The sequence below is a fragment of the Gossypium hirsutum genome, chromosome A01 (assembly GCF_007990345.1).
Source record: "Gossypium hirsutum isolate 1008001.06 chromosome A01, Gossypium_hirsutum_v2.1, whole genome shotgun sequence".
Taxonomy (NCBI): Eukaryota; Viridiplantae; Streptophyta; class Magnoliopsida; order Malvales; family Malvaceae; genus Gossypium; species Gossypium hirsutum.
The window spans coordinates 85,357,045-85,429,133 of record NC_053424.1 but is presented as its reverse complement, the minus strand read 5'-3'; the positions used below and the strand labels follow the sequence as shown (position 1 = coordinate 85,429,133).

The window sequence follows — 72,089 nt, the reverse complement described above, 5'->3', positions numbered from 1 at the left end:
TCAATAAGTTTCTATCTATAATTCACTATAACAACATGTAGTGTCAAACAATCCATAACCAGTATGACATCAAATTCATCAAACGGTAACAACATCAAGTCGGTCGAAAAACAATGACCTCTAATCATCAAAGGGCATTTCTTACATACTCTATCAACTATCACATGCTTTCTTAATGGATTTGACACCTTAATCATAAACTCGATAGACTCAACAGGTATATTCATACTTTCACGCACACATACGAATGAGTAGAGCCAAGGTCTATCAAAGTAACAATATTAGTATCATAGAGAGAGAAAATACCAGTGATCATATTAAGAGGAGTTCCATCTTCACGTGCACATATGGCATAGGCTCTAGCCGGAGCTCAATCTTCAGACCTCACTATTGTATCTCTTGTCACATTCTTGCTACCAGACCCATTCCCAGCATTTCTCGGGGTCTTCCTGATAAACCGTAATTTATACATATTTTTATCCCATGCCTAGCATATTTTTGGATGAATTATCCTTAAATTTGGTGAATTCGAGGCTCTTAAGCCTTTAATTACATGTTTTATACGTAGGTGAGCATAGGAGTAAGAAACGGGCCAAAAATGGAGAAAATGAGTCAACATGGGAAATCAACATGGCCTAGACTTCCTCAAATGGGTAGTTTACACGCCCGTGTAGTTTTAGCAGACTCTAACACGACCTAGACTTCCTTACACGGGTAGACCACACACCTGTGTCTATTCAATAGACTCGAACACGGGTTGAAGCATTTGCACACGGACGTGTCCCTGTCAAGCCCAAGTCTAGTCCTATTCGGAAAAGGCCACTCTTGAGGTTTTTGAAGCATTCTAAAGCCTATATAAACACCTTATGAGGTACCTAGAACAGACACATGGAGTAGGAGGCAAGGAATTACCAGAAGAAAGCCGATTGATCCATCTCAGAAGCTGGATTATCCTTCAAGACTGAAGATCTCCCTTCAATTTCCTTCAGGAGTTTTGGGTTTTCTTTATGTTTTGTTATCATTATTTTTATGAGATGTTTTCCGTCACACTTATGAACTAAATCCCCTAAATACCTAAGGGGAATGAAACCTAAGATGCATCTTGTTATTAATTTCTGAATTATATGATAAATATTTGATTTGGTCTTAATTATGTGTTCTCAATTCCTGTTTTAATATTCTAGGGTATTGATTCAAGTATTGATGTACTTATTCAGGGGAGTAAAAGTCCCTATCTAAGAGTAGATCTAGCATAATTGAGCGAAGTTGATTGCACGCCTAGACGTAGGGTGACATAATTTTGCCAGATTAGGGTGAAACCTAATAAAGGAATCCATAGATCGAGTTAATACAACACTAGGGGTTTTAATTAGAAAGAGATTTCAATTAATCAACCTAGGGTTAGATGTTGTTAGTCTCGAGAGATAATAATATAACTTAGGGATTTCTACGGATCAAGTCAAGTGAATAAATTGTCTGATTCAGAGTCAAATAACGGGTGAAGTCTAGGTGAATTTTTCTCTTAGGTATTGTCCAAATCAATCAGTTTTTCCCAAAAGTATTTCCCCAATTTTCCTGCTGTGCATTCTTAGTTTAGTTAATGAATTTAAATAGAACAAACACCTTTATTTTTAGGCTAGATAACAAACAGAGAATTAATACTAGTACTTTTAGTTCCTTTGGGTTCGACATCCCAGTTTTGTCATAAGCTGTACTATTGTTCGATAAGGTGCGCTTGCCTTTGTCGTGATAATAGTTAGTTTTCAAGAATGGACATTCATAAATTATAAAACTTATTGCGATTTGTTCACATCAAGTTTTTGGCGCCATTGCCGAGGAACTAAGATATTAGGAACACTTAATTTTTATTACTTTAGCCATTTATTTTATTGCAATTTAAATTTTATTTTGATTTTTTGTTACTAAATATTCTTTTCCTTCTGGCAGGTTTTTATAGTTTATGACTAGAAGAAACCCGTCAGGACCATTACTTTTTGATAGTGAGATCGATTGCACAGCTCATAGAAATCGAAAAGAAATAAGACGAAGCCTAAGATATACAGAGGAAGAGTAAGAGGATGATATTTCCACCACAACTGAGGAGATGGCTGAAAATCAGGGAAACCTACTACCTTCTGCAATTGCTACTAATCTAGTAAATTAGAATCCTGCTCCATATACTATGTATGATTATGCTAAACCTAATTTAGTAGGAACTGAGTCGAGTATAGTTAGGCCTGCTATTGCTACAAATAATTTTGAATTGAAACCTAACACAATTCAAATGATCCAACAGTTTGTTCAGTTTGATGGTTTGCAGGATGAGGATCCAAACACTCACTTAGCAAAATTTCTGGAATTCTACGACATGTTTAAAGTCAATGGCATTTTTCATGATGTCATTCGCCTTTGTTGAGGAACAAAGCTAAACAGTGGTTGAACTCGTTACCATGAGGGTCAATCACTACTTGGGAACAAATGACTGAAAATTTTTTACTTAAATATTTTCCGCCGGCTAAAACGGCTAAGTTGAGGAATGATATCTCTTCTTTTGTGCAGATGGATCTAGAAACACTCTATGATGCATGGGAGAGATACAAGGATATATTGAGAAGGTACCCTCACCATGGGTTACCTTTATGGTTGCAGGTTCAAACGTTTTACAACGGTGTGAACCCCTCAATAAGGCAACTTATCGACGCAGCTGCTGGTGGGAATATCAATAACAAAACATCTGAAGTGGCTTACGAATTTATTGAATGGATGTCACTGAATAACTATTAGTGGAAAGTCATGAGAACAAAGCTGGCAAAAGCAGCCGGTGTTTTCAACCTCGACGTGGTTACTATGCTATCTAACCAGGAAGAACTTTTAAATAAAAAGATTGACGGTTTATATGGTTCTACTCAGGTACATCTAGTGATGAGGTGCGATTCAAATGGAGGAGGAGCGCACACAGAATATCAATCTTTCAATCCTAGCACTAAGGAGGAACAAGTTCAATATATGGGTAATTATAATTCTAGATCTCAAAATAACCTATATAGTAACACATATAATGTAGGTTGGAGGAACCATCCCAATTTCTCATGGAGTGGTCAAGGAATCAAAGGCCACAACATCCTCCGGGTTTTCAACAACCACCTTACCAACAGAAAAGAAGCCGAACCTTGAGGAGATGCTAACAAAGTTTATCTCGATGTCAGAAACTCGCTTTCAGAATACTGAAACAGCACTTAAGAATCAACAAGAATCGATTCAAGGGCTTGAAACTCAGATAGGACAGCTTGCTAAACTAAATTTTGAACGACCATAAGGTAGCCTGCCTAGTAACCCTGAATCTAACCTAAGGGAACAACTCAATGCGATTACCATTCAAGACGAGGAAGGGTTAGTTGAACCTGAACCAAAACCGAGGAAGGAATTACGGTAAGTAAAGGTAAAGGTGAGGTAGTCCACAGTGAGCAAAAATCGGTAATTAAAAAGTACAAACCACGGGTGCCATACCCCAATACGACAAGGAAAGATCGCACAGATGAACAATTTGGTAAATTCCTTAAACTATTAATGAAATTGCATATTAACTTACAATTTATTAAAGCTCTTTCGCAGGTGCCGAACGCAGTTAAATTTTTAAAGGAGCTTTTAGCAAATAAGCTGAAGTTGGATGAGGCGTCATATGTGGAGTTGAATGAAGTTTGCTCAGCCATTCTACAGAATAAGCTAGCCAACAAATTGAAAGATCCAGGGAGTTTTACAATTCCTTGTTTAATTAGTAGCTTAGATGTTAATAATGCATTGGCTGATTTAGGGGCTAGTATTAATGTCATGCCCTATAAAATGTTTAAACAACTAGGTCTTGGGAAACCCAAACAAACTAGGATGATCATTCACCTAGCCGATAAAACCATTAGATTTCCTAGGGGTATCATTGAAGATGTACTTGTCAAAATCGATAAATTTATATTCCCAATTGATTTTCTTGTTCTAGACATCAAATGAGGATAGCGACGTAACTTTGATTTTAGGATGACCCTTTTTAGGTGAACTCATACTTCGTGTGGGGGTTGAAACAATCACTCTTCAAGCTCAAAATTTTACTAGTACTGATCATGTGGTGCAACCTTCTTTGCATGAAACACGTTTGAAGAGTATACATGAACCTTGTTCAAGTATCAATAAAGGATCTATCTATGAAGAACGAAGGCTACAAATTGAAGAACTAGATGAATGGCGAACACAAAAATCGAGAAGACACAATAAACCAAAACCACGCCATGACGGGCTCAATGTTTCACCAAACCAACTTAAGGTTGGAGACAAAGTACTATTATATGCAACAGACCCTCGTATTTCCACTTTTGAACCAAATGGAGGAATCCCTCTTATGGTACTTAGCATTTTTCCATATGGTGCTATCAAGGTAATTCATCCCAAATTCGGCACTTTTAAAGTAAATAGTACTCATCTAAAAATTTATTTTGATGAGATTGATAGCAGGAAGGAGGAGAGTAAACTCCTCGCACCACCATGACCACGCAACAAGAGAGGAAAGTCGAGCTCAGACTCTAAATAAGCGCTTCTCGGGAGGCAACCCAAGCACTAACTGTGTTAACTTCTTTGCATTTTAGTTTTTAACATCTAAATCGCTAACTGAGTCCTTGAACACAAGTTGTCCAAATCTACACGGCCAAGCACACAGGCGTGCCTTCGGCCGTGCCTATACCACGGGAGATAACATGTAACACCCCAAACCGGTTCCGAACATTACAGCCAAGTCTGAAGTGTCACATTGACTTATGGTTGATTGTGTTCTTTGTTTATGGTAATCAAGGTGATTTTGTAAAACAATGGTTAACTATTGACTAAGGAAAAAAAACACCGATGAATTAAGTCTTTAGGTTATACATTTTTTACGCTCGTTGTGTTTGAAATCGTTTATTAATTTTTGAGCAAAAACTCACACTACCTAAATTTAACAGTTTAAATCGAGTATAAATAAAATAAGTAATAAAACCATAAAATTTACGAGCGGCCTTATTATAACTTAAAACCCAAACCAAATAAAGTAAGTAAATGCTTATCAAAACACATTAAGAAAACCAAATTTGCGAAACATGTGGCCACTCCGAATCCCTCACAGCTCCAAGTCCACTATGGTTGGGGATTTCCTGCATGGATGAAATTAAAGGGTGAGTTTGGAAAACTCAGTGTGTAAAAAAGCCCAACCATAGTCCAAATCAGATCAAACCACAGAAACAGATTAAGTTGGGCCTTAGCCCTATACAGAATTCAGAATTGAGCCATAGGCCCATAATAGATACAGAACAGATATATCATGTATGCAGAAAACCCAACCCATATCCATCCGTATACACCCCCTTACCAACCTTACGCCATGCGGGGAGACAACTCGACCCACCCATCCACTACACACCTCAGAATTTGTAGCACGGCTCCCAGAACAGATATTGTGACAGAGTCACCAGATATAGATATTGTGGCAGAGCCACCAGAACAAATATTTGTGGCATAGCCATCAGAAACAGATATTTGTGGCATGGCCACCAGAACGCTTCCTCCATCAATATAACCCATATCCCATGCAATAGATATACATGTCATGGCATACAACATACAGAATTAGAATATTCTGCATTTCAGTCAAAATCAATGCTAGGGGTATAACGGTCACTTTGCACCTAGAGGTATAATGGTAATTTTCATACTTAAGGGAATTTCAGTAAATTTACTATTTTAGGGTTTTCATGCATATTACAACCATTAACGTATTAACAGAAACACTTACCGAGCGTTTTTACTGAATTGGGCCTGTTGGCCCATTAGCCCGATTTTGGCTTGTTAAGCCCAAATATACCGAAGTGCATGAAATTGTGCACTCTTGAATCTTACCGCTTGAGATTACCAGGATTAATAAACAAACTATCTCACGACCGCTCGCACGCTCGTAAGTTCATAAAATTTTGGCTCTTCGGCATTTCGGCATTTCGGCATTTCGGCATTTCGACTTTTCGGCTTTAGCCGATCTAGTCTATAAGTGGCTGTCATTTACACACCTGATCTGTAATGATACATTGGCGAGATCGACACACGAGTTGCCTACAATCGAGTTACTAATACATTAGACTACATATCAAAACAAAATACGTACCAATCTCCTTACCATATTCGGCCAACATTACCTTAGTCCCTAAAGTTCTTGCCTTTCTGCCGAAATATGGACTAGATCTAGATGTCTAACCGTGTTAGCCTTCAAAGCCCTTTGCTGTACGTCCCCTTGTCCACACTAGTGCACACAAAATAAAAAGAAAGAGGCCAATATGCCCTTAGTCCAACATTAGCCACCCTTAAGGGGTTTTGGCTTTTCCTTAAAGCATAAGTAACTAACGAAAGTTGTTCGAATACTTACCAATTGTTGTTCTGCCCAAAAGAGTGTTCCTATCTATGATATTAATCCTGATCTACCATAGTTACGAGAAGAAATAGGTTCAAGTAGCCAAAGATTCGGCTTCCTATACCACAGGTATGAAGGTTTCGACTTTTTAAAGCAAAAGGGAAAGAGGTTCAGCTATAGTAAGATTCGGCCTCCTAGATGTGAGGGGAATAAATGAAGAGAAGAAGAGAAGGAAAGGGATGGCAGATTCAGCCAATTGAGGAAAAATGGAGAAAAGAAAATGATAAAAGAGACAAAAGAGAAGAGAGTATAGGTTAGGATATGGGGAAAAGGAAAAGATGAAAGAAAGAAAGGTGAGAAGGGAAAGTAGTATTCGATTATGACAAGAGAAAACAGCACAGAGAGTTATGAGGTGTTCCCAGTTTTGGATACTAGTAAAATGGAAGGGAAGAGAGAAAAACCCTATGCACAATACCTTATTTTGGCAAGCCAAAAGAAGACTAAACCGAAACCTAAAGGAAAAGCTACCAAGAAACAGCATAAAACTTCCCTAATGCTGAAATTGCTACTTCAGAGACCTAGCCGAATTTTCCTATACCAGAGACCCTTGGCCGGCCAACTCTTGCTCCTCAAGAGTTCAATATTCGACCAACACCAAGCTCCTTGATCAGCTCCTAAATTTTCTCCCTTATCTCTCCCTTACCCAATCTCCTAAACAGCTCAAACTCTTCCTAACAGAGTTCCACCTATATTCCAATACCTACCTTTCCTGTTCACAAATATAAATACCCTAATTAACTTACCTTACGACTTGAACCTTGGCTCCCCCTAAACATCAGACGCCACTCCCCAAGCACCTATGTGGTGTCACATGCCACTTTACCACAGATCTTCTTGTGGCTTATTCTACCACCTTTATTTTAAAAGCCCATAACGGCAGAACCCTTTCTCTCTAAAATTGAAAATTCTAAAATTGCCTCAGGTTAAATTTATTCTTCGGCCTTCTAAAGGCCCACTAACATACTCAGACCTACATTATATAGTCAAAACACAGAAATTCTAAAATTCATCAAAAATTACAAAAATCTAGAAAATCTCAAAAATTGGGGCGTTACAACTCTACCCTCTTGAAAGAAATTTCGTCCTCGAAATTTACCTGATTCAGACAGATGAGAGTATTGTTGTCGCATTGCCTCTTTTGGCTCCCAAGAAGCTTCCTCTCTACCATGATTACGCCAGAGTACCTTTACCAATAGAACTACCTTCCTTTTTAAAACTTTAACATCCCGATCCAATATCTACACAGGCTCTTCCTCGAAAGTCAAATCAGGCTGCACTTCAATCTCTACAACCGGCACGACATGAGTAGGGTCAGAACAATATCGCCTTAACATCGAGATGTGAAAAACATCGTGAATCTTGTCTAACTCTAGAGGTAATTCCAATTGGTAAGCCACTGGACCTACTCGCTTAAGAACCCGATACGACCCGATGAACCGCGGACTCAACTTCCCCTTCTTACCAAACCTTAATATCTTGTTCCAAGAAGAAACCTTCAAGAAGACCATATCACCCACTAAGCACTCAATCTCCTTACGCTTCAAATCTGCATACGAGTTTTGCCTATCAGATGCTTCTTTTAACCGATCTCTGATTATTCTGACCTTATCTTTAGTATTCACTACCAACTCAGGTCCAAGAACCTACCGTTCTCCTAATTCAGTCTAACAACTAGGTGTACAACACCTACATCTATACAGCACTTCATAAGGTGCCATTCAGATACTTGCCTGATAACTGTTGTTATACACAAACTCTGCCAACGGCAAGTAATCTTCCCAACTACCTCGAAAGTCAATAACACATCCCCTCAACATGTCTTCCAAAATCTGAATAACCCTTTCCGACTGACCATCAGTCTAAGGATGAAAAGCCGTGCTAAAGGTCAATCGCATTCCCAACGCCTCATGCAAGTTTTGCCAGAATTGAGATGTGAACCTAGGATCCCGGTCAGAAATAATTGATACTGGGACTCAATGAAGTCGAACGATCTCCACCACATACAACTTAGCTAACTTTTGAAGTGAATAATCAGTGCGGACAGGTATGAAATGAGCAGATTTGGTCAACCTATCCACAATCACCCAAACCGAGTCCTTCTTCATCGGTGTCAAGGGTAGCCCACTCACAAAGTCCATGGCATGTTAGACATTTCCCCACAAACTCCGTTACTTCTCGTTTAAGCCCAGGCCACCAATACAATTCTCTCAAGTCGCGATACAACTTATTCCCTCCCGGATGCATAGCACAAAGTCCTCCATGAGCTTCTTTCAGTATTGACTGCCTTAAGTCAAAGTCCTTCGGAATGCAAACTCTTTTTCAGAAACACAAAACTCCTTCACTATTCAACCCAAACTCAGAAGTTTCCCCTTTCTTAATTTGTTGGAATCGAGAAAGTAAAGACTCATCCTTCAACTGCTTTTCCCTAATCTGATCCACCTAGGTTGGCCTTACCTGTAACTCAGCCAACAAACTACCATCATTATACAGACTCAGATGAGCAAACATTGCTCTTAGATCAGATACAGCTCTACGGGTTAGGGCATCGGCTACCACATTAGCCTTGCTTGGGTGATACTCAATTGAACAGTCATAACCCTTAAGCAACTCTATCCATCTTCCTTGCCTAAGGTTGAGCTTCTTCTGAGTCAGCAAGTACTTAAGACTCTTATGATCCGTGTATATGACACACCCTTCTTTGTACAAGTAGTGTATCCAAATTTTAAGTACAAAGATTACTGCTGCAAATTCTAAATCGTGAGTAGGATAGTTTACTTCGTGAGGCTTAAGCTGTCGCGATGCATAAGCAACCACCTTACCCTTTTGCATCAACACACAGCCTAAACCCACATGTGATGCGTCACTGTACACGGTAAAATCCTTCCTAAACTCCGGCTAAATTAATACAGGTGCCTCGGTCAGAACTTTCTTCAATTTCTCAAAAGCTTCCTGCTGCTTGTCGGTCCAAACAAACGGTGCTCCTTTCCTTATAAGCTTTGTCAATGGCATTGCCAACACAGAAAAACCCTCCACAAACCTTCTGTAGTACCTTGCCAAACCCAAAAAACTCTGAATTTCTGACACTGGCCTAGGTGGCTTCCACTCCAGAATCACTTCAATCTTTAGAGGGTCCACCTTGATCCCCTCATCAGAGACAACGTGACCTAAGAAGGTTACCTCTCTCAACCAGAATTCACACTTACTGAATTTCGCATAAAGCTCCTTCTCCCTCAACACTTGCAGCACAATGTGGAGATGCTCAACATGCTTCTCTTCAGTTTCAAAATATACCAGAATATTGTCAATAAAAATGACTACGAATCAATCCAAAAATGGTTGGAAATACACGATTCATCAGATCCATGAATGCCGCAGAAGCGTTCGTCAGTCCAAATGGCATAACTAGAAACTCGTAATGACCATACTGAGTACTGAATGTCGTCTTATGAATATCTACCTCCTTGACCCTTAACTGATGATATCCAGATCGAAGATCGATATTATTGGAGAATACCGAAGCTCTTCTAAGTTGGTCAAACAGATCGTCAATTCTTGGTAGAGGGTACTTATTCTTAATCGCTAGTTTGTTCAAATGGCGATAATCGATGTACATCCACATCGTCCCATCCTTCTTTTTCAGAAACAACGCTGGTGCTCCTCACGGAGACACACTCAGCCTAATAAAGCCTCTATCCAACAACTCTTGAATCTGTGCTTTCAGCTCCACTAACTCCTTCGGTGCCATCCTGTATGGTGCGATGGACACTGGTGCCATTCCAGGCAACAAGTCGATTCCAAACTCGACTTCTCGATTCAAAGGCAATCCCGGGAGCTCATCTAGAAAAACACCTTGGAATTCCTTAACGGTTCTAACCTTATCCACCGTCAAACCCTCAGTCTTCGAATGACTTACAAATGCTAAATAAGCCTCACAATCCCTACGAATCCACTTCTCAGCTCTCAACGCCGACACCACATTGGAAAAATAATCCCTTCGTTCACCTATCACCATAACCTCCTCACCCTCCGCGGTGTTTAACACCATTCGCTTAGCAGCACAATCCAGAGTTGCCCTATGCTTAACAAGCCAGTCCATTCCCAGAATGAGGTCAAATTCTCCTAATGGTAACTCCATCAAGTCTCCAGAGAAAATCTTACTTTGAGTTTCTAAAGACACGTCTCTATACAGTTTGTCTACCCTAACCGAGTGGCCCAAAGGACTTAGTACTGATACCCCATTCACAGTCTCCTAAGAGTGCACACCTAACGACTCAGATATGGCACATGCAACATATGAATGAGTAGATCCAATATCTATCAAAGCAATGTACGGCATGCTAGAAATCAAGAACGTACCAGTTATGATGTCGGGTGCATCACCCTCCTCTCGACTACGAGCTGCATACACCAACGCTGGCTGATGAGCCTCAGCATTTTCGATACGCCTTCCAGGTGCTCCTCGACCCCGACCATTTCCATTACTGCCCCTACCTTGTCCACGTCCTCTCGGTGGTTGTGGTCCACCTCTCACTGGTTATGCAACCCTCTATTCTGCAACTTGAACCTGATCTATTTTCTGAGGACAGTCCTTGACTTTATGCTCCATAGATCCGCACTGGAAACAAGCACCAGAACATCTCCTACATTCGACCAGATGTACTTTACCACAGTCCCCATAAACTTGCGGTCTAACAACATTCATCGGAACTGCTCGAACTGGCTCTTCCACTCTTGCTCATTTAACATTCCTATTTGCACCACCCGAAGGTCCTGAATCCCTCCGAAAATGGTTCTGATCCTTCTCACGATTCTATCTTTCAATACGCTTCACCTCCTCAGCTATCTTAGCTTTCTCCACCAAAGTAGCAAAGTCACGCTCCCTCTACGGAGCAATCAGCACCCTAATGTCATCTCTAAGACCATCTTCAAAGCACACATTATGTTCATACTCTGTAGCAACTATCCCAACGGTATACCGGCTCAGCCTCAGAAACTCAGCCTCGTACTCAGCAACTGTCTTACCCCCTTGAACCAGGTTGAGAAATTCTTTCCTACGGGCGTCCACATAACTCGCCCCAACATATTTTCCCTTGAAGGCCATCTTAAACAGCTCCCAAGTCACCCTGTCAGCTGGGGTCCCATCTCTCACAGTGAGCCACCGCTGATAAGCCTCATCTCGTAGCAATGATATGGCTCCCTTCAGCTTCTGCTCTACGGAATAGTCCAAATCATCCATAATCCGTTGCGTGGCCTCTAACCAATATTCAGCCACATTCAGGGCTACACCAGATACGCCCCTAAAGATCTCCGCTCCATTAGCCCAGAGTCTCTCAGAAATAGATCTTCGAATTTCGTTACCCGTACTTGCCCCAGCAACCCTTTCCAGAACACGAAGCATTTCCTAAAATAGAGCGTCATCCCCAACACCTCGATCATGAGACTCCACTTGTGTTGCCGTTGGTACCGATGCATCTGCCACCGGCATATGTCTTGAAGATGAAGATCCAGCCGGTGCACTACTTCGGGCACGTCCATGGCCTCTTTCACGAGTTGCTCTCGTACTCATATTGTATTATCTGATTACGAATTTTATGCATCAATTAAATATTTCAGTGTTTATTACAGATATTTTATGAACAGACAATAATTCAGAGTTTATTTTTCGCGTAATCATAGCCTAGCTATAGTCTCAGTCTGCTTATCAAAATTCCTACAGTTTCAGTATCACCCTAACTAGAGTATCATAATAGGGTTTCAGTACAAGCATATAGCTGATAATTCAGAAACATTCAGAAAAATTCAGAATGATACTTACAGACTTGGGCCGGAGATTCGGTGTGCCACTTTCTCAGAATCCAAATTTTAGAGAACCGAATTTGAAATATTTGAAATAATTTATTGTAGAAAGAAAATTAAAAAAAAACAAGTTCCCAAAGCGATTTTTCGAAAGTCTTTGTTTTATTTTTCAAAATTTCCAAAAACTTTTGTTTGTTTATTTTTTTCGACCCATTCCACAGCCAAGTTGTTGCAACATGGCTCTGATACCACTAAATGTAACACCCCAAACTCGGCCTAGACGTTACGTCCAAGTCTGACATGTCACATTAACTTACGGTTGATTGTGTTTTTTGTTTATGGTAATCAGGGTGATTTTGTAAAACAATGGTCAACTGTAGAATAAGGAAAAAACACTGATTTATTAAGTCTTTAGGTTATCCATTTGTTACGCTCGTTGTGTTTGAAATCGGTAATTAATTTTTGAACAAAAACCCACACTACCTAAATTTAACAGTTTAAATCGAGTATATTTAAAACAAGTAATAAAACTATAAAATTTACGAGCGGCCTTATTACAACTTAAAACCTAAACCAAATAAAGTAAGTAAATGCTGATCAAAACACATGAAGAAAACCGAATTTGCGGAACATGTGGCCGCTCCGAATCCCTCACAGCTCGAAGTCTACTATAGTTGGGGATTTCCTGCATGGATGAAATTAAAGGGTGAGTTTGGAAAACTCAGTGTGTAAAACAACCCAACCATAGTCCAAATCAGATCAAACCAAAAAAATAGATTAAGTTGGGCCTTAGCCCTATATAGAATTCAGAATTGAACTAATAGGCCCATAACAGATACAGAATAGATATATCATGTATGCAGAAACCCAACCCATATCCATCCATATACACCCCCGTACCAACCTTACGCCATATGGGGAGACAACTCGACCCACCCATCCACTACACACCTCAGAATTTGTAGCATGGCTCCCAGAACATATATTGTGACAGAGTCACTAGATACAGATATTGTGGCAAAGCCACCAGAATAGATATTTGTGGCATAGCCACCAGAAACAGATATTTGAGGCATGGCCACCAAAACGCTTCCTTCATCAATATAACCCATATCCCATACAATAGATGTACATGCCATGGCATACAACATACATAATCAGGATATCATGCATTTCAGTCCAAATCAACCCCAGAGGTATAACGGTCACTTTGCACCTAGAGGTATAATGGTAATTTTCATACTTAGGGGAATTTTAGTAAATTTACTATTTTAGGGTTTTCATGCATATTACATCCATTAACGTATTAACAGAAACACTTACCGAACATTTTTACCGAATTGGGCCCATTGGCCTATAAACCCGATTTCGGCCCGTTAAGTCCAAATATACCGAAGTGCACGAAATTACGCACTCTGTAATCTTACCGCTTGATATTACCAGGATTAACGAACAAACTATCTCACGAGCGCTTGCACGCTCGCAAGTTCACAAAATGTCGGCTCTTAGGCATTTCGACTTTCAGCTTTTGCCGATCTAGAATACAAGTGGATGTCGTTTACACACCTGATCTGTAACGATACGTTGGCGAGATCCCCACGAGTTTCCTACAATCCAGTTACTAATATGTCAGACTACATATCAAAACAAAATACGTACCAATCTCCTTACCATACTCGGCCAACATTGCCTTAGTCCCTAAAGTTCTTACCTTTCTGTAGAAATATGAACTAGATCTAGATGTCCGACCGTGTTAGCCTTCAATGCCCTCTGCTGTACGTCCCCTTGTCCACACTAGTGCACACAAAACCAAAAGAAAGAGGCCAATATGCCTTTAGTCCAACATTAGCCACCCTTAAGGGGTTTCGGCTTTTCCTTTAAGCATAAGTAACTAAGGAAAGTTGTTCGAATACTTACCAATCGTTGTTCTGCCCAAAAGAGTGTTCCTATCTATGATATTAATCCCGATCTATCGTAGTTACGAGAAGAAACAGGTTCAAGTAGCCAAAGATTCGGCATCCTATACCACAGGTATAAAGGTTCCGACTTTTTAAAGCAAAAGGGAAAGAGGTTCGGCTATAGTAAGATTCAGCCTCCTAAATGTGAGGGGAATAAATGAAGAGAAGAAGAGAAGGAAAAGGATGGTAGATTCAGCCAATTGAGGAACAATGGAGAAAAGAAAATGATAAAAGAGACAAAAGAGAAGAGAGTATAGGTTTGGCTATGGGAAAAAGGAAGAGATGAAAGAGAGAAAGGTGAGAAGGGAAAGTAGAATTCGGTTATGGCAAGGGAAAACGGCATAGAGAGTTATAAGGTGTTCCTAGTTTCGGATACTAGCAAAATGGAAGGGAAAAGAGAAAAAACCTAAGCACAATACCTTATTTTGGCAAGCCAAAAGAAGATTAAACCAAAACCCAAAGGAAAAGCTACCATGAAACGGCAAAAAACTTCTCTAATGCTGAAATTGCTACTTCAAAGACCTAGCCGAATTTTCCTATACTAGAGATCCTTGGCCGGCCAACTCTTGCTCCTCAAGAGTCCAATATTCGACCAACACTAAGCTCCTTGATGAGCTCCTAAATTTCCTCCTTTATCTCTCCCTTGCCCAATCTTCTGAATAGCTCACACTCTTCCTAACAGAGTTCTACATATGTTCCAATACCTACCTTTCCTGTTCACAAAGATAAATACCCTAATTAACTTACCTTGCGACTTGAACCTTGGCTCCCCCTAAACATCAGACGCCACTCCCCAAGCACTTATGTGGCGTCACATGCCACTTTACCAAAGATCTTCTTGAGGCTTATTCTACCACCTTTATTTTAAAAGCCCATAACGCCAGAACTCCCTCTCTCTAAAATTGAAAATTCTAAAATTTCCTCGGGTTAAATTTACTCTTGGGCCTTCTAAAAGCCCACTAACATACTCAGACCTACATTATACAGTAAAAACACAGAAATTCTAAAATTCATCAAAAATCACAGAAATCCCAAAAATTGGGGCGTTACATAACATGGCTGCGCGATATGGCCGTGTGAAAACAAAGAAATTTTTTTCCTAACACGGGATCTGACAAGTCGCCATGGCCGTACGACATGGCAGTGGGAAATTTCTCCAAAACAACACGAGTGGGCGATACGCCTGTGTCTAGAAGCTGTGGTTAAAACTGAGAAATTAACACGGGCGTGTCACACGCTCGTGCCCACCACCCGTGCTCGAGACTGTGAAATTAACACGGGCATTGGAGAAGCGAACTGCATTGCGCATAGTCATGCAATATGACCATGTGACCACACAGCCTATACACACAGACGTGTCCTCAGGCCGTGTGGTGATTCCTCATTTCAAAATAAACACGGACTAGACATGAGCCACATAGACGTGTGACGCGACCGTGTGGGACCAGTGTTGGGCGACACGACCGTACTTCTTTTAAAACTCATTTTATTTTTTATTTTCTTTACTTTTATTTTTATTTATTTTTGAAGACTCATGTCTTATAATTTTTAAACTCTACCTATCTTGAAGGTAATCATCGAATTATTCCCTTAATTCTCCTTCATAGTAGTGTCTTCTCATTTATCCCTCAGAATCATGTCTTTCCTTCAACTTTATCTTCAGTTCTCGCTCTAGCTAATCCAAGGATTTCATTCACAATCTCAGGGCAGTTTCACTTCTCTTCCTCTCTTTTGATATTATATTTATATCACTATTATATATCTTTGTACATTGAGGACAATGCACATCTTAAGTGTGAGGGGTTATTTATATCATTATTAGAAAAATCCCTAAATTGTCTTATTCTCATGTGAATCACTCATATTATTATTAGAATGAATTTTGATTAATTTACTATTTTTATTGTTAAATCTTGAATTAAAACATAGAAATTTATGCATTGACTGTTTAAACTTTAAGGAATTAAGTAATCAAGCACGAAAAGTTGATTTTTGAGAATTAAAAATTTTTTAGGTTGTTTCCCCAAGTTTAGGTATTATATTGAGATGAAATTCACAGGTTTGACATCAAAAAGCCATAATTTTTGTGAGATCTTGAGCCTTTAGAGTATATATTATTTCTTTCATGCTCACTTTTATTGTTGCTATGAGTGCCTCAATATTGAATTTTTATTCTAGAACTTGCTTGATTATGCATGTCAAGACCACACCTTTGATTTGATATGTCAAGATGATAAAGGCACTTAGGTTTGACCCACTCACTCCATAGAAGCCTACCCTCATAATTAACCCTTAGTGAACCCCCTTGAGCCTAACAAACCATTCATTGATTTACCATCAATACTAACCCATAACCCATTATTGTTGAAATCCCCTCAATTAATTTGATCCCTATTTTTGTCGAGATTTGATTTGAATAAATTGTTTAGGTATGTTTAATTAGTAAAGTTCTATGTTATTTTTGATTTTTTCTTAAAAAAAAACATATTAGTAGTAATTCTTTTTTTTTTGAGCTTAAGTATTTAAATTCCTTATCCCATGAAGAAAAGTTCAATTCTAGGATCTTCTAATTAGAAATGTAATTTATCAAGTTTTAGTATTTTTCTAGTTAGGTAATTTTTCAATTCAATCTCGATTCTAACCTTCTTTTTCAGCTTGTAACCACACCCACTAACCAAAGCTATGTTACAACCCTCTAAAGACCTTTTGATTGATGAATTATCTTAATATATAGTGGTGGAGATTTGATTTTCACGCAAGCCTATGGTAATAAATTTTCATATTGACTGTTGAGTACTAAATCTCTTGTCTTTGAACACCTCGAGTGATTTGAGTGAATCTTTAGTGAGGATGTGAAACTCTGTGATATTTTGAATCACCTTTGATTACTTAGATGAGGGGGGACACCTATGTTTTTGTGATAAAATGCTCAACTTGGAATGTTTCAAACTTTGATGTTCTTCGGGTTGAATTTTCAATGTATTGTTACTTATGGATTATTTTGAGACACTATTGATGAGAATTATAATTTGAGAAGAATTTATTTTGATTGTGAGTTGAGGATTTTGCTTAAAGACAAGCAAACGCTTAAGTGTGGGGGTATTTCATAAACCGTAATTTATACATATATTTATCCCATGCCTAGTAGATTTTTGAATGATTTATCCTTAGATTTGGTGAATTCGATGCTCTTAATACTTTAATTTCATGTTTTATACTTAGGTGAGCATAGGAGAATAAAAAGAACGAGAAACGGGCCAAAAAAGGAGAAAATGAGTCAATGTGGGAAATCAACACGGCCTGGACTTCCTCACACGGGTAGTTCACACGCCTGTGTAGTTTTAGCAGACTCTAACACGTCCTAAACTTCCTTACATGGGTAGACCACACACCTGTGTCTATTCAACAGACTCAAACACAGGTTGAAGCACTTGCACACGGGTGTGTCACACGAGCGTGTCCTTGTTGGGACAAAGTCTAGTCCTATTCGGAAAAGGCCACTCTTAAGGGTTTTGAAGCATTCTAAAGCCTATATAAACACCCCAGGAGGTGCCTAGAACAGACACACGGAGTAGGAGGCAAGGAATTACTCAAAGAAAGTCGATTGATCAATCTCAAAAGTCGGATTATCCTTCAAGACTGAAGATCTCCCTTCAATTTCCTTCTGGAGTTTTTGGGTTTTCTTTATGTTTTGTTATGATTATTCTTCTGAGATGTTTTCCTTCACACTTATGAACTAAATCCCATAAATACCTAAGAGGAATGAAACCTAAGACGGATCTTGTTATTATTTTTTGAATTATATGATAAATATTTAATTTGTTCTTCATTATGTGTTCTTAATTCTTGTTTTAATATTCCAGGGTATTGATTCAAGTATTGATATGCTTATTTAGAGGAGCAAAAGTCCCTATCTAAAAGTAGATCTAGCATAATTGAGCGGAGTTGATTGCACGCCTAGACATAGGGTGACATAATTTTGCCAGATTAGGGTGAAACCTAATAAAGGAATCCATAGATCGAGTTAATGCAACACTAGGGGTTTTAATTAGAAAGAGATTTCAATTAATCAACCTAGGGTTAGATAATGTTAGTCTCGAGAGAGATAATAATATAACTTAGGGATTTCTATGGATCAAGTCAAGTGAATAAATCGTCTGATTCAGAGTCAAATAACAAGTGAAGTCTAGGTGGATTTTTCCCTTGGGTATTGTCCAAATCAGTCAGGTTTTCCCAAAAGTATTTCCCCAATTTTCCTGCTATGCATTCTTAGTTTACTTAATTAATTTAGATAAAACAAACCCCTTTATTTTTAGGCTAGATAATAAAAAGAGAGTTAATACTAGTACTTTTAGTTCCTTTGGGTTTGACATCCCGGTCTTGCCATAAGCTATACTACTGTTCGATAAGGTGCACTTGCCTTTGTCGTGATAATAGTTAGTTTTCAAGAACAAACATTCATAAATTACAAAACTTATCGCGATTTGTTCATATCACTTCCTTTAGAAGCTGTGCCACTCGGTCTTGGATTCTGAAATCTTTCTCTTCCTACCATATTGGGACAGTCTTTAATATAGTGGTCTTGAGAACCACACCTAAAACTAGATCCATCACTCACCCTACAGGTGCCAAAATGACATCTACCACATTACTGGTACTCAGGTTTGGAAGGTTTGCGTTACCCACGCTCGCCATAAATGTAGCTCAAGATTTAAAATCTGAATTCTACTTCTTCCGGCTTCCGTATGAATGTCCAGTTGACACGTGTGAACGAGAGTACATCTCTTTAGGTTTCTTAGACTGAAATGGAAATGACTTACTCGTGTGTCTCTTTCTTGTGTCTCTAGCCTCAGACTTAGCTTTTCTCTTTTCTTTAATCAGCTCTTCGGCTTTACAAGCCCGTTCGACGAGTACTACAATCCTTCAACTCAAGAATACCTACTAACATCTTGATATCCTCATTTAGTCCATTTACAAATCTCCTACACATTTTAGCCTCAGAAGATACACACTTTTGAGCTATTTACTAAGTCTGACAAATTCTCTCTCATATTCATTAACTGTCATATGCCCCTGTTTCAAATCCAAAAATTCCTTACACTTTTGATCGATGAACCGTTCACTAATATATTTCTTTTGAAATTCCTCTTGAAAGAATCCTCAAGTAACTCTCTCTGGTGGTGCCATGGATATCAGTGTTCTCCACCAGTGGTATGCCGTATCTCTCAACAAGGATATGCCACATTTTAAGCATTTATTGGGTGTACAGGATAATTCATCAAATACCCATATTGAATTTTCTAACCAGAACTCTGCTCTCTCAGGGTCGTCATTTGCATTTTCCCTACATTCCTCCGCACCTTGCTTCTGAATTTTATCAATTGGTGTTCTAGAAAATCTCATAAAATCCATACCTTGAGGCCTTATGGGTGCTGGTTCAGGATTTTCCGTAGGTAGGGGAGGTTGAACGTTCGGGTTCGCTCGAAAGAACTCTGAGTACCAGGTATTTATCATGTGGAGAAAGGCTTCTCTGCCTCCTTCTCCTCTACTAACAGTCTCAGGTTTACTATCGGATGGCACTACTCCTTTAGCGAGATGTTACAGTGTTTGATAAAATGCTTGTGTACGATTAAAGTTTAATCATGTATTGATTTTCAAATTTTTTGTTGATTTATGAGTTAATTGCTTATCTTTGTAAACATTTATGCTTGATTAATTTGTTTTTTCAAATTGATTATATACTGGAACTGACACCTTTAGTAGAGAATTTAGGCGAATAAGATCGAGAGGAGAGTTTTTTATGTGATAATTTGACATGATTGTGTTGAGTGGTGAGGTCGAGAGGAGAATTACATGCTTAGGTGAGACCAAAAGGAGAGGTTAGGTGGTATTTCCTAATTTAAGGTGGGATTGAGAGGAGATTCCTAGTTGGGAGTGACAAAGAGTATAATTGAGATAAATTTATTAGCTTAGTTAGTGATTAACAAATCACTCAACCATCATTTCAATCAATTTTCATCGTTTTTAGTAAAAAAGAAGAAACTTAGTGTAACACTCATCACCTGACTCAATTGTTAGGTCCGATGTAACAACCCATTTTTAGTAAAATCAGAACAGTGGTTTTGGGACCATAAATCTGATGTTGAAATATTTATTTTATTATTATTTTAGTGTCTACAACATGTTAATTTAGTCATATGAAAATTTCGTTAAGAAATTTTACCGTTTCAATGCTTAATTCGATGAAAAGGAATAAATTACAAAAACTGCAAAACTTGAGTTCTATAAGCTAAAGGGATCTAATAGATATGAAATTAAATGATTGGAGGGTTTATGTTGTAATTAAACCATTAACATGTTGAGTGGACAAATATGGACACTTTATTAAGTGAATTAAAGGTTAATAATAAGGGTTATATAAGTAATTTAGTAATAAAATCTAAATTAAGTAAAATAAAATCAATTTTTATTCCCCTATTCATCTTCTTCAACTGAATTTAGGGCAAGAATAGCCATTAAAAAGCTTCAAGTATTTGACCAACTTAATATATTGAAAGTAAGTGTATTTTCATCTTATTTTTAATTATTTCTATGTTTTTGAAGTCGTTATAGCTTAATCTAGCTAGCCCAGGGACTAATTTGTGAAATTGTTAAAAGTCTAGAGTTTTACCATGAAATTATATTAGTGTTGTTGATGTTTGATGGTTGAAAATGAATGTTTGATAATAGTTAAGCAACTTTTGTTAAGCGATTTTTTGATAAAATTGTCAAATAGGGATTTATTTGTAAAATGTGAAAATTATGTGGTAAATGTATGAAATAATGGAAATTTTGGGCTGCTATGAGTCTATATAGAATTCGGCTAGTATGGATGTGGGTTAAATTGCATGAATTTTTTATTTTTGTGAGCTAGGGATTAAATTGTAAAGAATTCAAAATTTAAGGGCAAAAGTGTAAAATTTCCATAATATGAATTTTGGATTAAATTAAATAGAATGTATTTTGACGCTATAGAAAGCTTGTCTAGCCTCATCATTCGGATTACTAGCAATAGGATGAGAGTCCCCCGGAGCTGTCCCTTGTGTGGGAGCAGGCGCTACACTCTCAAGATCATCAGCTACCGCTCGGTCGGGATCGGGATCCATTACTATAAATAAACACATTTGCAAATGTCAGAAATCACCACACTATCAAATAATCACATAAAATGGCATGTATAGCTAGACCCAACGCATTACGGTAGTCCTAGAATCGACTAAACCGTAGCTCTGATACCTATAAAATTGTAACACCCCGTACCCGAGTCCGTCGCCGAAGTCGGATACGAGGGGTTTGCAGACTTAAATCACTTCTTTGCACAATCCATTTTAAATTTTCCAGGCAAGCTGGCTAACTGCGTCACTGTCACCTTAAAAATCATATCTTGAGTTTCACAACTCAAAAATCAGTTTCGTGATTTTTCCCTGAAACTAGACTCATATATGCATCTATAAATTTTTTTCTAGAATTTTGGTCTGGCCAATTAGTACAGTTTATTAGTCAAAGTCTCCCATGTTACAGGGATCAACTACACTAACCTTTGCGCATTACAACTTGGATATCTCCCTGTACAGGGCTTCAATACTGATGCCATTTGTTTCTATAGAAACTAGACTCAAAAAGGAATCTATTCATATATGGAGTGACTTCTAATTATTTCTGGTTAATTTATAATGAATTTCCAAAGTCGGAACATGGAATCCAGAAACCGTCCTGGCCCTATCTCACGAGAACCTGAATATCTCTTAACATACTGTTCATATGATCGTTCCATTACTTTCCTATGAAAATAGATTCATCAAGGTTCGTTTACATAATTTATTCACTATTTAATTCCATTCCTACTATTTTTAGTGATTTTCCAAATCTACATCACTGCTGTTGTCAGCATCTGCCTTTAAGGTAGACTTTACCTATTTCATAGTTTCCATGATTCAACTAGCCCTTTTAGCATAAATAGCACAAATTATGATAGTGATTAACCATTCCCATGGCCAATCCTTGTTAAGCATATCCACACCTCTCAATAACCATATCCATACCAAATGATTATAACATTATGCTCAAACATATATAAGCCATTTTCGCATGGCTATCCAAAATTATACAAATCCAAAGGGTCCATGACCCACAACAAAAAGGGTAGTCCTATACATGCCATTTCAAAGTTTAACCAAAAGTGTACCAAAAGGGGCTTTGATAGTGTGGGCGACTTCGACTTCAAAATTCCCGAGTCCGATAGTTGACGAACCAAAATCTATAAAACAGAGAATCAAAGAAATAGAGTAAACATTTAGTGCTTAGTAAGTTTGAGCAAAGAATTTAAGCACAACTAAAATATAGCATTCATATAACTAAACGGATAATTTCATATGCACAAATTCTCAATATCATAATTACTTCACATTACCAACCCTTATATTCACACACAAAAGATCAACTTAGCCAAGGCCGAAAACTCATAAATTTACTGAGCGAATATTATTCGAAGGGAATCAACTATTCCAATGCACACACGAAACATACCTCATTGTTGGGATTTTACAAGCGTATTAACTGAAATTTTTACAGCAAGATCGCTCATTCCCGAATCACGTACCTTCGGAATTTAACCGGATATAGCAACTCGTTCAAATGCCTTCGGGACATAGCCCGGTTATAGTAACTCGCACAAATGCCTTCGGGACTTAACCCGAATTTAGTAACTCGCACCAATGCCTTCGGGCTTAGCTCGGAATTAGTAACTCGCACAAATGCCTTCGAACTTAGCTCGGAATTAGTAACTCGCACAAATGCCTTCGGATCTTAGTCCGGATATAGTCACTTAGCACAAAGCCTTCGGGACTTAGTCCGGACATCATTCGAATAACCATGCACATTTATCAATAAATCATGACACATCCGTATTTCATTTTCATTACCAAAGCTCAAACACAAGACACTTATCACACTTGCAATTTCGGCTCAATAGCCACATACAAAGAGCATGATTTTGATTCGCTTAAAATATGATCTATTCAAATCATAATCTAAGTTCCATTACTCGAAAACTTACCTCGGATGTTGTCGAACGATTTCGATGGCTATTCAACCACTTTTTCCTTCCCTTTATCGGATTTAGTTCCCCTTTGCTCTTGAGCTTAATTTAACAAATAAATTGATTTAATCATTTGAGCATCGAAAAGAGGAACTCAAGGTACTTAGCCCATATATAATTCATTAGACATCAAAGTCACATATGTACGGAATCATGAATCAAACTCAACACATTAGTTAGTATTCTCCTTAGCCGAATGTTCTAAGTCAAGATAAATCCTTCAATATGCTTACCTATGGCCGAACAAACACATCAACCTATGTACTCATTCATGTGGCCGAATATGCATGTTTATGTTGAGGCCAATTATATACTTAATACCATACACAAATGGCATACATTTTACTAACTAATGCATTACATATTATAACTCAATACGCATCCATCATTTACTCCATAACCGAAACACCATCATATGAAAATATATACCTTGAGATATTATATATGTCATGCCAATACATCATGTGCAAACATATATATATATGTGTGTAAGAGCCGAATCACAAGGTTGATTATAACCAAACATAAACATAAATCCAAAACACAAATCTTACCTACCATGCAATAAGCATAAATCATACTTATGGATATACCATGGCCGAATACATCACAACACCTTACCATTTCAATTTTGATCATGGTTAAACAAAGAACTTAATGTCTCACTCAAAAATGCTAAAAAGAAAATCCAAGAGTTAATCAATCCACCATCACATTTATCATTAACAAGCTTCACATTTAGCATGCAATGACATTAACACAAAATCCACCTTGGCCGAATATCATCCCCATGACATAGCAAAGATTTGAACCATGGCTAATTAGAACTCAAGCTAGCAACTAAAAACATGCATGAATCTCATGGCACAACATCAACATACCTTAATCTAGATACAAGTATGGCCGAACCTCCTCCTAATCCTCTTCCAAACCAAACATGAAGCAAGAACTCCTTCCTTCTTCCTTAGAATTTTCGGCCAAGGATGAACCAAAGGATGAACACTTTTTTTTTGTTTTCTTTTCTTCCACTCACGGCAATGGGGGGGAGACAATCACACACATTCTTTCCTTTTTTTTCCATTTCTTTATTACCCATACTCCTTATTTTATTTTTCCTAACATACATCACTAACATAACATGTTTGTGACATGTTTCCACTCATAGCATGGCCGGCCACTAAGCTTAAATTTGGGTAAATTGACATGCAAACCCATCATTTTCACAACATGCATTAATAGGCCATTTCACATTTGCCTAGCACATTTCTAAATTTTCTCACATAAGTCTTATTTGATAAAATTCACTTACAATTGACAAAATTCAAACATGAAATTTTCACACATGCATATATACATATAATAAGCATCAAATATGGCAGCTAATTATTTTTATGACTTGGTTTTGTGGCCCCGAAACCACTTCCCGACTAGGGTCACTTTAGGGCTGTCACACCTAACCCCTCTCTTTCGTCAGATTAGGGTCACAAGCATTACTTGTAACAACCTCTACCCATGTCCAACGCTAAGATAGGATACGAGGCATTACCGGACTTAAACGCAAATGATCATACAATCCGAGCCATAAAATTTTGTTCCAAATTAAAACCAATCGAAGATATTCATAGTGTCCCTATTATGGGTCTACGAGGACCATGACATGCATTTAAAATGGTCCGGAACTATATCGAGAACTTTGGAAAGTTCTGGAAAACATAGAAATCTTTCTCATAAAACAGGGTCACACGCCCGTGTGGACACAAGGACAAGCCCGTGTCCTCAAGCCGTGTAACTCTCTGTTTATGACGTTAGCACACAATTTGAACCGCATGGCTAGGCCACACGCCCGTATCACCAGGCCATGTCCCTCACACGGATGAGACACATGGCCGTGTCTCAGCCGTGTGGCCAACACTTAGGCTATTTTCCAAGCCTTCATGTTACCTACAATCCCTTACATCTATATACACGTCATAATCACAATTCATAGCAACATTTTAATGATTAAAACACTCTTTATTAAGACACAACATGACATTTTCGAGGCATTATACACATTTTACATATCCTCACGTTATACTGATTCTAGGCATACCAAATCTCATTTATTTGACCAAGTCAAATACTTTACCAGTTATTCTCTTATACCATGATTATCAACTTATCCATCCAGCATTCACGTTCAATGCATTATTATCTTACTTGCTCTATTATAATTAACCATGGTCATGACCACTTCGAATGGTCATGAAGCATTCATCACACATGCATTTCACAGCACCATTCATGCATGGCTAACCATCATACTCACATCATTTCATCACAAACATTATAACATAGCATGGATAGATAGATTTACAAATCATACTCAATATGAGCCATACCCTATGGCCATGTACAAATAAATCAAAATAAGCCAATACATTTGGCCAAATCATAGAACACATATCATAAAAACTAATTCCTATGCCACTCACTTGAAACTTCTCAACCTATGTATCAATATCCCAAGGTGATAGCTTGGTAGTGTGATGTTGCCTCCAACGTTCTCCAGCCCCAAGCTGACCTAAAAACACTAAAAGAAATGGAAAGGAGGGAGTAAGCTTTAAGCTTAGTAAGCTCGCATGAAAATAATAAGCAAGGAATTAATATGCTATTCCAATTTCTCTCTATTTATTAAAATCCAGTCAAGCTGTTTTCTTGAGTCATAGTCACTAAATCATTTGTATCTGGAGCTACGGAACTCCAAATTAAGATCCGTTAATTTTTCTAGAAACTAGACTCACATATATTTTTATCATAAAATTTTCAAAATTTTTGGTCTATCCAATAAGTACCATTTATTCTTTAAAGTCTCCCTTGTTTCGCTATCCGATAGTTCCGACCTCTCTTCACTAAAACTTAATTATCTCTTAGTATGAGATTCGGATAGTGTTCATGTCTGTAGGAATTAGTCATATGAATTCTAACCCATAATTATTTTTGTACAATTTATAGTGATTTTCCCAAGTCAGAATAGGGATTTCGAACTCATTATGACTATATCTCACAAGAATTCGAATATCTCATAATATTAAATTCTTTTTCTTATATCATTTCTTTTATGTGAAACTAGACTCAATAAGCTTTCATTTCATATTTAATTCAGAATTTAATTCGACTTCCACAATTTTTAGTGGATTTTCAAAGTTGGATTATTGCTGTTGTCCAAATAGTTTTAGAGCAACAAAATGATGTTCATCATAAGATTGCCATAAAATATTATTCTCATATATATCATTCATCTATTTGCATTCTTACCACAAGTCCTTTTCATTTCACATGTCAAACACATGTTCATGGGTTTCGAGTATGTACCTGTGTTATCTCTTAGCACAACCACTCATCCAAACATGACAATCATATGCATCATACTAGTTTCATCTAAGCATAGATGACAACCATTTTTATTTCTCATGTTAATCCCATTGAATCTCTCGGGGATCTCGATGGATAGCCCATTTACCGTCAATTCATACAAGTGATCATCTCAATACGCACTCCTGCGAACCTTACATCTTACTGCGGGATTACCAGTTCATGCTAAATCCCCCGTAGAATAAATTCATAGAGCAATGTCGGGATTACCACTCCAGGAAAAATCCCTTTCAACGATAATTGCTCTCATAAGCTCGGATCTGAATTGTCAATCTAGGCTAAATTCAGTCCTCTATCAGATTACCCGTCCGGGCTAAATCCATAATGCACACATATTCTTCGGGAGGCTCGATTATTCAAAGAACACCTGTCCGGGCTAGATCCTTTCTATACTGAGATATATGAATTACCTGTCTGGTCTAAATCCTTGACTGCAACACATGCAGGATCTCATATCATGTAAGAAATGATATATCCATCGGATATCCCTTTTTATTCAACCGGGACACTTTATCAACTTTTCATTAGTACAACCTTTCCCATGTAATATTTCACAATGACTATTAACATTATAATTCATGCATGAATACACACTTTAATGTTTATTTGAGCATTAATCCATACAATAAAAATAACATATCACCTAGTTTTCATAGAAAATTATTCATTTCATTTAAAATGTCAATTTTCATCAAATTTCCATTAATATCAAATTCAATACAATCATAGCAAAATATATTTCATGTATAAAAATAATAACATGAATAATATGCTCGTTAAATCACGCAAACTTACCTCGAATATGGAAATGGCAAAATTATCATTTTAGTCCAAAACTTGTATTTTCTCGATTTAAGTCCGAATCTCGATTTCCTTTATCTATCATTTCAATTATAGCCTATTTAGGACTCACATTATTAAAATTGGCCCAAAATCATATTTTGGAAAATTTATAATTTTACCTCTAATTTTTCACATATTTTCAATTTAGTCTCTAGGCTCGTAAAATGTTCAATTTCTTGATTACCCAAGCCTAGCCGAACCATAGTCAAGCTTATGGCAGCCCACATTTCTCATTAAAACAGATTTTTAGTTACCTATTTTACACCTTTTTCAATTTAGTCCTTTTTAGGCTTTTTCATGAAAAATCACTTAGTAAAAGGTGTTAAATATACTCTAATCTTTCATATTCTACCATTAAACATCAAAATACTAGCATGTCATGCATGGGTAAATTTTTAAATATAAACCCTAGCTCAAAATAATGGTAGAAATGAGTAGAGCATGTTATCGGGATTTAAAAATACATAGAACGTTAAAAAGGGGCTCAGGATCACTTACTATTGAGCTTGGAAGCTTGAAAACCCTAGCCATGGCTCCCCTCTTGATTCACACTACCATAGGAGGAAGATGGACACATTTGGCTTTTAATTTTTGTCTTTTAATTCATTTTACCCCTAAATGACCAAAATGCCCTTTTTACCATTCTTTCAAATTTTACCCTTCCAAGCCATTTTTGTCCAAATTTTTAAAACTTGGTCAAATTGCTCTTTAAGGACCTCTAATTAATAATCTAATTCAATTTCATGCAAATTGCTTCTAGAACACGAGTTTTACAAATTATTTGATTTAGTCCTTAAAGTCTAATTAAGCACTTTTCACATAAAATTTCTTCATGAAATTTTCACACAAGCATAGAGACATATCATAGACCTCATAATAATAATAAAATAATTATTATCATCTCGGATTTGTGGTCACAAAACCACTGTTCCGACTAGGCCCTAATTCGGGATGTTACATTACTAACCAATCAAAACATTTAGTTACATCACAAGTAGTAGTATAAGCTAACTAATGTCGCCATAATATACAAGGGTAGATCATGTCAATCTAAATGCATAGTAGTGTCTTATATAATCGAATAGTATATCATACTATGCAATGCTAAATTTGGTCTTTCACTGTCTACACTCTTATCACTATTTATCCCTTCTTGAATGCTAGAAGTCGGATACATAATAAGACAATTCTAATTATTAGCATCAGAGTATTGGTCCATATTACGGCTATTATTACCTTCGATGATATTAGTATAATGCACTTAATTCAGGTTTACTAATTCATTCCAATTCAAAGTAAAAATTACTCTTACAGTCCTTGTATCGAGTCTACGAGACCTTAAGAATAGTCTAAAAATAAGTAGGGACTAATTTGGATCAATTCTGAAAGTTTAGGAAATTTTTGAAAATACTTAAAAAAGGGGACACACAGCCGTGTAAAATGCCCCAGACCGTGTGGCTCTCGAAGTTGAGACACGGGCTGTGTCCTAGTCCATGTAACTCACTAACTTGAAACACATGGTTGTGTCCCAGCCCGTGTTTCTGCCTGTGTAACTCACTGACTTGGGTTACACAACCGTGTCCCAAGCCGTGTGTCAGCCCGTGTGGAAACTACACCTATACTATTTTTCAACACGATCGTGTGACAGACCGTGTTTAGGCCATATGCACCTATAAGTACCTTAAAACTCAAGTTTACCATTTCCTACTTACTTAGACACTAAGAAACTTAATTAACAGTCATTTAACTTGTTCAAAACACGATTAAGCATGCTTAAAACAAACCAAATAAACCACCTTAAGTGTCTAGCCAATGTACCCTCATTGGTGCTACATTTTATATCATCAAACACATCAACCATTCAAAGACTTTCATTCATATCAAATTAACTAATATTGAACTAACCTTTAGCTACTTAGGCTACCAAGTTTTAAACTACAACACATACCAACACATTAATTAGACTACATACAAAAACATAGCTTAAACCACAATTATATAAGTAACCATCAATTCACCTTAAAACAAAATAACATGACATTGACAAACCAACTATCAACCAAAGACTTCCTCGGTACATGCCATTTCAAAATAAGATATAACCACACTTGAGCTCGGGATTTATTGTTTGATGCTGAGTCTGCGATATGTTGAAAAGTACCTAGCTTGCGTACAGAAAACAAAACCGCACACTGAGTATAACTTAGTGGTATTTCTATAATCCGAATAATTTAAACTTGATATGGATAGATAAGATATAAAAATGCAATAAGTAATGTTATAAAACATATGTATCAAATCAATAATGCCAACTTACTCATTCTTTATTCACATTCAATAGAGTTCACAAAATTTAGCACATGGTAATAATATTTCATATGTTCAAGCACATATCAGTGATATTTCATATATATAGCATTTAGTAGTCCAACTCATTCAATGGCATGATTAATCATTTTGATACTTGAATTCATTTCAAGATTCACATCACATTTCATTATTTCATATTTCTTTTTCTCATCTCATATTCATTTCTCAACATGGTCATCTCAATATCAAACATATAAATTTATTATTTAATTTTCCCTATTAACATGACTCAGACTCGGATAGATACACAGATCCAACCAACACACCAATTTGGCACCTAGTGTCTAGTTAATTCCAAAATAATAACTGTACCCAGTGCTATATAAATTGACATCCAATGTCTCATCAGTTAAACCAAAGTAAATTGGCACCCAGTGCCTCATCGACTTAAGAGAAATCCTTGAACTCTTCCTATCCTATGGCATGCCATCTATATCCAACTCAGCCCGATACAGTTAATAGAGTTTTATTTCACTTTTCAATACAACTAATGTCTCAGTTTCACATATATACACTATCACATATAGTCAATTCAATATTCATATAATCAACATATTTCATAATACACAAAATGAATCCCTTTCAAATTTACTATGAATTCAATTTAATCCAAAAGTACCAAAGTACCCACCACAAATGCTTACCATATGCAAACAATTAATTATACAACAATCTGTTATTTAATTAGGATTATAGAACACACAAACCGTAAATTCTGAGCTATTCGACGTCAATTTTATCCTTCTCCTTTTTACTCAAGGATTCCGGTACGACGTTAGCTACGGAATAAAACAATTAAAATATATTAATATTACATAATTTAATTTTACATTAAAATTAAAATTTTACACTTTATTTGCTTAAACTTCAATTTAGTCCCTAAATCGAGACTAATTTTTAACCTTCACATTTAACTTTATATTTTTATACTAATTTCACTTTAAACTAAATTTAGCTCATTTTCTAATTCAACCCTTCAATTTCAAAATTTTCTCAATTTAGTCCCTATTACTCAAAATCAACTATTAATTTCACAATTTAGTCATTTTCCACTTCTAGCTTAAAAATCTATCTATTTAATTCCTAATACTTAAACTATTCAACAATAGCAACATCTAAAATCTTAAACAATACTAAAAATTAGAACCTAGGTACTGTGATTCCAAAAATATGAAAATTATAAGAAAATGGGGCTAAATTGACTAACCAATTAAAATTTGAAAGTTTGAAGCCCTTAGTATCGTCGGCCTCTTTTGGTTCTTTCTTTTCTTTTCTTTTAATTTGCATGTGCTCTCTCATTCTACTTCACTTTTTTCTTTTAATTTTGTTTTCATTTTATTTATTACTATTATTATTCTAACTTAATATATAACATATATATAATATATAAAAGCACATTACACTTAACCCTTGACCGGGCACCTATACACAACCATTTATTAAATTACATAATTATTACTTTAGCCCCTTTAGTTTATTTCAATTTATAATTGAATTTTTTACTTTTACGCAATTTAGTCCTTAAACCATAATAGCTCCTAATTCATGTAAATTATCTATCCAAAATTTAATTAACTAAATAATTAACTTCGAGTCTGGTTTACATGAACAGAGTCCCGGATATACACTTTTCAACACCCCTGCCTATCGAGTTGTTACATTTCTTATGTGTTTTAGGTTGCTTACATGCCAATTCCCTTCAATTTAGTCTAAAGCCCTACGTCAAATCTGCAACTCGAGGACTTTTCAATGTTGATCCCTACCTCTATATCAAGGAATAAAAACCTCCATGATCGATTATGAAAGTTTAAAGGAACAATTGCAAATCTTTAATGGTTGAAAATGAATGATGAAGAATGAGAAAAAAATTCAAAAAAATTGATTCAATTGATTAAGGTTTCATTCTTACAGAATTGCAAAACTAAATTTTATTTCTCTAGTAATTTATGTTTGGAAAAAAGCTTAGACAAATTTATTTAAAATAACAATATATATTATTTGCTTATTTGAAAAAAATTGCTAAATAGAAGTGATAACTCAATTTTTCCATTAAAATAACTCGACGGCGTTTGTAACACCTAGTTTTGATGGGTTTTAAGTTCTGGCGAGTAGACTGAGAGTAATTTGTGAGGCGTAGCCTATCTGCCCAATTATTGTTTTGGTGTACAATTTGAGTGCATAGCAGATATTGGAATATTATATACGGATCGAACTTAGAATGTGTTGTGCTGTAAGGAAAGGGAGTTTGGTAAGAGTATTGAGAATTTTGTAAGTTGGAGTTATTGTCGAAGGTATTATATGCCAAGTTCATTGAGTTACTGTGCCAGTTACGTTAAAAACCATTTGGATAGAAATGGATAGAACCGAAGAACCAAATATATAATTTATTGGATTTTTATTTAGGTTCTCTCTACAACTGTAAGCCATTTATAAAAACAATCTTACGAGTTGTGACACATGTCAAGTTCCAATAAGGACTTAGGTTAAATATGTCGATATTAAGGGTAGAGAAAGAAAAAATTTTCCTTCTTTCTTCTAAAGTATTGTTATCTGATACTGGAGAAACCAGAAAGTATTTTTTTCTCCTATAAATTGGAGTTGTAAATCTAGATTTTTGTTAGTGACTACTACATGTCAAGGTAAATATTGTAACTCTACATGTTAAAGTTATGAAAGATTAAGTTTGAATAAGTGCATGAATAGTTAAATAAAGAAGTAAGGCTTTATATGTGGGTTATCTAGGTTTAAGATGACGGTAGAGGTTAAAACGAGTTTTAATGGTGTTCTTTTGTTTTATAAGTAGTGGTTATTGTAATCTCTTGTTGGATCTAGAATTTAAGCTGCTATGTGAGATTGTCAGGTGAGCCTCTTTGCTGACTTTTGCATATGTACTATTCATGCAAATAGATCTGTGGCATACTAAATGAAATATGAAGCCGAGATCACGAAAGGTACGATATGATATGTATGTAACTATATGAGTAATTACTAAATGAGATCTATGAATGTATGATTGTTCATTGAGGATGGCATGTATAATTGGTATGGAATATGATAAGTTCAAGCATATGATGAATGGTGATTAAATAATGTAATGCTGAGGTATGGTTATATGTATGCCTAGAATTTGTATTATGAGTCGGGAATGTATGTGGTTATATGTTGGTGGAATAAAAGGTTAGGTTTAAATTGTATAAGGGCATGAAGAGTTTATGTCTGTTCATCGCGGTGATGTTCAAAAGGGTTCGCCGGGACTTTAAATAAGAACCCTGAATGGAAAGTCCATGGTCATGGCTATAGCCTAATGGATTTTTTCTGCATGTCTTAGGATAATGACAAGCAAATCTCACGAAATGTGAGTCTAGGCAAATTCATATCACAAACACATTAGGAAGAAAATACCCTTATGGCAAACCCTAAAGGAGCGCCTTCGTAGCGCAATATGAAAAAGTATCATTCATGACGAACTCTGAAAGAAATGTCCATATGATACGTCAAAATAAAGTCCTTGGTGACATATCGGAAAGAATGTTCTTGTGGCAGGTTCTATAATAAATCGATTAGGCGCATTCAACATGACTCTTAAGTGAAATCAGTAAGATTAGAAAGGTTTTATGTCTATATGGTTAGTACAGTAAAAACGAGTTATATAAGGCTATGACTCGTCTAAAAATAAGACTGTAAAATTTGTATGTTTGAAGGAGGTATCTATCGTCTGTGCACACATTCTTTTGAATTGTGATGATTTGATGGCTCAGAAGTAAGTTTGCAAGCGTAATGTTGTTACTGATTGTATTGATCTCTGAAAAGAAAATGGATAAAGATTTATGATTGTTTTGATTGAAAGAAGTAAATGATGTATTGAATACTTCGATAAGAAGAAGTGATTTCAAAGTAAGGTATGATATCTGATGTGAATATGGAAACAAAACTTGAGGAAGTATTCATCAGAGACAAAGTTGAATGTTTAAGGACGATGGTATCATCTATCTAAACTATCAATTGCAATGTGCAAATATGACTCATGTAAATTATATTTTCCTTACTAAATTCTTATAAACTTATCTGTATGTATTATGTTATAAGTGAGATGACGTAAGTCTACGTCAAGAGGGACGATGTTAGGACTATCCCTAAAAGTGAAATATCAGGTTATTGTGTATACAGAGCAAGATTGGCGATGTATTCCAAGACTGAATTATTACTTAGAAGTCCCTATTTGGGGCATCTGTATTGTATTAGAGTTTCAAATTAAATATTGTTGTATTTTAATTACCACGTGATGTAATTATATTTACTTGTACATGTTTATCTATTCAAATTAGAAATTTTGTGATTAAGTAAGACGTAAGTGATCGTAATTTGTAAAAGTAGATTGAGTTTTTATTTGTATTAACTTGATAATACCTAAGATCTGGATCCAACCAATCAAATCGAGTCGAGAGTGTTACAATGTTAGTATAAATGGCTTAATTTATTAGTAGTTAAAGTTGAATATGTAACTTGATTAAATTAAATATTTATGACTTATCTATCTATAATACATAAAAGTATGAACTTTAAGTAACTTTTGATTAGTAGTTAAAGTTCAATTTTTTTTCATCAAAATTAATATTAAGTGCTAAATTTTTAACTAAAAATCAAAGTTTATGGAAATTCTTTTAAAAAAAATTAAAGTTTAGTGGTAAAATTCAATCACACTAATAATTGAATGGCAAATTATACAATTTCAAAATATAACTGCAAAAATTAAAGAAAACAAAATATAGCCTATTATATATAAGTGCTTTCATTGAAAATGTAAAATCGTTAAAAGATGATTTCCAACCCGTTTGTTCTCCCACACAAGGGAGAGGAACGACCAAGCGCATGTTTTAGCGATGGGAGGATTAAAATTAAGGGAGCAAGCTTACCTGGTAGGGGAAGTGCCGGAGTTCGCCGTGGGAAAAATGGAGGAGGAGAGAAGATCGGACAGCCAACGAGGCTAACTGACTCAAGAAATGGCCAAAAGGGTCCACTCCGAGGAATGGCAATAGATCTTTTGAGAGGAAAAAGGAAACAGAAGGGTGAAATTTTGGAAGAGTGAGAAGAGGCTCCCCTCTGATCAACTGGGTTGCAATCTGGGGAGTATGAAGGTCCTAACAAAGCCAACGGACCACTTTATTTCCACTTCGTTTATTTTATTGTTTATTTGCTATTTTTTTGTTATCTTGCTGTTGCTTAGTTATTTTCAAACTAGGGTTATAAACTTCAATTCCTTTATAATTAATGAATCCAGTTACTTACGTTAAAACAAAAAATAAAGTATAATGTCAAATAATTTTTTAATATTTGTGGAACTTATAAAATTTAATAATAATAATTTTTCTTTTAACTTTTTGCAATTTATCAAACAAAATTTTTTTTATTAAACAGAAAATAAAAAATAAAATTTTAAGAACACTTAAAATAAAACATAACAGAGTTACAGATAATTAAATAATTTTTATTCACTGTAAATAAGAAAAGGCTTCTACTTTTTATATTTAATTGCTTTCTCCTAACAACCTTGCCTTGCCTGACCGCGATAAACAGCAGTAGTGGACCACTTATCGTCAGTTTTGAACAGTGGTTGTTGATTTTTTCGATTTTAGATTCCAAACTTTCTCTTGTAATATTTCTCCTTCTACATCTTTCTTTCTTTTTTTTTTGGGTGGGAGTTTGATTCTCTCTTTTGAATCAAAGAAACCATAACTGTTTGTTCTTTTTTTTCTCCCTTTGAATTGAAACGATTGAAAGAAGAAATGGGTTCAGAAGGATCATGTGTTGTTGGTAAGTTTTCGATTTTCAAAGCCCCAGATTTGTCGCTTTTGTTACTCAAAGTTCCCATTTTTATTTGTTATACGTGAAATTTTGTTATCATTCCGTTGTTGATGGAGCTTCGAAAGTATATGCATCTTGTGTATTTTGGGTGTGATATCCCTTGGATTTGGTACAAAATAGGGTTTAGTTTTGATATTGGTGTTCTTTTGTTTAGTCTAAAGTACTTGTTTTCATATATGCTTGAGAGTGGATTTTCAATATTTTTATAATATTAATGGGCTTAATTCCCGGTTTCAGTTTGGGCTTTAATAATAGAGATATTTATGATTATGAATTTGTAGCCTTGTATTTGGTTAATCTGTTATTGTAGGAATAAATGAATGAAGCCAGTTTTTCTATTTCTTTGAGTTCTTGTCCTTTTCCTTGGTATTGGACCGGTAATGGATAAAGCCCTTATTCGAATTTGCATTAAGGTAGTTCTGTTATTTTTAATCTGTTTTTCTTCACTTTCTGTTCTGAGGTACTCTTTTGAGTTTAATTATTTATACTTATAAGTGTAACGGAGCCATTGCATTATATTATTACTAATTACATCTGGCAACATTTGTTTAATGTACCTTTTCAAGTAAAGAATATTAATGCTGACTGGCGACATTCAGAAAGAAGAAGAAATAACCTTTAAAATGGTATCCATCTCTTCTAATTTTTTCCATGCCTAGGGCTTGTAGCCTATGCCAACTCTAAATAATGCTAAAATGGCCGTTTGACTATGATGCATGGGCTGTGCTAGCTCTGACGTTACTTTTTCTTAACTCATTTCACATGTCAAGACCATTGATCCACTTCTGAAGGAATCTGTTGAGATTAATTAATAGCACTTGTGACATGGGACGCATATGCAACTGTAAATGGAGTGCTAGCAAGCTTGTAATGGAATGGCAATGATTTGTTTAAGCTGAAAGAAGACAACGACCTGTAGAATCCATCATAATATCCTTGAGTCAATGGTTGTCCAAATCATGACTGCTGACGTTGAGGCTTCGAGAACTCATCTTGGCGAGCATGTGATGGATAATCAAGACAAGAGACACAAAGCGGATCAGAAAGTTTTTTATACAATTTTTCTGTCCTTGAAACCTGTGATTTCCTAATCTTTGGTTTGTGATGATGAAATGCGACTGTATATTTCAGGACTAGTTGTATCTGCATTCTAATTGATTGATGAAATTCTGGTCAAGCATGCAATGAATGAACAAATGAAATAAGTGCAAATCAGGATGCTAGTTTGTGTGGTCGAGTATACAGTGTATGAAAATAAATGCATATAATAATCCCAATTAAACTAGCCAATCCTTTTGCATTAGGCTTCAACTTCAAACAAGTAAAAGATGTTATGACAATCGGATTGGACGATGCTTTCCGGTTAGTATTAGGATAGATGACTTTTTTTTATCTGGGATACTCATAATTTCTTGCTCGACTTCATAGCTTTTTAGGTCTGAAGACCATTTGCATGCAGGCATGTATATTGAATCAAAACCAAGGATGTGGAAAAGTAACATTTTTTGGTACATGTGAGAATGATTTTATGCCATCAGCAGATGACTTGATTTTTTTTCTGTTTATTTGGTGAGTGATGCTTGATGGAGGTGCCTGTCAATAGTTGTTTAATCTAAAATAGAGACATTTGATTTTATTCCTAGGGGAAACTAAGACTGCTGTCAATGAATTGAGGAAACTTCCTTGACCTCTTTTTCTGGCCTTAAAAGTTTCCTTCTATGGTTCTCAAATCAAATCCTTCTTTTTGTCTGAGCCATCTCATGGCATACCCTTTGGCCATTGATGATCACCTCTTGGTTATTGAGAAGTGAACTTTCTTGGTATCAATGCCTTACAGACACTTAAAGCTGTGAAGTGGCATTTGATTTTGGAAGGCTTTGGGTGCAATCTCATTTGTGAAACCAACTTGAATGTCGGGTGGATATTCCTTCAACTGCTGACCTTACAGTAAAAAAACTGTCGTTGATTGAATGACAATATTGGACAAATGTCTTTGAAAAATGGAGCCAAACATATGCTTTTTATGAGGGACAGTGGTAGTTCTGTTTTTATATCTGGTTTTTGTGCGCATTCATTGTTCATGAGTGATTAATCGTGGCATATGCTATTGTATGCTATCGGGATTATGGTTGTTTCTGGGATTGTATTGGCTGTTTTGCATTATTTGACATAACATGCAAGCATTTCATTTTTGTCTTAGGTTTTACCTTTTTTTCTAGAAGAAACTTTTGTTTTTAATATTTTTGGATGCTGCATTTGGGATGGACTTCATACAAACTTCACATGTGATTTGTTTCAATCCTGACCTAAGGAAAAAATATCTTATTTTTGCAGTACCCAGGAGTTTCAGATTGCTAGAAGAGCTTGAGAGGGGTGAAAAGGGAATTGGAGATGGAACTGTTAGCTATGGGATGGACGATGCTGATGATATATACATGCAGTCATGGACTGGGACTATTATTGGCCCTCCAAACGTGAGTCTCTCTCACTCTCTCTGTATGGCAGTCGGTGCACTTCTTTCTGAACTTTAGTGGAGAGGTGCAATGATGAGTCTGAGCCCAACTTAGAAGTTGACATGTACCTGTAGCTAAGCACATTTTCACAACTTGGTGCAATCCTTGAGATATTCCAGATGATTGACTAATTACTAGTGAGAACTAGACAATGTTTTTATTAAAAAAAAAAAAACTTGTGTGGATGCTGAAAACATGAGAAGAAGTAACGCTCGAGGCAAATTAGGCTGTAGCCAAAGTTGGAAGACTGCTTTACTGATTTTAGTTAGACTACCTGGTGAGTCCCTGTACTATTGGCTGAAGAGCAACTTAGTCCTACTATAAAAAGAGAGCGATTTAGTTCTTGCAATTTTAATTTTGTAGCAAATATGGAAAATTGTAAATGGTGGTAAGGTTGAACGTTAAAAGATGCTGACTTGTGCTTTAAAGTGACGTGGAAAAAAAAGTGAGCAATTTAGTCGTTGTCATGTTTTTAGAAATGCTGCAAACTTAAATGTACAGGGACTAAATTGCTCACTTTTATAATAGAGAGACTAATTTACTCTTTCAATAACTTATAGTACAGCAACTTGGTAGGTAGTTTAACCATTCTTTTTGAGTGACTGACTGACTGACTGATAGGTGGCATTATAGCTTGTTATTAACATTTACGATTATATATATATAATACACGAAGAAGATACTTTCCAGTGAAAGTTGATTAATGGGTTTCTACTTTCTACTGTCCAAACTTGATGGTTATTAATCCCTATTTTATCACAAAATTTACCTGGTTTATTCCAAGCTGTGTCTGAAAATTTAACCAATTACCTGCAAATTCATTGAGCTTCCTTAGAACTGTTTCACCTAGAAGTTTAACATACAAGCTTTATGATCATAATCCTTCCTGCAACTCACTCTAGCTGCAGCTTTGAACATTTAACATAAACTTCAGCTTCTGAAAATTTATATACTGATTCTATTTAACGATGTCACAGCTTTCAACTAAAATAAGAACTCTAATTAAAATTCTTCATTTTGAGAATGTCAGACGTTTTCATTGAAATTCACCACCAATTAGAAATTACTCTGTTCGTCATGAATCAATCATGCTATATGTCATCATCATTTCATATTTGTTCCCCAAAAATGTCATCGTTATTGCCGCTTCATGAAATTCGTGCTCACTCTTAAAACAGTGTCAATTCTAGGTAATTCATCTAGTTTGGTGCAAAGGATAGGATTAGATCTAGGTCATTAGGTTTTTATTGGAGGATGGGATGGTTTGATTTAGTTATCCTCCATGGGTTGTATTGGACAATCTTATGAAGTGGAAAAGGATTATCATACATGGATAAGATTCGTAAAACATAGGTACCATTTTAGGTCTGTATGCACTATAAGATGAACCTTGTTATTCTGTCCTTTGCATAATTGCATACTCGCAACTTAAATGAAGTTATCATTGCTTGCCAAACCGTGAAGCGAGTGAGTTAAGTTTTGCTTACTTTTTGTTGCATGTCAGACTGTTCACGAAGGATGCATATATCAGTTGAAACTGTTCTGTGGCAAGGATTATCCAGATAATCCACCTAGTGTGAGGTTTCAAACCCGGATAAACATGACCTGTGTCAATCAGGAAACTGGAGTGGTAGGTGATGTTATTCTCAGGACCTTTTATGCCACAATATGTACTTATAGCTGCTAAAATTGCCAGGTTGAGCCTAGCCTTTTCCCCATGCTCGCTAATTGGCAGAGGGAGTATACAATGGAGGATATATTGACTCAGTTGAAGAAAGAAATGATGTCTCCACAAAACAGGAAGCTTGCTCAGCCTCCTGAAGGTGTGTAGATCCTATAATCTCTATATTCATGGAGAAATGTTGGTTGTATTGGATTGGTAGATTATGGCGATTTGCATATAGATCAACTAATGCTATTATTTGTGATATATTTAATTCTTCAGCGCATAAATATTCTCTCTTTGATGCATGTTACGTAAAAATTTAAATGGTGATAATATTTTACTAGGCAATGAGGAGGCAGGGCTCGATCAAAAGGGCTTACCACTGAAGTGTTGCATCTTTTGAAGTCCACCAGAGTTATATATGAACATAATGTATATAAAAAAAATATAGTAATTCCGGCAACCGGCTTAGCACCAAATTCCAATGGTGGCCAAATAAATCGAAACTTAACCGATGACATTCAAAAACTTTATGAGTTATGCTAAAATCGAATCTTAGTTGGTGAGTGCGTTTCCTTCTCTTATTTCCTTGTTTTCGTTCCCATTTGATGTAATTTAGAATGTATCCGAGGAGCATGAATTGGAATCTTTACCAGTTTGAGAAAATTGTTGTATTCCTTGTATTTGCTTTCTCTTTGTCATGTATAATATAATTTATATCATATACAATTTGATTATATATGCATAATACCATTTTGATAATAAAAAAAAAAAACAAAAATCATGGTTTCGCCATGAAAACAGTATGCAACCTTTAAACCCTAGTTTCAAAATTAATCAAATTGTTGAAGATTAACATACCATCACTATTTTTCAATAATCCTCCTTGCTTCCTATGCTTTTTCTGTACAATATTTTCTTATGGGTTGAAACATGGACTCAGTAAGACTCATTCATTTATTTATCACTTCAGTTAATTGATGCTAACAACTCTCTCCTTAGTTTGCTCTTTCTTTTCTTTTCTCAAGCCATTAAGATTTACTTTCGGCTAAAATGCATTCTCGATTTCTTCAAAAGTTTTAACTTTTAATTATGAACCTTTATCCGCTTGAGTTAGTCAATCGCTATTTGCTCTATTAATTCTAACTTCATTATATTTATTTTATTGTTCAAGAGTTTGATCATTACCTTATTAGTTGCAATAGCCCTCAAAAAGTTTAGGTCACAAAATAAATAAGCTTGTGAATTATCATTGTACAATGTACTAATAGACTTTCTATGCCTCCTCTACATTTTTGCATAAAATTCTCCTATAGTCTAAATATCAAAATCAGTAAAAGATTTATCTGTGTATTTCTCACTTCTTCTAAACGGTGATTGCAACTCTCTCCTACGTTTGCTCTTTTTCTTTTATTTTTTTCTTTTTTTTTTCAAGTTTTTAACAGTCACTTTCAACCAAAGTGCATTTTTATCTCTTTAAGAGTCTTTACTTTCATTGATTTTAATTATGACATATTATCTTCTTTAATTCTTCTTTGAGTCAATCATTACTATTTTATCTATTAATTCTAAAACCATTATATCTATTTTCAATCTCCAAGGGTTAAATCATGACCCCATTAATTGCATTGGTCCTCAAAGAATTTAGGCAAGGTAAATTAAAGAAGACCATGAATAATCATGGTCCAATGTTGGTGTATTAATCCATCCTCCATGACTCTTTTACATTTTTTCACAAAATTCTTTTATGGTTTGAATATCAAAATTAATAAAGGAACTCATTCGAGTATTTCTCACTTCTGGTAATAGGTGGCTGTAAATCTCTCCTCCATATGTTTTTTTCTTTCTTTTTTCTCAAGTTTCTAATAGTTAATTTTAATCAAAGTGTATTCTCGATCTTTCCAAGCGTTTCATTTTAAATTTAATTATGGACCCTTATCCTTTTTGATTCTTCAATGAGTTAGCTCATCATTATTTCCCTCATTAATTTTAGGTTCATTATATCTAATTTCATTGTTCAAGGGTTTGATTATGATTTCATTGGTTGTATTAACTCTTAAGGAATTTAGACACGTAAATTAAAAAAAAAAAACCTATGAATTATCATGATTCAATCTTGATGTAGTAATCAACCCTCCACTACTACTTTATGCTGTTGCACAAAATTCATCTAAGGTTTGAATATCAAAATCAATGAGAGACTCATTCATGCATGTTCATTTCTGGTAATTGGTGATTACAACTCTCTCCTCCATTTACTCTTTTTTTTTCTTTATGTTTTTTACAATCACTTTTGATCAAAGTGGATCCTCTATCTATTCAATAATATTTAGTTTTCTTGGTTTTAATTATGAACCCTTATTTCTCTTCACTTCTTCATAAAGCCAACCCATCCTAATTTTCGAACAATTATATTTATTTTCATTCTCCAAAGGTTCACTCATAATCTCACCGGTTGCATTGACCATTAAACAATTTGGGCTACATTAAGTAGAGTAGCCTATGAATTATTACGGTCTAATATTGATGTGCTAAGCTCTCCTTCATCTTTATTGGTCATTTCACTTATTATGGTTTCTTGACATCTATCTCCATGCGAATCATTAACATCTACTCCTTTGTTAATATATACCTTACCACACTCTATACTATTCTCCTTTCTTTATTGTTATATTTGACATTTAAAATTTCTAAAGTTAATTTATTAAATGCGTCTCTTTTTTTTTTTCATTATCTCCACTTTTAACATGAATTTGTTCTATAACCTTTCCTAACTTCTTTCTCTAATCAATAGCGACACCTGATTTAGTGCGCGATGGAATTGAAGAATGGCTTGGTTAAAATTTAAAATTGCCAAATAGGTCAAAATTTAAAATTTTAGCAATTTTATAAATGAAAATCAATTACTTATATATATCTTTGAAGACATATATGTCCTTGATAATTTTCAATCAACTATTATGTCTTATTTTTTTATTGAAATGAAATATTAGTTATTTTATTTTTATTGTCATTAATATTAAAATCTTTATTAAATTTAAGTTGCTTAATTGATTCTTAAAACAAAAGTTCTTTATTTGAATATTTTTTATTAGATTTAATATCGATTAATTTTTTATTTTTAAAAAATAATTTAATTTATGTTAAATTAAATATTGGCTAAATTTTTCCTTTGGTAATTTTTAAAATCAATTGCTAAATTCTATTCTTTTATTAAAATAAAATAGAAATTGTTTTAATTACCATTAACATTTAAGTGCTTATTAAAGTTAGGATAAATTATCTCATTAACCACTTTAAATCGGGTTATTCATATTTTAGTTACTGCAAAATATTTTTTGTTTATTTGGTCACCCAAAAAAAACAGAAAAGAAAAGAAAAGATCAAATTAATTACTTTGCCATTAACTGGTAACGAAAGTCTAACGGTGCATTTTCAAGTTAGTCATTCTAAAATAAGGGTAAACTACACGTTAGTCACTCTAATTAAATAGGGATTGTTCTTATTTTGATCACCCAAATTTTATTTTTACAAATGCATTGTTAGTCTTCAGTTATCATTTAATAGTATAGTAATCACTTTATTCAATTTCTTTTTTGAGCGACAAAATTAATGAAAAAACTTAAAGTAACCAAAATAGTAATAACTCTATTTAGAGTAAATGACGGGGTAGTTTACTCTTAAAGTAAACTTCCTTAATTGCTTATTTTTATTGCGTTAAATATTGACTACTTTTTTTCTATTATTTTAATATTATTGTTAATTACTTCAAGTGTAAGGGCTAGTTTAACATTTCTTCTAAGAAGTACTTTTGAGGTAAAAACACTTTTGAGATAAAAACATTGCTAAACAATATGCTTTTGAGACAAAAAAAATTATTTACAAAAACACTTTTTAAGCCAAAAAAAGAAACAGAAAATTTTAATTTTACTCAAAAGTATTTTTTGGCCTCAAAACATTTTGAGAAACAATACTAAATTAGAGTTAAAAACTAAAATATTTAATTAAAATTTATAATTATTAAGAAAAATATTTTATTTGTAGTTTTTTATATTCGTTTTATGGTCTATGTTTGGGGCTGCTATTTCTAATAATATTATTTCTAATGTTTCAATCTATGTTCTCCTCAAAGGAGTGCAATGTGTCTTATTATTACACTTAAATCACGTATGAAAAATATTTTATTAAAAAAATTTGAATCTATTTTAAAGTAAAATTCTTAATTTTTGTTAAATTAAATATTGGTTAAATTTTTGGACAGCTTTTGATAATTTCTAAAGTTAATTATTCAATTATATTTTCATTACAATAAAATATTAATTAATTAGATAATGAGTTTGCAGGTAATAAAGAAAAGGTTAGCTTTTGTACTATCTGGATTTTATGTTTCATGTGAATTGTATTATCCAAATTTGCCGTTCTGTTTTCATTCAGAAGCTTCCTTTTTTAGACAGCTTATGTGCTTTTGCTTGTTTACGTAGTTTCGTCCATAATTTCTGATCTTCATATGTATTCTTTCTTTATGCAGACACAAACACGTGTATTTGTTAACATCCTCTTATTTTAGATGCTCCCAAAACAAAACATTAGCTTAAATGGAGGTTTATTTTGTTTGACTTAGGTTGAAATGGAAACACAATTTTATTATTTAAAATTTATTTTAAGAAACAAAATTTATCTGCTTTACATTTAAATTTAAATAAAAACATTTTATTATGTGAACGGTAATTTAAACCAAAATAAAAAAATTAATTTCAATTTATTGAGTAGACCCTGCATAAAGTGTGATGTGACTTGCAGGGGAAACACTTTGTCGCTTGAAGAAAGAGCAATCCAAGTTTGGGTTCTAATCAAAGTTGATTTCCCTTCTAAGTTATACATTTACAAATGCCATGTGATCATTAAAACATGGAACCATGACTATAAACAGTCGCGGAGCTAAGAAAAATATTTTTAGAGACTCAGAATTAAATTGTATATTTTTATGTTAATAAAAATGTATTTTAATAAATTATATTTTTATAATTTTTAAAAGATTAAATTAATTTTTTATTATTTTTGGGGGCAAAGTGTAATTTTATTATTACTAATTTAAAATTTTATAAATTATAAATGGCTTAAATAGAAAATTTTCTATTTTAGGAGGGTCGGGGCCCCTGTCTGACTACCTTGGCTCTGCCACTGACTATAAAAAAAATAAATTAGAATAAATATCCAATATAGTATATCAATATTATATCAATTAGTTCACTTTGTTATTAAATTATTAAATAACACGTTGCATCTTTTGTGGCTAAATTTAAAATGAAAAATTTTAAAAATAAAACGTTGTCGCATAATTTTTAAAACTAAAAAAAAATATTAAAGATAAAGCAAAACTAAAAAAAGAGGGAAAAAAAGAGTAAATGATACACCTTTTGTAAAAGCTTTGGAAACCTTAAAAATAATATTTTTAAAACATCCATTTTTATAATATTATTTTTTTCTTAAATTTTTCATTTTAAATTATGTTAAATAAGATTTGATGTGTCAATTAACAATTAAATTAACAATTTTAATTATATAAGGACCTAATTAACATAAGCTTGATAATTTGAGGATGTAATTAGAATGATTTAAAGTTTAAGGACAAATTTAGATTAAAGGTCACAATTTGAGGATAGTTAGTGCAATTAAATCTTGTCATAAAAATACGTGCAAGAAAAATAAGGCAAGTAGAAACCATAATTTGAAAAGCATTAGAATTGTTCAAGCAGTTTGGTGCACACACCTACGTTAGCGGGGCATCGCCCAAAAAATGATCAAGTTTGATTCCTCTTGTTTGTACATCTTAAGTATCAATCTTGAGTATGTACACTTCTAAGTAGACTCTCACGAGAACTTGCTCTCAAATGCCTTTCTATTGAAGGCAGGAAATGCTTCTTACAAGAAGAAAGTAGACACGCAATTGCATCAAGAAAAACAATACCTATAAAGTAGATTTGATGCTCTCAAGTATGTATCATTCATGGAAGATTATAGTTCCTTTTTATAGACTCGATTCAGTTGGTTACACTCAACAAGATAATCTACCAATTCTTCAAGATAAAGATTGCAAAATTATAATCCCTTTAATTTAGGAATCTCACTACAAGTAAACTATATTTATCCATAAATGGAAAAATATCATATATCACTAATGAAATGCATATTATAATCTAGTTTCCCATTATAAATAAAATCATTATATTTGTTGCAACTAAATCATGAAATAAGTATAAGTAATAAGGATGATTAGAAGTCAAAAATTTCAACTAAAATTCTATCACTAATAATGTTATGTGTTTTTGCAACATGCTTTATAAAATTTAGCACAACAATATTTTTGCACTAAAAATATTCCTGATCGGCACTTTTGACAAAACCCCACATAATGTATACATAAAATAACAAAGAAAACTAGATAATCACATCAGTTCATTAAATGAGCTCAAATAAGCAAAATCAAATAAACTCTCCTAAAGTGTTACATCATCCAATCATCAAGCAACACAAATGAAAATAGGTTTAGTAGCATAGTAACAGAATAAGATAGTCTTAACAACAATCATCATTAATAAGAAAGGAATAAAAAAACCAAAATTAGTTTAATAGCAGAGTAGCAATTAACCACACTCCCTCTTTTTGTTAAAATGTCCAAAGTGAAAGCTTTTCTTCATCACCAAAAACCTATACAATAATGCAACATAACACTAAATAAAAAGTATAAATGAAGTAATATATACCCAACTACATATACTAGTTATGGAGTATGCCTCGCATTTTAGACAAAACAGTAAGTGATGTCCTAACTAGATAAAGCTTGATGTCACGACGAGCAACAGATATCACGACGAGAAGATAATCTTCATCTTGACGATGTGATCATTCTTTGTCTTGATGGTGCAAGTCACTTCACAACATGTTCCTCAAGTTTGTCGATTTTCTTCTCTCAGTTAAACACTATTTTAGTTTCCCACTTAAACTTTGATTAACCTAGGGAAGCTACAAATTTCATCCTATAAATAGGCCTTAGTTACCTTGGGTTTATATAACAGAAAATATACAAATTGAGAGAATTCTGTGTTTTTTTAGTTTGAAGGGTTTTTTTTATTTTAGGGTTTCAAGTTTTTCCTTTCTTTAATTCTCTCAATATTTGCACTTATTTTATATTAGTGAAATATCCTTTTTCTTGTGGTTTTTTTATCCTCTTTTGAGGAGTTTTTCACGTAAAATTTGTGTGTTTGATCTTTTCAATTTCTTTGTTATTATTCTTGTTCGTTGCATAGACAAGTTTATCTCCAACAAACTGGTATCATAGCTTGGTTCAATTTTCACATTCAACCTGTCTAGAGATGGTAAGAATAAGGTTCAACATTGAGAAGTTCGATAGAATCACAAATTTCAATATGTGGCAAGTTCGGATGAATGTAATACTAGTTCAAAATGGTATGAAAAAGGTCGCTATAGAGAAGAAGCCCACTAATATAGATTAGTTAGAATGGGAAGAGATTGATGAACAAGTTCTATTTTCAATTCAATTATACCTCATAAATAATGTGTTATAGAAGGTTCTGATAGAGCGAGCAACATCCACACTATGGAGGAAACTGAAAGCCTAATATATGACAACATCTCTAGCCAACAGGTTAGTTCTAAAATAATATTTATACACATTTAGAATGACCGAAGGTGAGTCTATTAGGGCTTATATCAGTGAGTTCATTACCCTTCTAAATGACCTAAAGAATCTCGAAGCAGATATTAACGATGAGGAGTAGGCTATGTTGTTGTTATGTTCTTTGCCCTATTTTTACAAAACTTTCAGGGAAACCTTGATTTATGGGAGAGATAATCTCTCCTTTGAGGATATGAAAGGAAATCTACTGAGCAAAGATAAAATCAATAATGAGTTAGACCTAAATAAGAAGTCACACGGGCATGTCTCAGTCCTTGTGGCAAAAGGTAAACAACAATCTAGAAAGTCAGATTGAAGTAGGTCTAAGCCAAGATCAAAATCTAGAAACTGAGACAAACAATCTGGCTATTGCAAGAATATGGGTTACATTAAGGCAAAATGTTACAAACTTCATAATCAAAATAAAAGGGGTGCCAAAAATGACAAGAAAGGTAAGCAAAAAGCTGAAGTTGTTGATGCTAGTGCAGTCAACGGTAAAGGTGATGATTTCATGTTGGTGTTGACGAGTGAAAAGTCCAAGCTTATGTCTGAATGGATTCTAGATTTAAGGTGCTCCTATCACATGTGTCCCAATAAGGATTAGTTCTCTACGTACAATTCAGATGAAGGTGGAGTTGTGTTGATGGGGAATAATTCTCCATGTAAGATAACCAGAATAGGAACAGTAAACATTAGGATGCATGTCGAAATTATTCAGACACTTTCAAATGTCAAGTATGTACTTGATTTAAAGAAAAATCTCATCTCATTAGGAATTTTAGACTCTAATGGTTGTAGGATTATTACCGAGTCAAACGACTTAAAGGTATCTAGTGAAGCTCTCGTTGTGATGAGAAGACAAAAAAAGGGCAGCTTGTACATTCTGCAAGGATCAAAGGTAACTGGTGCAGCTGCAATTATCGAAGAAGAGTCAAAATTGTCACCATGTCGCGATAAGGACCACTATGACATCACAATGATGCGACGTGATTCTTTCTCCATAGATTCCGATTCAACCAAAATTTGACAATGTGACTTGGTCATATAAGCGAGAAAGGTATGATAACATTGTGTAAAATATGTTTTCTAAAAGATACTGAAGTTGGAAAGTTAGGTTTCTATGAATACTGCACTTACAGAAAGCAGACACAAGTAAGTTTTGATTCAATAGTGCACAAAACAAAAGGAACTCTTTACTATATCCATTCTGATTTATGGGGTCCAAGTTGTAACATCTCTAAAGGAGATAATCAATATTTTCTAACTTTTATTTATGACCACTCTAGAAAGGTTTGGGTTTATTTTTTGAAATAGAAGAACGAAGTCTTTGGGATCTTCAACCAGTGGAAAACACTACTAGAAAAACAGGCTGAAAAGTTCATGAAGTAGTTGAGAACAGACAATGGTATCAAATTCTTTTCATCAGAGTTTAATGATTATTGCAAACGGGAAGGAACAGAAAGACATCGAACTGTTTTAGGTACTTCATAACATAATGGAGTTGCTAAAAGGATGAATACAACTTTGCTTGAAAAGGCCCGATGTATGCTTTCTAACGCAAGTTTAGTGAAGTAGTTCTGGCTTAAGCCGTAAACTTGGTAACTTATTTGGTAAACCAATCCCCCCATCGAGCATTGAATGGTAAAGTTCCAGAGGAGATATGGTCAAATAATCCTCCCAATTATTCTAACCTTAGAATTTTTGTTTGTCCTACTTATGTAAAAGTTAGCTACGAAAATCTCGAACCAAGGGCCGTGAAATGTATATTTTGGGATTCTCTACTGATACGAAAGGTTCCAAGTTGTGGTGCCCAGAAACAAACAAAACCATTGTTAGTAGAGATGTTTCGATTAATGAATCTACTATGTTTCATTCAGAAAATGGGTCGCCTTCATTTAAAGACACAACTAACCAGAGTGTCTCAAGCAAGGTGGAGTTTAAGAAAGAAACAGTGGGTGATGTCACGATGAGAGAAAACACAATGTTGCAACATCACAACAAACATGGACGACATCCCAATGAGAAAGTACAAGACGTCGCAATGTCACAGTGAAATTCCTTTATTCATGATCAAAATGCTACTTCGGATCATTTTAGAACTTCATTTGACACAAAAGTACCCTTACCACTCAATTAACAAATTATAAGTTGGCTCATAATAGGAAAAGGTGAGAAATCCAACCATAAAAACATATTGTAAAGGAAACCTACTGGAATATGCTCTAAGTATTGTTGAAAGCATTGATTCAACCGATCCATCATGTTATCCTGAGACAGCTTAGGCCTCAAATTCTAAAAAATGGCTCGTTGCTATGGAAAAAGAGATAGAATCACTTCAAAAGCACGAGACTTGGTGGCTAATAAAATCACCTATTGAAAAAAGGATAGCTTGCTGCAAATAGGTGTTTTAGAAAAAGGAAGGTTCGAGTTCTAGTGACACTAGGTACAAGGTAAAATTGGTGACAAAGGGCTACAATCAAGTGGATGGAGTTTATTTTCATGATGTTTTCTCTCTAGTCATAAAACATACATCTATTCAAGCACTTTTGGCCTTTGTTGCATCAAATAATCTTGAGTTAGAGTAGTTAGATGTAAAGACTACTTTCCTTCATAGTGACCTTGAGGAAGACATCTACATGTAGCACCTAGAAGGCTTCAGAACTAAAGGTAAGGAAGATCATGTTTGCCTTCTACAAAAATCTTTGTATGGTCTGGAGTAGTCTCCCCAAAAGTGGTACAAAAAGTTTTAGTTCTTCATGTTGAATATTGGCTTTGGACGAAGTAAGTATGGTAGTTGTGTTTATTCAACATTGAGATGAAAATTTGTTCATATATTTACTGCTTTATGTTGATGATATGTTGATAGTAACTAATGATTTGTTAGAAATTGAACAAATTAATTTCACACCTCAAAAATAGAAGATCCAAAAAGGTGAGTAAGGTATGTATGTAAACTGATTTGGCACTATGGTAGTATAATTTGCCACCCTATCGGCTTGATGGCAAGTCAGAGTATTGGCGCATACTAGTGTTAAAGTATCCACTTGTTAGCGGTATCTAAGGATTTAATTACATGGTATCTTCAAGCAAAGAAAGATTATGCCCAAGGAAGAGTATGCCCAGAGTATTGGATGGGCATAAAGAGCCTATCAAGTGTATGATAAAATTGTAGGAGATTTGATTATCTTTTAAGACCACGCTGTATGTGATTCACCACCATGGTATAGTACGATTGGTTTACACGAGCACTGTTCTAGTTGGTTTTTGTAACGAGATTAGTTGAGAGTCAATTGGATTTATTAAACCCTCTTCGTGACTGGTCAAATAGTAACGAATATCTTCACCAAATTCTCTTTACCTTTCTCTAGATTTTTTTTGGGAAATTAGGAAGTGTCACACCCCAAGTCTAACGGATCTGAGGTTAAGGCGTATAGTAGTGAAATTATTTGTTTGGCAAAGTGTAAGCCACCCATGTACTTCTTTTGGGTGAATATGTGTGTGCGTATAGTAACCGCCATGTAAGTAGGTGAAAATCTTATTTCAGGTTACTCTGTTAGTTAAAGAAAAAAAAAGAATGTGTAAGCAAAAAGGGAATTATAATATGAGTTACTGTAAAATGTATAGTACACCTTGTCTGTCTAAGTACTGTGCTAGTTAGGTTGTAAAGTAACCTGGTTGGGAACCAACTGGATTGATTGGTCTAACATGTATTACGCAAGACTTTCATTTATGTTTCTCTCGAAATCTATAGGCCATTAAAAAGGAGAAATTCTGAATTAAATGACACTTGTTAAGTTCCACTAAGTGGGAATGAGTTATATATATGTGTGTGTGTAAAGGTTCTAAAAGAGGTTCTTTTTCCTTGAATACTACTATCTAATTCTTTTCTTTAAATCTAATTGTATCTCTTCCTTATTAAGATGGAAGCTAAGGTTCTTGGCTTAATTAGTGGTCATTTCGTCTCCTGGTAAGTAATTCAAATCTTCATGTTAAGTTTTGAAAAAGTAAGTCTGTAAGAGGTATATGAATAGTAAGTTGTCAGTACAAGACCTTACATGGGGGTTATCTATGATTGATATGTTAGTAATTTGTATATATGAGGGTTTTGATAGTGAATCTATGTTCTTTAGGCAGTTGTAGCTGTTGGTTCATAAAGGCTTTTGAGTTTGGAGCTTTAAGCTACAGTAGGTGAGTACCAGGTGAGTCTTTGTTCTGACTCATGCATGTAATTGTTCAAGTAAATACATATATATAATGATAAAACCTCAAATAATGGGTAAGTTTGTGAAGTATAGTAAAGATGTTATATGTGTACAATAAAGTTATGTATGAAGTACTGTATGAATAAAAAGTGATTGGTAACTAGGGAGATAAGGTCTAATATAAGAAATGTGCAAGTCGATCAGGTATGTGTGAACAAATCTGGGTAAATTCTAGATAAAATGTCCCTTATGATGCCTCTAGTAGGGCAGGTATATTGCTAACCAGACTAGTGGATCATGATACGAAAATAAGTGTAAAACCATGTGGTTAAGACCCATGACAATGTATGTGTAACACCCCACACCCGTGCCCCACGCCGGATCAGAATATGAGGCATTACCTGACTTAAGCATATAAATGTTTTCATAACACCAAAACATGGTCAAATTAAAACTTTCTCAATTTTATTTATGAACTCCTTAATAAAAGCCTACTGAGCCCAAAACATCCATTGGAACCTATTCGGAAACAATCCGAGTCCTTTAAAGGACTCTGAAAATAACTCTTAACATAGGCGCACACGCCTGTGTGGGAAGGGCAACACGCCCGTGTGACATTTCAACATGGTCGTTCTATTGGCCCATGTGGCTCACACACTTAAGCAATACAAGGACACGCCCGTGTCCTATACCCATGTAGAATTAATTCTACATGCACACCTACAGGGGTTTTCACACGGCCTGGAACACGCTAGTGTTTCTGGCCCGTGTCCTTTACACGGCCGTGACACGCCCGTGACCTAACCCGTGTACAAAAACCTGGACATTCTGTTTCTGACGTCAGCAATCCTTAAGGGCCACACGGCTAAGGCACACGCCCGTGTGCTAGGCCATGCCCACGGATGAGACCCACGGCCGTGTCTCTGCCCGTGTGTTTACTACCATGCATACTGACTTACAATTCTTATGTATAGGGGACACACGACCATATCACACACCCATGTGGTGGACTGTGTGTCATACACGGCTTAGACACATGCCGGTGTGCCTACTCATGTGGACAAAATAAGGCTATTTACCAAGCCTTTTCGTCACCCTTACTTATGTAACCTTCACAAAAATCACTCTACACTAACATAAGGGCATGTCACATAACCAAAATAACCACAATGGACAACATTTCATTTATGCAATTTACTTATCCATGAAAACATCATTTTCTATTTATAAATCAAAATGAATATTGACCATCATCCATGGCCTTATACAAAATGAGTATCATATTCACCATATGAGCCAACACATTATGGCTAACTAACAAAACACTAAACAAAGACTCAAGTCCCTATACATGCTAGAAAACAAAACGTTGAAACTAGCTATATCAAGGTCTTGAATGATAGTGTGATCGAAGCTTTTGATATCACTGGATCCCCGATGCTAACTAGGCAGCACTAAAAGGAAAGAAAAGAAAGGAGGGTAAGCGTGGGAGCTTAGTAAGTACATATATGCAAATAAAGTGTAATTATAAGAAAGTCATATTCACCCAACGGTAGCTTGTCATGCTTGTCATACTTCAATAACACATTATTTACATAGGTACTTACCTCGATAAAAATGATGAAGACAAGCTTAATCCTCGTAAACTTTGTTCTTACCCCAATCAAGACCCGAATCATGTTTCTCTTGATCTAAATTAATAAAATTCATTTATTTCATCAGTATATCAATTTAGACGCCTGAAATTTCATAATTGGGCAAAATGACTATTTTGCCCCTAGACTTTCACAAAATGACTATTTTACCCCTATACTTGAAAATCGATTTTTATTGAATTTCTTCATATTATAAGCCTAGCCGAACCTTTTTTACTCTTATAGTAATCCAAAATTTCCAATATTTCAAACATTTATCATCTATTTTACAACTCATGCAAAATAACCCCTATTAGGGTTTTCATGAGAAATCCCTTCACAAAAGTTATTTATTACTCACCAAAGGATCATATTCTTCCATTAAAATTCAGAAAACAACCTAAAAAATCTCATGGAAAAACCCTAGACTCTTGTTCATTTTGCAAAATAGTCCCCTCATTAGAAAACTCATGACATAAGGTTCTCAAAAATGTAAAAATCTTCAAGAAATCTCGTTAGAATCACTTACTTGTGAAGGCTTAAAGTTGCTAAAATTTTTCAAGCTTCCATGGCCATTTCTTGGGAGAAAATCAGTGGGAAAGGAGATAGCAAAAACAAAAAAAAGATGATAGCATTTTTCTCTTAGGTTTTATTTTATTCAAATTAGATCACCTAACTTTGACTTTTCTATTTTCTTTGTCTCATGGCCAGCCAAGCCTATATCTAAAGGGTCTATTTGCCTTTTAGAGACCCTTCAATTTAAGTTTCATTTCACAATTAAGCTCACAAATGCTAAAATTACTTCACCAAATTTTTCATGCATTGATATAAACATGCTATAATCCTAAAATAATAATAAAATACTTTCTCTAATCTCAGATTAGTGGTCTTGAAACACTGTTCCAACTAGGCCCAAAATTGGGTTGTTACAGTATGATATAAAAACACTCATGGTGTAGCCTCTAGTATGATAACGACATGAGAATATGTAAGTCCATGTGGCTGAGACCCATGGCAAGATATGACTGTATGAATGTTCATGGTGAAACCTTTAATAATATACAATCGAACTGGCTAATCATGACATGAATTTATGTATAAGTCCATGAGGGAGAAACCATAACACCTTTTGTGAAAGTCAGTGTAACACCCTTGACCCAACTCTATCTATAGGATCCGATTCTCGGGTATGTCCTTCTTACATATGTAACTTGAAAATTTCTTTTTTTCTTTTATTCATTGATGTAAATGTCTATCTATGGGTGTAATAGAATCTCTTATGGCATACATTGTATGGTTACATTTACATTTCTCCTATGTACAAATTACTATCTATGGTTACTACAGAGTTAAATACAACTTATGGTTATTATTTTGACTCAACAAAGTTTTAGACTTTCCTACTTTACTTCTTAGTCTATTGGGTATACTTTGGGATACTACTTAATAAACTTCAGCATAGACACAGACATGCCATTTGACTTCCTTTGTATGTATAACAACCCAACGCACTGCTCCCTTAACGTAGCTTTAGCATCGTCTCTCAATAGATATTCCTTTACAGACTTGAAAATAGAAAAAACTTTTGTTAGTTCATAAGAACTTAGTGAGCTAAACCTTAGATACATTTTTCACTCATTCTACGTTGCATATGTTATTTTGCACATCCTTAGGGTATTTCTTGACCTTCCTACCTTTTTGGTGTGTACAATACTGAGGCTATCATCTTTCTTTCTTCAAGACAACTTTCCCCTCTCTTGAGCGTACTATACTTAACATCTCTTTACCTTTTATGTCCTTTCTTAAATCTTACCTTATTATCAGATTTAATATCTTCTTCCATACTTACTGGTCTTATCATTTCCTTCGGGTGGGGTAGACTACGCTCAATACTTAACTTAGAATTCACCCAGTTCATCTTTGCTTCAAAGTACCTTCTATACTTATCTTTAGTACATGTCCTTGCCTCACCATATACCCTGGCCCACACTACCCTTACTATTTAGTCCTTATGACCATACAAAGTTCGCCATCTACTTACATACAAAGCTTTCAGAGAGCAAGTCGTGCCATTCTTTCCTTATTTTTTGCATGTTCTTCATTCAATTTTTTGCCGTGATTGTGTTCCTTCCTTTGAATAGCCAGAAAGACTTCTCTTTGTGTTTGCCACAAGGGCTATCCTTTAAATTTAGTAATTTCCACAAAAGCTTTCACTTCAGAGTATTGCCACAAAAGCATTCAATTAACATAGGTAGACATAAAGGCATTCCTTTAGCAGAGATAGCCACAAAGGCATTCCTTTAACAGAGATAGCCTCAAAGGCTATAACAACCCTGACCTGTATCTGACGCCAGAACAGGGTATGAGGCATTATCGGACTAAAACATAAAGAACCACATAAAGCCAATGCCATAAAATTTTGTTCAACTTAAAAACTTTTCAATTTCATGCAAATTGTCCCTTATAAGGGCGTACAAGGCCCAAAACATACATTGGGAGTGGTTTGGGACTAAACCGAGAACTTTCGGAACCTTTTTGACACTTAGAAAATTTTCTTGCTTTGGAGAGTCACACGCCCATGTAGGTAGGCCATGTAGTCACACACACCCGTGTGGCTTGGGACACGCCCGTGTCCTCAGCTCATGTAACTCTCTGACTATGGTGTCATCTATCAAATAAGGTCACACATCCAAGTCACATGCACGTGTGCTTAGCCTGGGGTGAACTAAATTCTCAAAATTAAGTGCAGACTTCACACGGCCATGGCACACACCCATGTCCTGAGGCCTTGTCCTCTACACAGTTGAGACACGCAGCCATGTCTCTGCTCGTATGTTTACTACCATGCATACTGACTTGTAAAACTAGGGTGAAAAGGACACACAGCCGAACCACACACCCATGGGCCAGATCATGTGTCACACACGGCCTAGACACATGCCCGTATGTCTACCCGTGTGGACAACTTGAGGCTATTTTCCAAGCCATTTGTCACCCTTAAATGCTCATTCACTCATTCATCTTTGATGGCATGCAACATGGTATATTTAATCACTCAAATACTCCTAACATGATTAATCCATGTCTTTGTAATGTCAACATATCTCTTACCCAAATCATCATGCTTTCATAAGGAATTCCACACCAATTTCATATTCATTCGTCACGCTAAACCTACTTTCAATTTACTCAATTATATCATAGTTTTGGTCATACTTATTAGACATGATTAATTCATTCAGCACATGTGCCATTCATCACACATCTCATCCACAAACAATCACATCAAGCATAATACATTGCATGCATGCATAATTGATTAGGGTTACAGCCCAAATGATCACTATAAACCATATCACATGGCCATATACAAAATGAATCAAATATTACCATGAACCAATACATTTGGCTAAACCAATATGACATATAGCAAAAATACCAAGCCTCTATACATGCCATACTCAAAATATTGAGACTAACTATACCCAAATGTCCAGTTGATAGTGTGATCGAGCCTCCGACGTCTTTCGATCCCTGAGCTAGCTTGGCAATACTATAAGAAAATAAGAAAGAGAGGGGAGTAAGCATAAAGCTTAGTAAGTTCACATGCAAATAAATAGCAACATAATCATATGTATAAATACCATTGACTTAACATAGTTTACTTATGTGTTATCGTAACTCCATAGGTATAGCTTAATTTGTAGACATAACTTACACAATTTCAATCTTACCAAAAGTTCATCACATATTGAGTTCATTCGTATGAGTTTATCGTACATACCTGTACCAACTCGTAACATATTGTCATGTATCCACGTCGTTGACTTACTTATCGAATAACTCACAAGTTTACCCGTTGAACACTCGGAATACTATCGGATACATGGAAAACTTGCACATAGTACTTCAAACGTAGCCACATGCTACCTCTCATCATAATCACACATTGCTCGATCTCGAGCTAATCACGGGCCTGCTCACACAAGCTGACAGTCAGGATGTAACTACTCAGGCTGCTCACAAAAGCTGATAGGTACCCGCAACACATGCTGGGCTACCCAGCTACCGGTAGAACGTACAAGACTAGCACCTAGATTTACATAGTCAATATACACATAATCTCATGATCTCATAATCACATAGTTCCTAGTGACATGTCACATTGTATCCTAAATTATTCCTAAGGTTCAAACGGGATTTTTCTCGATATCACATAGTCGTCGAGCTCGTTCACAATGTCATGCTCATAGGCTATAACATCGTTCATACACTTGTCATAATAATTAATCATAGAGGCTCATACATTAATAAGATATTAAAACATGATATATAATTGCATTATTTACACATGAACTTACCTCGGTACAAAATATGGACAATTAATTCAATTTAGTCCAAAATCTTGTTCTTTCCCCGGTTTAGGTCTGGACTCCGTTTTTCTTGATCTATAATAGAAATTTTAGCTCATTCAATCATCACATTGTTCAAAATAGTCCATAAATCATACTTTGGAAAAATTACACTTTTACCCTTAAACTTTCACATAATTACAACTTAGCCCCTAGGATCGTAAAATGAAATGTGTTCATTTTCTTTGATACCTAGGCCTAGCTGAACTTATATCGTACTTATATGGCCCACATTTTCTTTCAAATCAGATTTTTTACCACTCATTTCACAACTTTTAGAAAAAGGTCCTTTTTAGGTGTTTTCATGAAAAACCACTTAGTAAAAGGTGTTTATCGTGCATCAAACTTTCATATTTGTAACACCCCTTACCCGTGTCCAATGCCGGGATAGGATACAAGGCATTACCAGACTTGAGCATACACTACTATGGAAAACCGGGCCATAAAATTTTGTTCAAATTTAAAATTTATTCAAGAACATGCATATCGTCCCTTATATGGGCCTATAGGCCCAAAACATACATCGGGGGCGATTCAGGACTAAACTGTGAATTTTAGAAAATTTTTCTTAAAACAGGGTCATACGCCCGTGTGGACACAAGGACATGCCCATGTCCCTTGACACGCCTGTGTCCCCAGGTCGTGTAACTCTCTATTTATGACGTCATCATAAATTTAATATCACGCGATCAAGTTACACGCCCGTGTGCTAGGCCATGTGGCGAATTTAATTTTCACATTTAAGGTGCAGACTTCACATGGCCTGGGCACATGCCCATGTCCTAAGGCCATATTCTCCACACAGCTTAGACACACGGCCGTGTCTCTGCCTGTGTGTTTACTACCATGCATACTGACTTGTAAAACTAGGGTGCAGGGGACATACGACCGGACTACACGCCCATGGGGCTATCCGTGTGTCACACACGGCCTAGACACATGCCTGTGTGTCTACCTGTATGGACAAATTTAAGGCTATTTTCCATGCCCTCTTGTCACCCTTGACAACCCCAAGACACACTCATATGCCAATGGTGGTTAACATGGCATAAAAGGGTTGCTTAGACATCCATAGCTTAAACTCATTCATAATAAATTCATATAAAGTTTACCTAATTGGGACTCCTTGATTTGTTAAGTTCATTCAATTCATTTCTTTACGTTTATTAAAATAGTGACCATACCAATTGGCATTATTTATCCATCAAACATAAATTCAACATTTTATCAACCATTTGGCAACACCACAAAAGTAATAACACATCTCATGCATGTAACAATATTTAGGGATTTCAACCCAATAATCAATATAAGCCATATTTCATGGCCATATACAAAATGGAATAATATACCAAAAGGAGCCATCACTTTGGCTAACAAATATGACACATATAACAAAATACTAAGTCTTTTATACATGCCATACTTAAATATAGTAAACTAATTATACCCCAAATGATTTGTCGATAGTGTGACTTAAGCTCCAACGTCCACGATCCCCGAGCTATCTTAACAATGCTAAAAGAAAAAGGAAAGAATATAAGAGTAAGCATAGGGCTTAGTAAGTTGCATGTAAATAAATAACCACATAAGTCAAGATATTCATGGATTAAACATATTGTCAATAATCACCACAGTATCATCCTACACACATAAACGTAGTCAAATTGACATTAAATGTCATTAAACATCAAGCTTATCTTACTCCTTTCTACTCATGCTAAATTTCCCATCATGAATCGAGTTCAATACTTTTAAGGTTTACGTACATACATATACCGTACATTCTTACTCATATCACTCCACTTCTTAACCCAACATCTTGAATGGCCTGTTGAACCATCGGAATATTAAAGGACACTCGAGATTATCATACACCAATTAAAGTACCAATGCCATGTCCCTGACTTGGTCTTACATAAATCTACATATCATCACCGATGCCATGTCTTAGACATAGTCTTACAGTGGCACACATATCATCGCCGATGCCATGTACTAGACATGGTCTTACACAGGCACATATATTCATCACCGATGCCATGTAACATCCTGATTTTTGGGCCTAGTCGGAACAGTGGTTTTGGGACCACAAAGTCAACATAAGAAAATTTATTTTTATTGTATTTTTATGGTCCACGATTTCACGGAATGAATTCGTGAAATTTTCATTTAAAAATTTTGACGTTTGGGCACTTAATTTGGTCAAAAGGACTAAATCATAAAAAAGTTCAAAATGTGAGTTTTAGATGTTAAAGGTGTCAAATTGCTATAGACTTTAAATTAGAGGTTTTTATATAGTAATTGGACCATTGGACATTTTTTGGACAAAAATGGGCATGAGATAGGGGAAATGAACAATTGTTAAGTTAGGGGCATTTAGGTAATCTAGTAAATAAATGAATTAAAAGCCCAAAATAGCCAAAATTGGCCTCCATCTTCTTGCTCCAGCCAAAACCCCCATGGAAGCCATGGCTAGGGTTTTGTTCAAACTTCCAAGCTCAATAGTGAGTGATCCCTAGCCCTGTTTTCAAAGTCCTTTACATTTTTGAAGTTCCCATTACTCGATTTACCTATTTCTACCATTATTTTAAGCTAGGGCTCATGTCTAAAAATTCACCCATGAATCAAATGCATGTGTTTTGATGTCTAATGGTAGAAAATGAATTTTGGGTGTTAGATAAACATCTTTTGTTAAGTAATTTTCGATGAAAACGTCCAAAAGGACCGTTTTGATAAAGTTATAAAATGTGCAGTAAGAGTGTATTTTAATGGAAATTTTGAGATGTTATAGTTATGAAAATGGTTCAGCTAGGCTTGGGTAACAAAGAAATTAAGTGCATTTCATTTTACGAGCCTATGGGCAAAAGTGTAATTATGACAAAGTTTAGGGACAAAAATGTAATTTTGCTAAAATATGATATTTGGACGACATTGAATAATGTGACTAATAATTAGACTAAATGTGACACTGTAGATCAAGGAAATTGAGGTTCGGACCTAGAATGGGGGAAAAACGAGGAATCAATGGTTAGGTCCCTTTTTGATAACCTTGGTGTCGAGGTAAGTTCATGTGTAAATGATACTACCTTATGTTACGTATTTTATATTTTGATATTGTATGAATTGTATATTTGTTACCATGAAATTTATCAATGATGATTATAACGATGAATGAGAAATCCCAAATGAATCTCAGATATGAATAGGGTACAAATGTCAAAACAATAAGGTTATTAAGATTCCGTATAAGACCATATACGGGATATGACCTCGGTATGTGATTTCGTATAAGACCATGTCAGGGACATGGCGTCAGTATGATATTTCATGTAAGACCATATCTGGGATTTGGCATTGAAACGATACTATATGTATGAGATTTCCAAGTAACCCTTGGTATTCTGAATGATCCAACGGGTACGTTCAAAACGAGAAGGTATGTGACCGTATTACGAGTGGTACAAGTATGTACATATAACTCATGTGAAGTGAATTTGGTTTATGATGCATTATTGGTAAGGATACGAATGAGTAAGATATGTATTTATACCATGATGGTTGGAATAATTGGTAAAAGTGTTATTGACTTAGTTATCATTATTTTATACTAAAACAGTTTTGGACAGCAATAGCAGTCCGACTTTGAAAATGCACCAAAAATAATAAAAATTGAGTTAGAGGTTGAATAAAATATGGAATTAAAGATTATTGATCCTAGTTTCACATAGAAGAAACAATATAAGAAAAAGAATATCAGATTATGAGATATTTAAATTTTCGTGAGAAAGAGTCAGAATGTTTTTGGCATCCCCTGTTCTAATTTTGGAAAATCATAAAAAATTGTACAAAAATAATTATGGGTTATAATTTATATTATTAGATTATTTAATGAGTCTATTTTCAAAAGAAACAAATGATAACATCATTTTAATCTCATATGAGAAGATAATTATTTTTTAGCAAAGAGAGGTTAGAACTGTCAAATAGCTAAAAAAGGGTAATTTTGAAGAATAAACTGTACTAATTGGCTAAACTAAAAATTCTGAAAATTTTATGGTAGGAAGATATGTGAGTATAGTTTTAGAGAAAGTTAATGGATCTTAAATTGCAGCTCCATAGCTCCAGATATAAATAATTTAGTGTCTATGAATCGAGTAGACAACTTGACTGGAATTTGATCAAATAGTGGAATAATATGCAATTATAATTGTGATACCTTGAGAGCATGTTGTAAGAATTTGGTAAAAGAATATTAATAAAATTTCTTATTATTTTCATATGAAATTACTAAGGTTTATAGCTTACTTCCCTCCCTTTCCCATCTTTTATAGGTTAATTTTTGCTAGCTCGGGTTGGAGATTGTCGGAGATGTCATCATACTATCAAGTTATTACATTGGGTAAAAACGGATGCAACCCTCTTAAGTTATGGCATGTATAGGGACTAATTCACTTTGTGAATATGTCTTTATAAGTTATCCAAATGTATTGACTTGTAATAGTTAATAGATTTATGTTGTGGGTAGCCATGCAAATTTGCTTATATGGCTTAAATGGTCGTAAATCAAATTTTGTATACATGTATGTGCCAATGCTTTAAAGACGTGAATTTTGTTATAGGGCATGAATTCTTGAAGATTTAAATTATATTTGTTGGCATGTTGATAATCATGATATAAATGGATAAATTGGAGGTAAACCAATTATATATATTATATGTGTTTTGGTAAGTTTGGACTTGAATAAGAGAAATGTCATGTGCATGCATGTGTTGTTGTGAGGATACCATGCATGTGTTTTGGTAAGTTTGGACTTGAATAAGAGAAATGTCATGTGCATGCAAATGGCTTGGAAAATAGTCTTGTATTTGTCCACGCGGGTAGACACACGGGCATTTGTCTAAGCAGTGTGTGACACACGGCCTGCCCCCATGGGTGTGTAGTCCGGCCATGTGTCCCCTGCATCTTGTACTTTAACTTCGAATTGGACACAACCGTGTCTCAGCCGTGTGAGGGACATGCCCTTGGGACATGGATGTGTGCTTTGGCCATGTGCCCCTAATTTGGTGATGACGTCATAAACAGAGAGTTACACGGGCTGAGGACACGGGCATGTCCCAAGCCACACGGGCATGTGTGACCACATGGCCTACCCGCACGAGCGTGTGACCCTATTTCATGATGAAATTTTCTAAGTTTTCTGAAAGTTTTTAAAGTTTTCGGTTTAGTCCTGAATCATCTTTGATGCCTGTATAGGGCCTCGTAAGCCCGTTTAAGGGACGTTATACATATGTATGAATGTTTCTAATTTGGACAAAATTTTGTGGTTGATTTTATGTGATTATGTATGTTTAAGTCTAGTAATGCCTCATATGTTGTCCTGACCTCGGACACGGGTAAGGGGTGTTACATGCCACGTCCCAGACATGGTATTACACAGGCACATATATCATTGTTGATGCCATGTCCCAAACATGGTATTGCATAGACACATTTATCATCACCGATGCCATGTCCCAGATATGGTCTTACACAGGCACATATATCATCGTCGATGCCATGTCCCAGACATGGTCTTACATAGACACATTTAGCATGGTGTCACGACATCCAAGTCCTATGTATTCCTTTGGGTCACCCAGGCTTCTGAGACACGAGGCTATCACTAAACTTCCATTGGATCATCACAAGTCAATTTTATTAAAGCATACATACATGTATCATATAATGTCAAATATTAAATACGTAATATTGGAGTCGTTGAATTACTTACACACAACTTACCTCGGTGCAAAATATGACAATTTTGCGATTTAGTCCACAACCTTGCCTTTTCCTCGGTCAAGGTCTATCCCTCGTCCCTCTTGATCTATAACAACACATTTATCTTATTTAATACACACATTATTCATTTCAGTCCAAAAATCATGATATGGAAAAATTACAATTTTGCCTTTAAAATTTTACAAAATTACAAAATTGCTGCTAGGCTTGTAAAATGAAAAGTACCCATTTTTCTCATTATTCAAGCCTAGCCGAACCATTTTCCCTCTTATAGCAACCCACATTTTTCATTATTCACACATTTACACATAGTTTCTACAACTTTTACAATTAGGTCCTTTTTATCAATTTCACCAAAAACCACCTAGTAAAAGTTGTTTATCATACCTCAAACCTCTATATTCTTCCATTAGACATCAAAGCACAAGCATGTCATTCATGGGTATGTTTTTGAGCTTGAACCCTAGCTTAAATTAAAGGTAGAAATAGCGAAATTGAGCTACGAGGATTTCAAAAATATAAAGAACATTAAAAATGGGCTAGAATGCACTAACTTTGAGCTTGAAAGATGAAGGAAACCCTAGCTATGGCTTCTTGTGAAATTCGAATAAGGAGGATGAAGATGGACACAAATTTTAACTATTTTCCCTTTTAATTCTTTTATTAACCAATGGACCAAAATGCCCTTCCATTAAAACTTTGATATATTATCCCTCCTATGTCCATTTTTGTCCATAATGACATATAACGGTCTAATTGCCAAATAAGGACTTCAATTTTCAAATCTCATCACAATTAAGCCCTTAAATCAACTAGAACAGATGTTTTTCACTTATTGCAATTTAGTCCTAATGATTCAATTGGACACCTTATCAGTAAAATTTCTCATCGATATTTTCACACAGTAGACCTTAAAACTTTATCGATATAAATAGTTCTACCTCAAATTTGCGGTTTCATAACCACCATTCCGACTAGGTCCCAATTCGGGATGTTACAATATTCCTCCAGTAAACATCAAAATACAAACATGTCACATATGGGTCAAATTTCATACATGAAACCTAGCTCAAAATATGACCAAAAATGAATAGATCATGTTTCAAGGGCTTCAAAAATGTAAAGAACATAAAAAACGGGGCTAGGATTGACTTACTTTCAAGCTTGAAAAGTTGAGAAACCCTATCTATGGGGAGCTTGAGAATTTCAACTATGGCATGGAGAAGATTAGTAAATTTTGCTTGATTTTTCCCTTTTTATTGTTTAATTAACCAAATAACTAAAATGCCTTTTTTAATAAACTTTCAAATTTTATCCATGCATGCCTATTTTTGTCCATAAAAATAGAAATTGGGCAATTTGATATTTAAGGACCTCTAATTAATAATCCAAAGCTATTTCATACTAAAAGCTTCTAGAACATGTATTTTGCAACTTATTCAATTTAGTCCCTAAAGTCAAATTGGACACCTTAGGCATGGAATTTCTTCATGAAAATTTCACACAAACATGAAATCATATCATGGACCACCAAATAATCATAAAATAATTATTTCTATTTCAAATTTGTGGTCTCAAAACCACTGTTCTGACTAGACCCTAATTTGAGATGTTACAATTCTCCCCTTTAGGAATTTTCGTCCTCGAAATCTTACCGGTGAAAAGATTTGGGTATTGGTTTCTCATGTTTTCCTCGGTCTCCCATGTAGCCTCTTCAACCCCATGTCTTTTCCATAAAACTTTCACAAGGGCAATACTTTTGTTTCTCAATTGTTTGACTTCTTAGGCCGAAATCTTAATCGACTCTTCGCCATAAGTCATATCTGGTCAGATCTCGATCTCTATCGGTAAAATCACATGCGAAGGATTAGATTAGTATCGGCGCAACATTGACACATGAAATACATCATGAATCTTTTCCAATTCGAATGGTAAGGCTAACGATAGGCAACTAGCCCTACTCTCTCGGTAATCTCATACGGTCCAATAAAGCGTGGACTTAACTTGTCTTTCCTACAAAATCTCAAAACTTTTTTCCATGGAGACACTTTCAAAAATACTTTATCACTGACCTAAAACTCAATCTCTTTCTATTTCAAATCCGGGTATGATTTCTATCTATCCGAAGCGGCTTTTAGGCAATCTCAAATCACTTTTACCTTTTACTCGATTTCTTTAATCAAATCAACTCCATGAATATGATTCTCTTTGAGTTTGGTCCAATACAAAGGCATTCGGCACTTACGCCCATACAATTCCTCATAAGGCACCATTTTCAAACTCGACTGAAAACTGTTATTGTAGGCAAATTCCACCAACAGTAGATATTTTTTCCAATTTCCTTGGAACTCAAGAACACAATACCGCAACATGTCTTTTAGAATTTGAATTACTCATTCTGTAACACCACTTACCCGTATCCGAAGTCGGGATAGGGTTCGAGGCGTTACCGGACTTAAACATTCACAAACATGCAAAATCGAGCCATAAAATTTCATCCAAATTAAAACTTTTCAAACACATGTAAATCGTCCCTTATACAGGCCTTCGAGGCCTAAAACATACATCGGGGTGGTTCGGGACTAAACCGAGAACTTTAGAAATCTCTGGGAAAACTTAAAGAAATTTTCATGAAATAGGGTCACAGGCCCGTGTAGACATAGGGACACACTCGTGTGTCTTCAACACGCCCGTGTCCTCAGGCCATGTAACTCTCTATTTATGACGTCAGCAAAACAAATTGATTCACACAGCCAAGCCATACGCCCGTGTACTAGGCCGAGTCCTCCACACGGTTGAGACACATGGCCGTGTCTTTGCCTGTGTAGCCAACACTTAGGCTAATTTCCAAGCCTTATGTTGTCCTTAATCCTCTCCTATACTTATACACATTATAGACACACATTATAACATCAATTTAATGGTTAATCATCCTTTAAAAAAATTCCGTTAAAGCATTTACATGTTGTCATACATGTGTTTATTACCTATACTCATGTTACACCAAGTTAGACATTCCAATTCACATTATACAGTTGTCCATATTCAATCATTATCAACTTACTACCATGTTACACATTCATTCCATGGCCATGACCACATCGAATGGTCTTAAAGCATTCATCATGTACATGTGTTATACTAATCATTCATAACAACCAATTATAAACACATCACAAACATTAACACATAGCAAGAATAATAAGGCTTACAAGCCATAACCATTTAGGCCACATCTCATGGCCATATACAATAAATCAATATAAGCCTATACATTTGGCTAATAATCTGATTTAGTCCATAATCTCATTCTTTTCCAATCTCATGAACTTACCTTGGGTTCGAGTACGACTATAAATTCTGATTTAGTCCATAATCTCATTCTTTTCCAATCTATGCCCAAATCTCATTTTCCTTGATCTATAATACCACATTTAGCTTACTAATTAGTCACATTATTCATATGGATCCAAAAATCATGCTTTTACAAATTTTTATTTTGACCCCTAAACTTTTACATATTTGCACTTTGGCCCCTAGGCTCGTAAAATGATTTTTATTAAATTTCCTTGCATTTGAAGCCTAGCTAAATCATTTTCATAACTGTAGCAGCCTCTAATTTCCACTAAATCACACTTTTATGACAAATTTTGTAACTTTTACAAAAATAGTCCTTTTTGACAATTTCACTGAAAATCACTTAGTAGAAGTCGTTTATTACACACCGAGCATTCATACCATTAGACATCAAAACATATGCATGTCATCCATGGGAAAATTTTTAAACACAAACCCTAGCTCAAAATATGGGTAGAAATGAGTAGATCTTGTTACGAGGATTTCCAAAACGTAAAAATCATTAAAAACGGGGCTAGAAGGACTTACAATGGAGCTGGAAAGCTTGAAAAACACTAGCTATGTATTATCCATGCAAGTTTCGGCCATGGGTTAGAAGATGGACAAAAATTGACTTTTAATTTTGTTTTTAATTCATTTTAATTACTAGATTACCAAAATGCCCCTAACTTAAAAATATTCTATTTCACCCATTTCATGTCCATTTTTGTCCAAAAAATTATCCAATGGTCTAATTACGATTTAAGGGTCTCCAATTTAAAATCTCATAACAATTAGACACCTCTAACATGTAGAACTCAACTTTTGCACTTTTTACAATTTAGTCCTTTTGACCAAATTGAGTGCCCAAACGTCAAAATTTTCGAATGAAATTTTCACAAAATCATCTCGTGAAATTGTAGACCATAAAAATATAATAAAAACAAATTTTATTGTGTCAGATTTGTGGTCCCGAAACCACTGTTCCGACTAGGCCCTAATTCGGGTTGTTACACGTTCAGACTAACCGTCCGTATGCAGATGGAAAGCGGTACTAAAATTCAACTTTGTACCTAAAGCTTCCTGCAACTTCTTCCAAAATCGCAAAGTGAACCTGGGATCTCTATTCGATATAATCGATAAAGGCACTCTATGCAACCTCACTATTTCAGAAATATACAACTCGGCTAACTTGTCAAGTGAATAGTCAATACGTATCGGTATAAAATGAGTTGACTTTGCCAATCGATCAACAACAACTTATATAGCATCTTTCTTTCTCGACGTTAAAGGCAAACCTGTCATGAAATCCATAGTAATGCGGTCCCATTTTCATTCGGGAACCATCACAGGCTGAAGTAAGCCTGAAGGTACTTGGTGTTCAGCCTTCACTTGTTGAGAAATCAGACATTTTGAAACGAACTCAGAAATATCTCTTTTCATACTTGGCCACCAATACAATTTCTTCAAATCATTGTACATTTTCATACTACCCGACGCATAGACAAACGACCACTATGGGCCTCAAGCAAAATCTTTTGAATCAACTCGGTATCCTTAGGAATACATATCCTATCTTGGAATATCAAGCAACCATCGAGACTAAAACGAAAGTCTAATTCCTTACTCGATTCACATTGGACTCTTTTGGCTTGCAAACCACTGTCACTTTGATGAGCTTCATAAATCTCTTGAAGAAACATTGGTCTAGCTCTTAGCTCAGCTAGAATAGATCCATCATCTAACAAGGCCAACTGACTATTCATAGCCCTCAATGCAAAAAAGGATTTCCTACTCAAGGCATCGGCGACCATGTTTGCCTTTGCCGGGTGATAATCAATCACCAACTCATAATCTTTTATCAACTTTACCATCTCTATTGTCGTAGGTTCAAGTCCTTTTGAGTCATCAAGTACTTTAGACTTTTATGGTCAATATACACACGACATTTCTCACCATACAAATGATGTCTCTAAATCTTCAATGCAAACACAATGACTTTCAATTCCAAATCGTGTGTCGGATAATTCTTCTCATGTGGTTTCAGCTGTCTCGAGGTATAAGCGATCACCTTGCCTTCCTGCATAAGCACACAACCCAATCCGTTCAAAGACGCATCACCACAAATTATTTTCCCGATTCAGGTTGTACTAAAATCGGAGCCTCAATCAATTATTCCCTTAGTTTCTCAAAACTCTTTTGGAATTTTTCCGTCCTTTCAAACTTAACATCTTTTTGTAATAATCTCGCCATCAGAGTAGCAATCATGGAGAATCTCGTCATCAGAGTAGCAATCACGGAGAATCCTTTCACAAACCGTCTGTAATATTTGGCCAAACCTAGGAAGCTTCTGACCTCCGTTACATTCCTCGGCAGTTTCCAATCAACAATAGCCAAAATCTTACTCGGGTCAACTCTAATACCATCACCCAAAACAATGTGGCCTAAAAACCCAACTTTTCGTAGCCAAAATTCACTTTTACTGAACTTAGCATACAACTGCTTGTCTCTCAAAGTTTGTAAAACCGTTCTCAACTGCTCGGCATGCTCAGTATCATCATTAAAATAAATCAGAATATCATCAATGAAAACAACCACAAATTTATCCAGGTATGGTCGGAAAATATAGTTTATTAAGTCCATAAATACAACAGGCGCATTCGTTAAACCAAAAGGTATAACCAAAAATTCATAGTGACTTTACCTTGTTTGAAATGCAGTTTTTGGTACGTCCGAATCCTTGTCTCTCAACTGGTAGTAACCAGACCTCAAGTCTATCTTTGAAAATACTGTGGCTCCCTTCAATTGGTCAAACAAGTCATCAATTCTTGGTAAGGGGTACTTGTTCTTTATGGTTACCTTATTGAACTGTCGGTAGTCAATGCATAATCTCATCGAACCATCTTTCTTTTTTACAAATAGCACCAGTGCACCCCACATAGATTAACTGGGTTTTATCTGTCAACTCTTGTAACTGAAGTTTCAACTCCCATAACTTCTTTGGAGCCATCCTATACGGAGTGATCGAAATAGATGCAGTATCCGAACCTAATTCGATGCCAAACTCAACTTCCCTAATTGGAGGCAATCCGGGCAACACTTCTGGGAACACATCTGGATACTCACATACTACCGGCACTGATTCAATTTTCAATTCAAACTCTTTTGTATTCAACACAAAGGCAAGATAAGCTTCATAACCCTTTCTTATGCATTACTGAGCAGTCATAGAAGAAATCACTACAGGCAAGTTATCCGATTCATCTGATTCAACCCGAAGGATATCACCACTTTCACATTTTAGTTAAATGATTTTCCTTCCATAGTTTGCTACTACATCATGCATGGTCAACCAATCCATACCAAGTATTATATCAAATTCATCACACGACAAATGCATGAGATTAGCCTGAAAACAATGACCCCTAATCATTAAACGACAGTTCTTACATACTTTGTCAACTATCACATGCTTGCTTAGAGGGTTTGACACTTTTACCATAAATTCTGTAAACTTAACAGGCATATTCATGCTAGACACAAATTTCACACAAACATACGAATGGGTAGATCCTAGATCAATCGAAGCAACAATACAAGTATCATAGAGAGAAAAAGTACCCGTAATCACTTCAGGGGTTGAAGCCTCTTCGCGAGCACGAATGGCTCGTAGGTGCTCTACCCTCGGGTTTTACAGCTAGTTCCCTAGGTGCACTCTTACTACTCTTCCAGTTCCTGGATTCTTCTATGGTCTTCCTCTAGAAGTAGCATTGCTCGACCTTGCACTCTGAAATTTTTCCTTTTCAACCGTATCAAGACAATCCTTGATAAAATGATCATGTGAACCACTTTCATCCAGCATTCACCGGGGTGATGTCTGCCATAATGTTGTCACTCAGGTCTATTAGGTCGAGCGTTACCCACACTCGCTATCAATGTAGTTTGAGCCTTATGACCCGAATACTGGTTCCTATGGTTCCTATTCGAGAACCCAGCTGAAACACTTGATCGAGTATTAAACTCTCTCAGTTTCTTAGTTAAGGAATGAAATAATTTACCTATTTGTCTCTTCTTCGAATCTCAAGACTCTAACTCAGCTTTTCTTTTCTCTTTAGCCAATTCTTCGACTTTACAAGCTCTCTCTATGAGCACAACAAATTTTCTTAGTTCAAGGACACCCACTAGTAATTGGATGTCTTCGTTCAATCCATCTTCAAATCTTTTGCACATGATGACTTTAGTCTATACACATTGTGACAACCCTAAGTAGACCCTAGTCGGAATGTGATTTCGGGACCACATTACCGAGTCAAAAAATTTATTTTTGTGTTTTAATTACATAAATTTATGTGCGATAGTGAATGTATGAAATTAATTGCTTAATATTAGCTTTAGGAATGTGAATTAATTCGAAAGGACCTAGTTGAGAGACTTAGAAAAGATGATAGACAATTTGTAAGGATTAAATAACAACAATGTGGGAAAGCTTGGGTTTGCATGTCAATTTACCCAAATTGACAAGTAGTGGCCGGCCAAACAATAATGCACTACCACTAAGTTGAATGTATAGCAATTTTATATTAGATAATAGGTTAATTAAACAAAATAAATAAAATAAAGATGAATAAAATAAGAGGAAGGAAAGAGAAAGTGTTCATCTTCTTCCTCTTGCCATGGCCGTAAGCTAAAGGAAAGAAAGGAAGGCAATTTCTAAACATTCGGCCATCCTAAAGAGTTGATTAAGGTAAGACTCATGATAAATCCATTAAATTTTGTAAAAAAATCTAGTTAGTAGCCAATGTCTATTATAGTCCGTGTGTTAATTTTCTACCTAATTAGGTGACTAAATGGCATACGGTTAGAGGAAGGTAAAGCTAAGAGAATGGTGTTTTTGATGTTGTGAATGGAAATAGTAGAAAGGTGAAAGAAAATTTAGGTAGAAAAGTAGATATGTGTGGATTTACATGATGTTATAAATAGATGTAAAACTA

The 72,089-nt window shown here is 35.3% G+C and overlaps 1 protein-coding gene, 1 long non-coding RNA gene and 1 other non-coding gene across 4 annotated transcripts; 1 reads left to right on the top strand and 2 right to left on the bottom strand.

Annotated features, from left to right (window-relative positions):
• Positions 1 to 2,526: 2,526 nt before the first annotated feature.
• Positions 2,527 to 2,633, bottom strand: LOC121207451 (small nucleolar RNA R71). Its single transcript, XR_005902547.1, has one exon. It is a non-coding gene; the product is annotated as a small nucleolar RNA R71 (small nucleolar RNA).
• Positions 2,634 to 29,424: 26,791 nt separating this feature from the next.
• LOC107961694 (uncharacterized) lies at positions 29,425 to 35,130 on the bottom strand. Of its 2 annotated transcripts, XR_001701369.2 has the most exons (3): positions 34,906 to 35,095; positions 30,700 to 30,771; positions 29,425 to 29,787 (listed from the first exon to the last, which is right to left on the bottom strand). It is a non-coding gene; the product is annotated as an uncharacterized lncRNA (long non-coding RNA). The 2 variants fall into 2 exon arrangements; XR_005917930.1 differs by lacking the exon at positions 30,700 to 30,771 and having other exon boundaries at positions 34,906 to 35,130.
• A 234-nt stretch (positions 35,131 to 35,364) lies between these two features.
• LOC107961693 (ubiquitin-conjugating enzyme E2 variant 1A) lies at positions 35,365 to 40,772 on the top strand. The gene is made up of 5 exons (XM_016897769.2): positions 35,365 to 35,803; positions 38,189 to 38,328; positions 39,872 to 39,997; positions 40,064 to 40,190; positions 40,378 to 40,772. The coding sequence occupies exons 1-5, from the start codon at positions 35,776 to 35,778 to the stop codon at positions 40,434 to 40,436; spliced, it is 480 nt and encodes a 159-aa protein (XP_016753258.1). The 5' UTR covers positions 35,365 to 35,775; the 3' UTR covers positions 40,437 to 40,772.
• Positions 40,773 to 72,089: the final 31,317 nt, after the last annotated feature.

Bases quoted from the DNA above. Each gene is read 5' to 3' on its own strand.
- LOC107961693 (XM_016897769.2), top strand. From the start codon at position 35,776: ATGGGTTCAGAAGGATCATGTGTTGTTG. The intron at 39,998-40,063 runs GTAGGTGATGTT...TAAAATTGCCAG, and splicing joins TCAATCAGGAAACTGGAGTG to GTTGAGCCTAGCCTTTTCCC. The intron at 40,191-40,377 runs GTGTGTAGATCC...ATATTTTACTAG, and splicing joins GCTTGCTCAGCCTCCTGAAG to GCAATGAGGAGGCAGGGCTC.